Genomic DNA, 72,089 nt, shown 5'->3' on the forward strand with positions numbered 1-72,089 from the left:
GGCAAAGCACTTCATTTTTCAAGGGGGTTGGGTGGGTGGGCCCGTCTAAGCAGCCCTTCACATGCAAAATGCCAAAGGAAGCCCGTCTCAGTTGCTTCTTAAATTTCAACGTCTATTTAATCAATCATCGATCATAGCTTTACAATTATTATGATAAAATTTAAACTTTATTATTTAATTATTTAAATTAAATTATAATTAATTTAAAATTTATTATTTAATTCTTATTTTAAATATTAAAATTGATTGATAAAATTAATTTAAAATTTATTCTAAATCATCAAATTAATATATTTATTTTTATAAATTATAAATTATAATTATGATGAAAAAGGTTGAATAATAATAAAGGTTGTGGAATAGTAAAAAAAATGGTAGTGATAATAAAAATAAATACGATAAAAAGGAAAAATAAAGATGTAGATTTAAAAATAAATTAACTATTTTAATTTATTATTTAAAGTTGATTTTGACTTTAAATTATATCATTAAATTATTTTATCAAATATAATTAATTTACTTAATTACTTAAATTAAATTATTAAGTTATTAAATTGATTTATCAAATAGTATTTAATATGTTAATTTAAAATGTATAGTATGATATATTATCAAATAGTATTTAATATATTAACTTAAAATGTATATTATTATTTGGGCATTCGTACAAATTTTACCAAAGTGCCTTTTTCTGTTTTAATTTTAGTTTTTTTAAAATTAAAAATCATTACCTTAAAAAAGTAATTTACTGAACTCTTAATTTTAATGGAAAGACTTTTTGACATGCTCTTCATATTATATATGTTACAAAAAGCTTTTTCTAATAGAACATTTGACCCTAACACAGCTGGGGGCAAAACAGAAATTTCATTACTAGCCAGATCTTTATCAGCGTAAATAGTGACTACAAAATATCTTTCCTTGCAAGTATCTTATCCCACGTCCACAGACTACACACCTCCTTCTCACATTTTCTCGAGAAAGAAAAGGAAAATATGCCTTCAACATGCCTCCCTCTGTACACTCCCACATCTTCAATCATAAGAACCTCCACCCCAAGATCTGCCGGCTTGACTTTCCACCACGCCACCACTCTCAGAAAGTTGCATGGCAATAATTCAATAACGTGCAAAGCTTCATCGTCGTCATCATCATCTTCATTATCTTCTTTAGTAGATTTTGATCTCTATGATCTTCTGGGAATTGAGAGTTCTTCGGATCAGAGGCAGATAAAGATGGCGTACCGGAAGCTGCAGAAGCGGTGCCACCCAGATATCGCCGGTCCGGCCGGCCACGACATGGCCATCATTCTCAATGAAGTCTACTCGGTCCTCTCTGATCCAAATTTACGTTTAGCTTATGATAAGGTTAGCCATGGCCTGTGGCTTCTCAAATTTTCCTTAATTTTTTTTTTTTTAGCCATGGTGCTAGGGGCGTTTTTGACATATTATTTGTTATGTCCTTCATCATCAACGATTCATATATTTTATTTATTGATTTATTTAATTAATGGAAATTAAGCCCAAGAATCCTAATAAAACAAATTCTTTTGTGGTTTTTGAAGTTCATTGTAGTGTAGATTTGCAAAATTGGAGGTGGAAGTCATGTGACATAAAATTACTTAACTTGGGTGCAAAAATAAATGATTTAAAAATTGATGGAAATGGTGCAGGAACAAGCTAAGATTGCAGGGCTGAGAGGGTACACAGGGAAGCCTTTGTATTCAGTATGGTATGGATCAGAAAGTGAAGAGAGAGCAGTGTTTGTGGATGAAGTCAAGTGTGTTGGCTGCTTGAAATGTGCCTTATTTGCTGAAAAAACTTTTGCCATTGAATCTGTTTATGGAAGAGCCAGGGTTGTCGCACAGTGGGCTGATCCTGAGTACAAAATCCAACAAGCTATAGATGCCTGCCCGGTCGATTGCATTTCGTAAGGAGTTTTCCTTTTTTTTTTGTTTTATTTTTCTTCAAATATCTAAGCATCCCACCTATTTCATTTTGCTTAAATTACAAAACTATCACTGTATTTTCACTCATGTTACAATTTAGTTCTGATATAACATTTTTTTTTGAAGGATTTTTGGTTTCTTATGAATGAAAATTGTTGTTAATGTGTTTAATTATATGAGCCTAGGTTTATAGTTGCGACCATACCTCACAGCCACAAGAAATAAAATTGTGACTATAAGAGTTAAGTGCGAATAAAATACACCGCCGCAAAGTGTGGCCATGGGGCTGCAACCAAATCCTATATAAATGTTAAAACTTGTTACAAAGTATGTAATGCATCTTGATTATCTAAAATGCATGTAAATTGACTTGATGACTTGACAAGACACTTCTTTTTATTTAATGAAGCTACTCGAGGTCAATCGTATGTTATATTTGAGATACTATAGATGTATGCCCTATCGATCATATGCATAACATAAATATTTTTCTTCATTTGCTCGAGTATAATGCAACTTAGATGTTTTGATAAATTTATGTGAAGGTGAAAATTTGTTAGAGTATGTACTTAAATCTTGGTTGTCTAAAAAATATGATAATGCATCCGAATATTTCTTTTTATTGCTTAGGACTTCTCATAAGTTAGTCTTTTACACATATATGAAATGATAGCTAGCATGTTTTCTTGAGGTTTAAGCATATGCAGTGGCAGAACTAGCAAACGGTTTTAGTTGGGCAATATGTAACTTTTTATTTCAGGGGGGCAAAAATTGAATAAAAAACATTTATAGTCTAGTGATAATAAAGAAATTCCCCTTCTATCTATATTAAGGGGTTCAAATCCCCTTAATATAACCAGTAATCTAATACATGATCGAAGTCCTTTCTTTTCTTAAAGGTCTCAAAACAATCAGGGCACAGGCAAATGGTATCTTTGTATTTCCCTGGCATCCAATCGAGGGACTAGTCCACCCAAATTGAAAGAAAAACAAACACACACAAAAAAAAAATAAAAAAAAAAATAAAAAGAGAAGAAAAAGACAGGATACCTTTTAACATTAAAATGAGCGATGATATAATAAATGATATTAAGAAATAATTAAGATGATCTTGGGACATGGATCTTTTTTTCCAGAGGATTTACCTTCATTTATGTACTTTTCTTCCCCCTTTTTCCGCTGTACTAAACACAGGATGGTTGAGAGGTCGAACCTCGCTGCTTTGGAATTTCTAATGTCAAAGCAGCCGCGTGGCAGTGTAAGAATGAGCGCAGGCAATGCAGTGGGTGCATGCGTCTCCAACATTTTTGTAGATGTAAAAAAATTCCAAACTAGATTTCACGATGCCATGGACAAAGCTTCCACACATGGCTCCAAGGTATGCACATCTTGACTGATACCATGGCATCTTGTTTTTTTGAAGTTGTTCGAAATAATTATAATCGATTTCGTTTTGAAATAATGAATGAAGAAAACTGATTAATACATGCGTATATGCGAAAATGGTGACCAAATTTTTGTATCATTGATGCATTGTCATTTCTAACTTCGACAAGCTACGTTTCAGGAGAAAGATGACCAAAGAGAAGCAAGGATCTCAGCCATTCAAACGATCAGATCAATCACAAATTGGTTGTATTGGCAAGCACCCACTGGAGGATCAGACTCTGGCCAAAGTCTTATACGTGTTGCTGGAAGATTGTCAGGACCAAACATTAACAAGCTACGGGACGCAGCTGCTGCTAGGAAACAAGCCAGGGAGAGCACAGAAGCAAGAAGCCGGACCAGGCCAAGTTACATATATGATGCTGAATACTGGATTCCATCAACTCTTGCTCTTCCTGCCACAAACCAGAACAACGATTTGGCCTCCAAAGCTGCATCATCAGAGTCTTCACCACCTAGTAAACAATGGAAAGGAAAAAGCGAAAAAGATCATGGAGTCAGCAAAAACAATAGGAGGAGTTCCACTATATGGCAAATTCCCTTAGCAACAGCAACAATTGCAGCTGTTGTAGTGAGATTCCAATTGGGAGAAGGAGCTGTTGGCGAATTGAAAGAGCATATAGGCGGCTCATTAGCGTTGTATATTGTTAATAGCTCTTGGTTACAGGTTGTCCTAGCTGGGGTTACGTGGTATCTCATTGGAACCTATATGGTGGAACTATTAGAAGTGATTAGAAACAGGGACAAGGTGTAGGAAAAATTTGGAAGACAGGCACTTCAGAACAATGGTAAACAAAGTTAATTGATACACCAGCATTGTTATTGAATGTTGTACGCTAATTATTTGGGCACAGGTTTGGCTCAACACCTCAATTGGCAACTCACTAGCTATGTTACTGCTCTCAATACAAATATGTATGGCTGCATTGTTCTTTGGTTTGAGAGTGCAAGAACACTGATATAACTCATTTTGTTGTTAGATCTATTCATGTTGCTTAGCATTATGTCATGACCTCGTATCATGTCAGCCTTAATTTAATGACCTCATATCTTGGTCCTCTTCAATGTTTATCAAACTAAACACATAAACAATTATATAAAGAGACAATTGATTATAGGAGAAAAATTAATAAAAGAAAGCTAGGTTAAGTTTGGTTTGAAAAATATTTTCTACTTTTTATTTTTTATTTTCATTTTTTGAAAATAGTTTTCTTGGGTCCAAGATTTTTTCTTATCAAGTTTTGATGATAACCTTGACCTCCATTCTTCAAAAACCTTATTTATACTAGGGATTCTGGATTGCTCCATTCCCTAATTCTAGATCTCGTAGGGTATATACATCTATCCCTAAGGTTCTCTAGATCTATCGTAATGAAAATATATGATATAAAAAACTATTATAGAATAAAGATCTAGAGATAGAAAGCTTAAACCTACGATTTGGATGTTCCTAAGTCAAATCTAATCCAAAGAAGATGTCGTAGGCATAGTAGAACTTGCCTACATAACGATCTTCTACTCGATCTCTCCCATGGATCCTAGTATGAGAGAATGATGAGTTTTTCTCTATCTAGAGGGTGGTTAGGGTTCCTCTAGTTGGAATTTAAAAAAAAAATTAGGACATTGAGTTTTGTTTGTATGTTGGCAATTTTGTTCATTTTAATCTTTGGGCATAGAACTTCTTTTAGATAATGACTTACTTTCTATTGAATATCAAGGGTTGCTGTTTGTCCAACTGAGAAGTCACAGGTATGTTTAAAAAGGTTTAGCTTGTGACAAGTTAAACTTCTAAAAGGTATAAACAGAAACACTACTTTAGGTATAAAAAAGTCTAGGAGGGATGATTGGTCTTGGTCATCAGGATAAAATCCCCATGGAGAGTGAACTAGTGTGCATACATATTAAACAAGGCCAATAGTGAATCATGACATGGGTTATGAGGTATTCATGATTTACCTAGAAACTATATTGTATGAACTCAATCTCAACCTTGAGAGAATACTAAACCTGTGATGAAGTCAATAAGAGGCTTTGACTTATGAGTGAGATCCTCAAGCAGTCATATATTCCCTACATATTAGGTCACTATTGATGGAGAATAGTGGCAACAGGTATTCTCAGTAGAGGTATATATCATGGTATCTCATGGGATTAATATTATGTGTCCTTTTAGGTGATACTAAGGACTTGTGATCATGAAATCTGTGGTCGTAATAATTCTTTAAGCGAAATTTGACACATATACTTATGTGAGTTAAAGTTTGCCATTTTAATTACATTATAAGAGGATTTGTAACTAAAGAATTGGAGAAGTAATCTTAAAAGGTTGATAACATATACCTTATAAATTACTAACGTCACCAAGGTTTACATTGGATCATGTGTATGGTCTTCTTGGGTTAGGCTAATTAATTAATTGAAGTCTAATAGAGCTAATTAAATAATTAAGACCCGAGTGAGTTAGATTAAGTGACATAAGCCCAAGTTGGACTCAAGTTGGTTAAGCTTACAAGGAAGCCTATATAAAAACCTCTTTAAGGGTTTAGGGCTTCAATCTTCCATTATTTTTTAGGGATTCTAGAGAGGAAATCTTAGCATCTCCCTTTAGAGAGAAAACCACCCTTTTTTTGAGTCAAGAATCATGAAAAGAGTGATCGGGTGAAAGATTGTTAGGTTTATGAGGTTTGTGACACCTATAAAGTTTCTTTATCGGATTGAATTTGATTTAGGAACATCTAGATCATATCTATGATACCTAAACTCTCTAGATCTATGTTTCCAATGGTTTTTATTGCCATATTTTTCTACTGTATTAGATTTAGAGAACTTTTAAGACTAGGGGCATGCACCCTAAGCGATCCAAGGCTGGGAATGGAGAGATCCAAGGGTTCCCAACAACATACATCCTAATTGGTCGAAGATAGGAAATGGAGTAATTTGGATATTCTTATCATTTTCTAATAATAAAAAACAATTCATTACATAAACTAGATATCTAGTAAAGTTTTGAAAATCATTTTTAAATATTTTAAAAAATTATTTGAAGTAATTTCTATAAAATCACTTAATAATTATTTTTCCAAAAATATTTTTTTTCACTATATAAAATATTACCAAAAATATTATCAAAATCATTTTTTTTAAAGAGGCCATTTATGAGTAATTCTAGTTAAAACACATTTATTCTATAATACTTTTACTTGTAGCACTTTCATTAGAAATCTTTTTAAAGAGCATGGATAATTCTTTTCATTGTATTTTTATGTTATGTTAAAAAAATGAATTTATGAAAAATCACTTATATCCATGAATAATTGTTGGGATTGATCTAAAAGTAACACATGACATAACAAAGTTAGACTTAACCTTCCCCTTGGTATCCTTTTGATGTATTGACATTAATTTTCGCATTTATTCCATGTCTCTTACATTGTACATAACTTGGGTGCATTAGGAGTTGTACAGAAGATATAAGTCGTGTGTTCCTTGCAAGTAGATAAGTTGTTTACAATTAGTTCATGGATTTGGGCAATCCAATGGAAATTGTAGTGTACCACCTCTGAGAAAACAAAGGCTATGCATAGTTAAGAAAAACACCCAAAAGAGGAGGGGGGGGGGGGGGGGTGAATTGGGTTTTTAAAATCTTTTCAATCACAACAAATTTAAACAAAATATAAGCAAAGTAAAGAGATAGAGTTTAGAGAATTCAAACTTGGGTTTATAGTGGTTTGGCACTTCCTTGCCTACGTCCACTCTCCTCAACCTCCTAACCGAGTGAGGGTTCCACTAACTTGAAGCTCCAACCAAGCTTCCAATCTTCTTACACTTGGATTCCGGCTCCAATGGGCTCTTACACAACCTCTTCAAGATTCAACCCTCTTGAAGGCTTTAACACTCAGATTGTTACAAGATATAATCACTCAACCTAGCTTAAGGATGACTCAAATACAAGACAAAGCTAGGATGACAAACAAGAGTAAGAGTGCACTAAAGGATATGCGTGGTAATTTTATGCATTATGAAAGAAATGAGAGTTTTTTTATCAAGAACAGGTAGATAGGCTTTGAATGCAAGTGTTCTCTACTTAATAAATGAAGTGGAGCTCTCAATTTATAGGTTTCTAAGCTCGGGAGTCAAAAACAGCAAAAGGTAACCTCGTCCGGTCGAGCTAGGGGTTGACCGGTTCACTAGCTATTGGAGCATTTAATGCATGACAGGTTACCGTTGCCTCAACCGGACCTCGACCGGTAAGGGAATCACCTCGACCGGGAAGAGAAGGCTATTGGGAGAGAGAGAAGGTTTTTGACCTTCCTCGACCGGACGACCACAATTGGTCGACCGGTTCCTCAACCGGTTGACTGGTTGGCCATAGCCTCGACCGATTGAGCCTTTTTGGCCCCGAAAACCTATTTTTTTGATTCTTTTCTTTTCTAACACTTTGGCAAGGTCTTTAGGTAAATTATTAACCCAATTTTGAAATATTTTGCCTAAGGTACATTAGTTAAAAACTCGGGTTTGAATGAAATCAGCGTTTTAGAGAATAAACCAAGTTTTCAAAGATGCATGAAACATGTGAAAATCCTAAGTGCACTCATGCATTCATCTTACATTAGTTTCCTATGATCACAAGTCTTCCAAGCGTCTCGATCTTGTATCCATTTGGTCATTTGATGAATTTTCGCGTTTATACCTGAGATTTTTAAACATTAAACCAATTAGTCACTTAACCATGGTTTGTTATCATCAAAACCCGATTAGGAGAACCCTTAGGCTAACAATCTCCCCCTTTTTGATGATGATAAACCTTGGTTATCTAGGAGAGAAAAAAAATCTCCCCCTCAAACCAATCATGGATCAATCAAATGATTTTTAATAGGAAGCAATGTAAAACACGAAAAATGAACAGTGGATCATAAAAATATCATAACATATATATATAGAAACCTCACATGTACAACAAGATAGATGTGACAATGATAACAATGACATGCATGAGGGTCTCCTAGATCCTATAGATCCTATAAATTTCTCCCTCTTTGGCAACATAAAAAAGAAACAGAGGGGGATGTCTAGATAGTCTCAAGGCTGAGGGGGTGGAGGAGGAAACACAGAGTGGAGGTATGCCATCATTTCCTCATGCTGACTCGCTTGACGACTCTCAATACGATCAATGCTTTGCTGGAGATGCTCGAATGTAGCCTGTTGCTGATCCATACGCTTCTTTATGCGCTCAAATCGCTATTGGAAGTGATCAAATCGAGAGACGACTCCAGTCTGATACTGATCCATGTGCTCCTCCATAGAGTAGAAGCGAGAGTCATGGACTAAGGCAAGCTCCTCTATACGAGTCCCAAGGGAGCTGATCTGAGCGGAGACATCCATCCAAGGCGCATGATCAGGAACGTGAGGTGCCTGAGATGGTAGCTCGGTAAATGATGGTTGAGATGATGGTCCTGCTGTGAAATTCGGCTCAGTCATCATAGGCTCTGAGAAGGTAGCCTCAACATGAATGCCCTTTGATTGAGGTGGAGGCGGAATGTCTAGCTCGGGCCCTCTCTGCTCAAAGTCCCTCTGAGGGTCTAACCCATCCTCCATCTCTCTGATCTCGGCCTACTCCTCTGCTTTGGGATGCATCTGATCCTGTCCCCAGGCCTGTCGCTTAGCTTTCCTAACCCAGGAGCCATCGGGAGCTTTCTCGAACTTCATACGCCCCAAAGACTGCTCATCATACGTGCCATAGCTGGTGGGGGCCTCGAAATCCGTCTTTCTACTCAAGTTGACCTCGGCATCCTTAAATACTCGGGTGAGGAAGTGGCCATAGGGGAGTACTCGTGTCGTGCTCTCAATGCAGGAGATCATATTCATCATCATCAGATATCCACGTGAATCCGTCCTCGGTGAGGATCGAGTTAACAATAAATGCCTCAAGGTAGGAGACCTCGTCGCGATATCCTCCTCGTGGCAATAAAATAGAGCAGATCATGTGGTGAAGGACTCAGTTGGTCACGGTCAGACTGTGAGCCGATGGTTTCCCATCCCTTAGGGATCGGCGAGTTTGCACAACCTCTGAATAGCCTCTCTAGGCTCGAATCCCGGCACAGTGGGCCACGCCTTGACCTCATACACTCGAAGTCCAACTGAAGGGATGTCGAGAATGTGACAGATACTCTCGGGACTCAATCTGATCTCAACTTCTCTCACAGTGGATAATAAAGGTCCTCCAAGCCCGTAGGTCGCCCGGGAATAAAAAGCCCGCACCAAAGTCGGGAAGATCGGCTCAGAAATTGTCACAACTGGAAACCATCCCATCCGTCTGAATAGCTCCTCAAACCCAAAGTGCTGAAGTTGGGAGAAATTGACACTTCTCCTTGGGACGACTTTCCTCTAGGCAAATTTTTGCTTGTAGTGTTGATAGTCTTCATTCGAACTGAAGAGTGCCGTGTCATACCTCGCCTTTCGGCGAGCCTCCATCTGCTCGGGCTAAAATGGCTCAGCAGGGCGCTTGCCCTGAGCCCTAGAGGTGCCCGTCTCTCGCCTTGGTGCCATCCAATGAACGGAAAAGAGAAGGAGGAGTCCAAAAAGAGAGAATGAAATGGAACGAGAAGGAGTAATCACAAATCCGAAGCCCTAGGCGCACGGAGATGAAGCTGAACCAACCCTGAGGCGTGCGGTGTAGAGAAGAAACACTCCCAAAAGCTGAAACCCTGGGTTTCAAATCAAAACCCTAACCTCAAGGCGTCCCAAAATCAAGTCCACATCCTGCAATCGGTCCAAAATGGTCTTCTGGAAGCAAGGATATGAAGGGGCGGCAAGCTATAGAGGAGAAAAGGTGAGAAATGAAGCGCGCGTGCGTGGGAGGGGGGGGGGGTGTTTAAATTCCCAACCCCGACGAACCGGTCGACCGCCTGGTCAAGGGTCAACGGTCATATTCAACGGTCAATTTTTCCAAATTTTGTTGCTTTTTCTTGTCTCGTGATCCCCCCTGTCCTTTTCAGTTGAAACCCCCAATTTTTTATGTCCAATGCCACGGGAATTTTGATTTTTGGTCAAAATTTGACCTCTTTCCTAGGATTATTTCTATATGATGCATATGATATGGATTTCACGCAATCATAGGGTATATTCAATCAAGAATTCATCAAGCAATCATTTGATCATAAAGAAATCACCCCTAGTTGCCTTCTAATATCAACAAATTGCTCTTCACTTAAGGGTTTTGTAAAAATTATCGGCAAGTTAATCTTTTGTGCTTACAAATTCAAGTGTAATGTCACCCTTTTGTGCATGGTCTCTAAAAATATGATGTCTTATCTCTATATGCTTAGTCCTAGAGTATAGTACCGGATTTTTTGAAATGTTTATGGCACTAGTGTTATCACATTTTATAGGAACATGCTCAAAAATCAAATTGAAATCACTAAGTGTTTGTTTCATCCAAAGGATTTGTGCACAACATAAACCGGTTGCTATGTATTCGGCTTCCGCCGTAGACAAAACTACCGAATTTTGCTTCTTACTATGCCATGAAACAAGTGAGTGTCCTAGGAAATGACAAGTGCCACTAGTGCTTTTCCTCTCAACTTTACAACCGGCAAAGTCGACATCCGAGTATCCAATTAATTCAAAGTTATCACCCTTAGAATACCATAGGCCTATGTCCATAGTCCCTTTTAAATATCTAAGAATTTGTTTTACAGCACTTAAATGAGATTCCTTAGGACAAGATTGAAATCTAGCACACAAGCATACACTATACATGATGTCAGGTCTACTAGCGGTCAAATATAGCAAAGAACCTATCATGCCTCTATACATAGTTGAGTTGATGGGCTTACCTTTCTCAGCCATGTCAAGCTTGATGGATGAACTCATTAGAGTCTTCATTATTTTAGCTTCCTCCATATTGAACCTTTTGAGGAGATCTCTTATATGCTTTGCTTGATTGATGAAGGTTCCTTCCTTTAGTTGCTTGATTTGAAGTCCAAGGAAGAAGTTAAGTTCTCTCATCATGCTCATTTCAAACTCACTATGCATGCATTTAGAGAATTATTCACAAAGAGAGACATTAGTAGCTCCAAAAATGATATCATCAACGTATATTTGTACTAAGAGCATGTCATTTTCTTTGGTTTTTATGAAAAGAGTTGTGTCAATTTTTCCCATTTTAAAACCCTTTTTCAAAAGAAATTTACTCAATCTTTCATACCATGCTCTAGGTGCTTGTTTTAAACCATAAAGTGCCTTTTTAAGTCTAAAAACATGATTAGGAAAGTTAACACTTTGAAAACTGGGTGGTTGTTCAACATATACCTCTTCATTTATAAAGCCATTTAAGAAGACACTTTTCACATCCATTTGATATAAAACAAAGTCTTTAAAACATGCAAAGGCAAGTAGCATCCTAATGGCTTCCAATCTAGCTACGGGAGCAAAGGTTTCTTCATAATCTATCCATTCTTCTTGATTAAAACCTTGGGCTACCAATCATGCTTTGTTCCTTATAATTATTGATTCGTTCCCAATTGGTGTCTCAGCTGATTCATGTCCAACTCGTGCTCCTTGACTGAGGGAGTGATCAACAAAATTTATAACCTATATCACCATGTATTAGGATAGCTTTAGCTAATATAGCATAGTGGCTCTATGATCGTTCACTGGGAAGGGTTTTCAACTCACAACTGATACCAATTCAAAGTTAAATTGGTGTTTTTTCATTTCAAGGTTAGCTTAAGAAATAAAACACAAACTTTGGTTAAACGAAGTTTTTGTTTCAAACTAACTAAAAAGAAAGTAATGGAAATTACTTATGAAGAAAAACATTCCTTGGAGGTTTGGGTTCACAGGAGAGGTTCCTTATGTAAAAACAGAGCTCCGGTCATTTGGTTCATTTCCTCGCATTAGAGAATTAACATATAGTCAATTTTCTAACCGGTGTTGTACATATGTAACCTTTAAATGGATTTCAGCTCTAATTCCTTCTCACTGATGCAACTTGCAATGGCTCGTGCCTCTCACCTAGCATTTGCCATTCAAGGTGATCTTTAACTTTGGACTTCCCTTCTCAAGCTCGCAAGAGATAACTAATGGATGTCTCCTTGGAGTCCAAAAGCTTACCAAGTGTTGGCAATTCTAGAAAATCCTACCTTCAAGTCACTTCCCAAAAGCTCGCAAGAGGTAAACTAGTGCATCTCCATGGACGGAGATCACTTGCCTTACCAGGTGTTCACTCAAGTGAATTGAAGGTGTTTTAAGTTAACTAAAAACATAGAAATCATTAAAGGAACACACTTTCTCTTCATTAATGGCTGAAACCACAAAGCTATAAATTCTTGCACTTGGAACCTTCCCGGCAACCTTAGCTCCAAGGAACTAAAAGTCTAGCCACTCATTCTCTGAGGAAACTTCCTCAGAGCTTGTTTGGCTAGTAAGAAAAAGAATGAGAAAACAAAAATATAGGAAAAACAGAGCAAGTGCTCTGTAAAATATATTTCTTGCAAAATTGTACAAAGGATGCGTCTGAGAACAAGCTCTCTTCGATACATTTCTTAAAGAAAATTACAAACTATATATAAGAGGTTATTTCACCCTTTTCCTTGCTTAAAGACTAAGGAATCATATGATAGGTGGATTACAAGGAGAGTTTGGGGATTTAGACAACAAATATCTAAAGCAAAATATCTCAAAAAGTCGGTCGGAAATATCAGGAAGCTTCAGGAGAAATTCCGTTGCACTGTATACTGAGAGAAAAACTCTCCGGGTAAGTGCTATCAGAGGATCCGGACATGTCTGACCGGGGAAGTTGAAACGTCATCCTCTCCCATCCGGCTGTGAGATATCAGGATGTGAAATATCCGATCAAAGGATCCAGACATGTCTGACCAGGGAAGTTGAAACGTCCTCCTCTCCCATTCGGCTGTGAGATATCCGGATGTGAAATGTCGGCGGACGGAATTCCGGATGTTAAATATCCGGAGAAGGTGGAAAGTCGGTCGGATAGAATTCCTCCCTTGGTGGAATGAGCTATGTTGCGTGTCGCTATTTGGATCAACTCCATCCGGATTCCCTAAGAGGACATGTGGCGTGCATTGCTATCCGGAACAACTCCATCCGGATTCCCTCAGGGAGAAGCACACAGCACTCGTGAACATCACACTCCAGATGATAGCATATCCTATCCGGATATGTTGTTCGGATTATTGACTAATGTGAGCAAGCCTTGCTACGTCATTCCGCCAGCCTGCCACACCCCATATTCCGCCGCCCTCTGATGGTGTGTCCGGACGCCCTGTCCGGACATCTTTTGCCATGGATTCCAAAGAACTCTCCTCAATCTCGGATTGCTTTGGTGATCAAAAAAGCTATCAAAACACCAAAACTTAACACAATTTGATTAGAATAGATTGCAAGGGTCCTTAATATGTTAATTGGGTTAAAAGGTGATAACTACTACTCAAAAGTGTTTAAAAGAGTTAATTATAAGCTATGAAATAACACTTTTTGAGTAGTAATCAATTATGCCATTTTCATCCATTTTGTTTCTAAAGACCCATCTAGTTCCAATAACACTTTGATTTTGAGGTCTTGACACTAATTCCCATACTTCACTTCTTTCAAATTGGTTTAACTCTTCTTGCATGGCAATCATCCAATTTTCATCAACTAGAGCATTTTTTATATTTTTAGGTTCAATTTGAGAGATAAAAGCAAGATTATTGCAAATATTTCTAAGGGATGATCTAGTTCTTACCCCACTAGATGGATTACCTATAATTTGATCTTGTGGGTGGTTGATGACAAACTTCCAATCTTTAGGGAGGTATTGGCTTGATTCACCTTGCACTTGTTGAGGAGGAGGTAGTGCCAAAGGTGATTCTTCTTTCTTGGGATCTTCTACAACTTCTTTTTGTTGCCTTCTATCTTCAATTTGTAATTTTCCCATGGAGGTCTCCAAGCCTAAATCATCATCAAAGCTCTCTCTTTCTTAGAGAGAATTGTTAGATTCATAAAAAATAACATGGATGGACTCCTCAACAACCATGGTTCTTTTGTTAAAAACTCTAAAGGCTTTACTTGAAGTTGAGTAACCAAGAAAAATTCCAACATCCGATTTTGCATCAAATTTTCCAAGATTGTCTTTGGTGTTTAATATAAAGCATTTGCACCCAAAGACTTTGAAATAGCTAATGTTGGGTTTCTTGTTTTTCCAAAGCTCATAGGGAGTTTTCTTAACAATAGGCCTTAATAAAATTCTATTTAAAACATAACAAGAAGTGTTAACCGCTTCGGCCCAAAAGTATTTTGGTAAATTGTTTTCATTTAGCATGGTTCTAGCCATTTCTTGAAGAGTTCTATTTTTCCTTTCAACTACCCCATTTTGTTGAGGAGTTCTAGGAGCCGAAAAATTGTGGTTAATACCATGCTCATTGCAATAGTCTTCAAAATCAATATTTTCAAATTCTCTCCCATGATCACTTCTTATACAAGTAATTGTAAAACCTTTTTCATTTTGAACCTTGTTACAAAACTTTGAAAACTCATAAAAGGTTTCATTTTTTTGACTTAAAAATAAAACCCAAGTGTATCTAGAGAAGTCATCCACAATAACAAAAGCATAAGATTTTCCTCCAAGGCTTGGTGTCCTAGAGGGACCAAATAAATCCATATGCAACAATTCAAGAGGCCTAGTTGTTGAAATGAAATTTTTGTTTTTAAAAGAGTTTTTGATTTGCTTTCCCATTTGACAAGCTTCACAAACTTTGTCTTTTTGAAAATTTATTTTGGGAAGGCCTCTAACAAGTTCATCTTTGTTGAGTTGGGAAATGAGGTCCATGTTAGCATGTCCCAACCTCCTATGCCACAACCAACTTTGATCATGCATGCTTGAAAAGCATCTATCATGGCCATCATATTTTGAAATATTTATTGCATAAACATTATCACATTTATGGCCCATGAAGATGGTTTTATTATTTTGAATATCTTTGATGATGCAATGAGATGCTTAAAAACCACTTTAAAACCTTTGTCACAAAGTTGACTTATGCTCAAAAGATTATGTTTTAAACCATCAACTAATAAAACACTTTCAATAAGAGAGGATGTGCCATTACCAATGTTGCCTTGACCAATGATCCTTCCTTTTCAATTGTCTCCAAAGGTAACGTATCCTCCTTTTCTCTTTGTAAGGAAAGCAAACTTTGATTCATTCCCGGTCATGTGTCTTGAGTATCCACTATCCAAGAACCACTTATCCTTCTTTGATCCCTACAAAATAAAATTTAAGTTGATTTAGGTACCCATATCTTTTTGGGTCCTTGAGGGTTAGTGACCTTGAATTTTTCAACCCAAACCTTTTTAGCTTTAGCATTTGAATTCTTTTGAGAATCATTTCCTAAGGGACATGTACTACTAATGTGCCCTCCTCTTCCACAAAAGTTGCAAGTGGTAGAAGGACTTACACTTGCGGATTCTTTTACAAAGTAGTTTTTAAAATACTTTTGATTTTTTGAATATTTGAATCCTAGCCCTTATTTGTCAAAAACACATTTTTGGCTAGTTAAGATCATTTCAAAAGATTTTTGTCCACAAGAGAAAATTGAAAGAGAGGAGGTTAACCATTCATTTTTCTTTTTCAAAATCTCATTTTTACTCCTCAAAATCTCATTTTCTTTTTCAAGATGAGTTTTAGATATTTCAACAATTGAAAATTTTTCTTTCACTTCTTCAAGTTCCTTTTCAAGTTCTTGAATTTTCTTTTTAAGAGAATTATTTTTCAAACTAAGTTTTTCAAAATCCTCATATAATTCTTCAAAAACATCATGCATATCTTCATCACTAAAGTTAGAGTTTACCTCATCAAGATCATCTATTGCCATGAAGCACATGTTTGCCACTTCCTTCTCATTTTCTTCTTCGGAGGATTCTTCACTTTCACTCCAAGTGGCCATCATTGCCTTCTTCATTCTTCTCTTGGCTTCACTCTTGTAGAGAGGACAATCATATTTGATGTGTCCCGGTTTTTTGCACTTGAAGCATGTTAAATCTCTTTTCTCTTCCCATTTCTCCTTGTCACCATGAGATAAAGATTCCTTTTTAGAAGGATCCCTTCTAGAGGTGAATTTCCTTCCTCTAAACCTTTCACCTCTCATATATTTGTTGAGCTTTCTTGTGATGAAGGCTAGATCATCATATTCATCACTTGACTTTTCTTTTTCAACATCTTCTTCTTCCTTGGTTGTAGCTTTGAGGGCTATGCTCTTCTTTTTGTCTTCACCCTCTTGTAGCTTCTTTGTCCAATTGATCTCATATGTCATTAATGACCCTATGAGCTCTTCCATAGGTAGCTTAGTCAAGTCTTTTGCTTCTTGAATTGCGGTGACCTTGGTATGCCACTTTGATGGGAGAGACCTCAATATCTTCATCACCTTCTCGGATTCTTTGTAGGTTTTTCCCAAAGCTTCAAGACCATTGACAATGTCGGTGAACTTAGTAATCATTTCAACAATAGTCTGAGTTTCTTTCATTGAATGCAATTCATAGTTATGAACAAGTAAATTGATTTTGACTCTTTCACTTGATTAGTTCTTTCATGAGTTATTTCAAGCAACCTCCAAATTTCTTTAGCCGATTTGCATTGACATATTCTATTATATTCATTTCTATCCATAGCACATTGCAAAGTAAAAACGACTTTAGCATTTAATTGAAAGTTTCTTCTATCAAGCTCATTCCATTCTTGCTTGGGTTTTGGAACCAAAACTCCATCAACTAGTTTAGTGGGAAAAGTTGGGCCATCTTCAATGACATTCCATACATCTAAATAAGTAGATTGCAAATACCAACTCATTCTAGTTTTCTAATAGGGATAGTCGGTTCCCGTAAAGAATGGAGCTCTATGTTTTGAAAAATTTTCAGCTTGGGATAAGCTTGATGGAATAGCCATTTCCTCTTAGATGATTAAGTCTTAAAAAAAGAGGTCTAGCTCTGATACCAATTGAGAAAACAAAGGCTATGCTTAGTTAAGAAAAATACCTAAAAAGAAAGAGGGGGGGGGGGGGGGGGGGGTGAATTGGGTTTTTAAAATATTTTCAATCACAACAAATTTAAACAAAATATAAGTAAAGTAAAGAGATAGAGTTTAAAGTATTCAAACTCGGGTTTATAATGGTTCAGCACTTCCTTGCCTACGTCCACTCTCCTCAACCTCCTAACCGAGTGAGGGTTCCACTAACTTGAAGCTTCAACCAAACTTCCAATCTTCTTACACTTGGATTCCGGCTCCAATGGGCTCTTACACAACCTCTTCAAGATTCAACCCTCTTGAAGGCTTTAACACTTAGATTGTTACAAGATATAATTACTCAACCTAGCTTAAGGATGGCTCAAATACAAGACAAAGCTAGGATGACAAACAAGAGTGCACTAAAGGATATGCAAGTGGTGATTTAATGCACTATGAAAGAAATGAGAGCTTTTTGATCAAGAAAAGGTAAGTAGGCTTTGAATGCAAGTGTTTTATACTTAATAAATGAAGTGGGGCTCTCAATTTATAGGTTTCTAAGCTCGAGAGTCAAAAACAGCAAAAGGTAACCTTGTCCGGTCGAGCTAGGGGTCGGCCGGTTCACTAGCCGTTGGAGCATTTAATGCATGATAGGTTACCGTTGCCTCAATCGGACCTCGACCGATCCTCAATCGGACCTCGACCGGTAAGGGAATCACCTCGACCGGGAAGAGAAGGCTACTGGGAGAGAGAGAAGGTTTTTGATCTTCCTCGACCGGACAACCACAACTGGTCGACCGGTTCCTCAACCGATTTACCGGTTGGCCATAGCCTCGACCGGTTGAGCCTTTTTGGCCCCGAAAACCTATTTTTTTGATTCCTTTCTTTTCTAACACTTAGGCAAGGTCTTTAGGTAAATTATTAACCCAATTTTGAAATATTTTGCCTAAGGTACATTAGTTAAAAACTCGGGTTTGAATGAAATCAACGTTTTATAGAATAAACCGAGTTTTCAAAGATGTATGAAGCATGTGAAAATCCTAAGTGCACTCATGCATTCATCTTACATTAGTTTCCTATGATCACAAGTCTTCCAAGCGTCACGATCTTGTATCCATTCGGTCATTTGATGAATTTTCGTGTTTATACCTGAGATTCTTAAACATTAAACCAATTAGTCACTTAACCATGGTTTGTTATCATCAAAACTCGATTAGGAGACCCTTGTGCTAACAACCTTCTAATTGGAGGGATGACTTGTCTTGGTCATTAGGATATTTTCCCATGATGAGTGCACTAGTGAATGTAATGCACATTGGACATGACCTATTGTGAATCATGACGCAAGGTTATCAATTGTCATGATTCACCAAGTTACTATACTACATGGACTTTCAAACTTGAGAGGATATTGAACCTATGCCAAAATCAATAGGAGACTTTCACCTTTGGTTGAGACCCTAAAATAGTCATATATCCCTATGAATTGGGTCATTATTGATGGAGACTAGTGATAGCGGGTATTCTCAATATAGGCACCATGATATCTCATGGGATTGAGACAATGTGTCCCCTTAGGTGATCCAAAGGACATGTGATCATGAAATCTATGGCCATAGTAATTCCTTTAGTGAAATTTGACATATGCTCCTTGGAGCTAGGGTATGTTAGGTGATCACATAATAAGTGGGATCTGTAACTCAAAGATTTGAGAGGTAATCTTGATAGGTGATAACACTTCATTGTTAGATTACATACACCAATTCATGGGGAGTCTACACGCAATGGATAGTAGGTCATGAACTTGAGCATTTAGTGTCTTGTTGTTATTTATATAGGATACTGGAGTTTAATTGATGGGTCCCAATGGTTCCCATTTTGAGGGAGCCAATACTTCTATAGGTCCCAGTGGTCTCCACTCTGAACTCATATATCTTGTTGGCACGAATTATGAGGGTGAGATTGGCTCTAGGTTCACTTTTGTGCATAAGGATGTTTTGGTAATTATGCAAGGTTGCATAAGGGTAAGTGAACAAGGTCTCTCGATTGGGCTAATTGATTAATTAGTAGGCCCTATTGGGTTAATTAATCAACTAGGACCCATTTTGGGTTAGATTAAGTGATCCAAGTCCATATGGGCTCAAATCACTTAAGCTTAGTTAGAATCCTTATAAATACCCCCTATGGGTTAAGGTCTCTATAACTTTTGTCTTCAATCATTCAGAGAGAAAGCAAGCCATAACCTCCACCTTCCTTTCCTCTGCACCGGAAGCGTGTCAAGAACAAAGTTGAGTCATCGGACGGAAGATCGTGGGTTTACGAGACTTCCATCAACTTTAAGGTCGTCTTTAACACTTGGAATTTAAGGTTTGGGAACATTCAAATCTAAAGGTTAGTACTTTAGCCCTAAAAGATCAATTTTTTTAAAAAAATTGGTATTACTTCCATTGCTTAGATCTAAGATGCCAACAATAACTTCAAGTGATTCTTTGAATTTTTAAAAGTAATTTTGAAACTTCTAATTTTTGGAAGGAAAGACTTCCAATCATTAATAAGCCCTTCAAACCCTTTCAAAATCACTCCCATACATATTTTCAAGCAATTGTCCTTATAAAAGTTTTCAATGAAAGTGCTAAATTATATATATATATATATATATATATATATATTAACAATATTCACACTTCCAAATGGCTCCTTGGTGGCTGTGGACCTGTATTTTTATGTGCATCCCTACTCGACAAGAAGACAAGCTTTTTTATTGTGAAAAATTGACATTCTAAAACAAAGTTTGAGTCGTAACTTATTTTAATTAATTTATTTTTTAAAGGGAAAACAAAATAAGAAAGAAACCTTCTATGATTTTTTATTTGAGAAAAGGACAAGTCTACAAACCAAAAATGGATTTAGGAGTGCGATTACCTATAAGAAAGGTATGATGATAAGTCGTAGCACCCCTTTAAATCTATATACTTATGGTTTGTATTAAACGAATGAAGGGAATTATAGCAATTAATTAATCGAACATAGATACTGAGGAAAGTACATCAAAGCAATGGTAAAAACGAATTACACAAATATACATAATTAATACATGAGAAATACACAAAATGATTTATTAATAAGATTTTATTATTTCAAATATCATAATACAATTTTAAGAAATCTTGAAAGAATTTTTTTACATTAAAAGCCAAATTGATTATTCACAAAGCTTCCATTTATTTATCACAAGATTTAATTTTATTCACATTCAAATTTATTTTCAAAGAATTTTTCTTATTTTTATTAAAAGAATTTATTAAGTACAAGTTCATTTAAAGAGAGAAGTTTGAATTTGATTTTATTTACAAGAATTTTATTTATTTATTTATTGTTAGAAGAAGAATGAATTTTAATAATTTTATTTCCAAGGAAGTGTTTCAATTCAATTTTTGTTTAAAGACTTTTTTTAACAAATTATAAAAAGAAAATTTCAATTTTATTTTATTTACAAAGGAATTGATTTTTATTACTTTTATTGAAAAAAGAGTTTTGCAATTTTATTCAAAAATAAGTATAAATTAAGTTTCTATTTAGGAAAAAGTGATTTTACTAAGAAAAGGTTTTCACAAGTTCAATTGAAATATATTTTTTTTCAACGTTTTAAATAAATTTCCTAGTACTTTTATTTTTATTAAAAATATTTTTAGATGATTTTATTCTAAGAAAACTTTATGAAACTTATTTTTCTCAAAAGGGGAAAATTTTTTTGGGTTGTTTTGTTAATAATCAGGTTTCTAGATAGCTTAAAAAAAAAGAAGATAAACAATTTAATTTTATTAAAAAAAGGCCAATTTAAAGGAAAATATGACAACACAAATCATCATAACTAACTGAGCATCCAAAATACATTAACATACATAGACATGAATAGAAAAACTTAAGACAATATGTATACAAATAGAAAATTTAAAGAAAATTAATATCTTAACAAAAAATTTGCAATGAATAAAAAGTCTAAACTAATATATATGAATAGGATATTTACAATAAATAGAAAAACTCAAACAAAAATATTTATAAAACTAAGAATTCCAACAAGAAAATATAATCTAAATATTTAAAGAACTAAAAAAAAAACCAACAACATAATCAATTACCATTTTACATAACTAAGTAATATACAAAATGCTATCCCCCTATTGCCTAGGGTTTCGTGCACTTAAATACAACTTCCTGAAAATTCCATTATTCAATGAAATTTGGCCCTACACGTGGTACACATCACAACTCCCCCCAATTAACACCACCCATACAAAAATAAAACAAGGTATTGCCCATTATAAGTCAATACATTCCAAGAAAACAGGCCAAACTCAACATCTCAAAATACTAGGTCCAAAGCAAGCAAATAAAAAATAATAGTTGAATATCAAAGCCCAATTTCAAAATAAAATCAACATCAAGAGGCCCAAATAAATAAGTGTGCAAGACCAAACCTAAGTCCAATATTTTCAAAACTCAGAAATAATATCAAGAGCCTAATATCAATATAATTCAACCCAAACAAATCAACCCAAATTAATAAATAATTCAATGATAAGTATTGTAAAGAATGCTTACCCTTTTTGAAACCCATGGATGAAGATGAGTGGAGATAAACCAATGCGAGAGACAGTGGTGCAGACCGTGGACATGGGGCTACTCCATGAATGGCACGTGAGTGGAGGCAAATGGTGGTGCGTAGTGGAGCTATCTGCTATGGTGTGTGTATGTGGGCATGGGTAGTTTTGGGCAACTGCCAATAATGGTAGCAAAAAGGTACATCGGCAATGAGAAGCGGAAAAAGGGAGATGGAGAAAGAAGTTGTTGTGAAAGGGATAGGAGAGAGTGAAAAGGAAAAAGAAAGGTATAAGTGGAAAAAAGTGTAGTGGGTGAGAGGGATGGAAGAGAGAGAGAGAGAAAGAGAAGGATGAGAGGGTATGGTGTGTTTGTGGAAAGAGATGGCCGTGGAAGAGAGATGAGAGGAATAGGTATGTGTAGAAGAAGGAGATTAGAGAAAGAGAGGGGGTTAGAAAAAGTTGTTGGGCAATTTTTGTCCAAGCCATGAGCCCATATATTAGACTATTTTATATTAAGGTATTCCTTAAGCCCAAATATAGATATATAAATAACATTAGGTCTTTGGTATTATGAGAGAAGGGGATTTGATTGAGAAAAGGAAAGAAAATTAGGGTTGTTTTCTGGGCACTGTTCTAAGGCTTAAGGGTGAAGTTACAGGTTCCTTTCATCAATTTTTTGGGGAAGTCCCTGTGGTATGTTTTCTCCCTGATTTTTTTATGTTCATGTTTTTTGAGGTGATGAATTCCTATCTCAAGTATTGAAATATTTATATCTTTATATAAGTTTTCAAGGTGAAGATACCTGATGACTTAATTATTGTATCCCCATTTATTGAAGTGAAAGAAATTTCTTCATGGTTTTTTTTATCTCCATTTGGAGGGGTTTTCCACATTATATTTGGTGTCCTCTTTTTTTGGTTGAATGTCCTTGATTATCATTCTTGATTCTTGTTAGGTTGTTATTATTGTTGAGGGTGGTTATTATTGATGAGTGATGATTAGTATTGTAGAGGAATCTTTTAACCTTGGTAGGTGAATACTCTAGATCTCTCCCTTTATCTTCCTAACAAGTGGTATTGGCGCCTGGTTATAGGAACTCTTATTTTTGAAAGGGATAGAAATAAAAAAGAACTCAACCTCCATGATAAGACTTAACAATTCAAATTAGGCTATGAGGAAGTCCATGATGGAAGATTTTCTCACCATCAAAGATTTTTCAAATAGTTTTGAAGGTGAAAAAGTTAGACCCAAAGATATTTTTGATTTGGAATGAAATAAGATGAACAAAAATGCAATTGCCTATATTAGGCAATGCATTGACACATCCTCATGTCATCATGTGGCAAATGAAACAAATGCCTATAATCTTTGGAAAAAATTGGAATTGGTGTTTGAACAAAAAATTGTTGGGTTTAAAATTTTCTTATTAAAGAAGTTAGTGAACATAAAGTTAAAGGAAGGAACACTAATGATAGATCACTTGAATACTTTTCAGAGCATTATTAATAAGTTAGCTACAATGAAAATGGTTATAGATGATGAGATGCAAGCATTGTTGTTGTTGTGTTCATTGCCAAACAGCTAGGAAACTTTTGTTGTGACTATTAGCAACTCTAATCCAAATGGTGCATTGTCTATGGAGCTTGTGAAGGGAAATTTGTTCAATGAAGAGACAAGAAGGAAAGTTTATGAGACAAAAAATGCACAAGCCTCATAATAGAAAGCAGAGAAAGAAACAAGAATATAAGACATAAAGGTCATGACAAGTTTGAGGAAAGGTCCTAATCCAAAGATAAAATCAAATGTTTCCATTGTGGACAAGAAGAGCATATGAAAAGGAATTGTTGAATTTGGAAAAGGGAACAAAATAAGCAGAATCAGGAAAAAGAAGATGACAAGAATACCACAACTTTTGTATCCAACAGTGATGAAGTTTTAGTGCTCTCAGATGAGTGTTTACATGTAAATGAGTAAGGACTTGAGTGGATTATAGACACTGTAGCCTTTTACCATGCTACTCCTCACTTGGAGTTGTTTTCTGATTACAGAGTTGAAGACTTTGGCACAATCAAGATGAGAAACTCTTGTCACTCCAAGATTGTAGGGATGGGTGAAGTTTGCTTTGAAACCAATATGGGGTGTAAGTTCACATTAAAAGATTTCAGACATGTTCTAGATTTATGCCTTTGTCTAATGTCAGGATTTGCCTTGGACAAGCAATGTTATGAAAACCACTTTGGCAAAGGAAAATGGAAGCTCACTAAGGGCTCATTGGTTATTGTTAAAGGAGAAACATGTTGTGCAAGACCCAAGGAAAAGTTTGTAATGATGAGTTATATGTTATAGAGGGTATTTCCTTGGAGTTGTGGCATAAAAGGTTAGGACATATAAGTGAGAAAGATTGCAAGTTTTGGTAATGAAGTTCTTAAATCCCTTGGCCAAAAATGAATCATCGTCTTCTTGTGATCATTGTTTGTTTGGAAAACAACATAGGGTTTTCTTTAATAGCAGATCTAAGAAGAAGTTAGAGAAGTTAGGGTTGGCATACTATGATATTTGTGGCCCCATGGATGTGGAAACTCTTGGAGGAAATAGGTACTTTATCACTTTTATTGATGATGCTACCAGGAAGGTATGAATTTATTTGCTCAGATAAAAGGATCAAGTCTTTCAGTATTTTCTATAGTTTCATTCATGGTTGAGAGAGAGACTGGAAGGAAATTGAAGTGTCATAGGTTTGATTATGGAGGTGAGTACACCTCAAGGGTCTTTGAAACTTATTGCACTAAGAATGGTATAAGGCATGAGAAAACAATCCCTGACACTCCACAACATAATGGTGTGACTGAAATGATGAGTCACACCATCATTGAGAAGGTTAAGTGTATACTGAAGACTGCAAAGTTGTCTAAGGTGTTTTGGGGTGAAGTTGCTTAGACTACCTGCTATTTGATAAATAGATTTCCATTAGGTCTATTGAACTTTAAGGTTCTAGAGAAGGCATGGACAGGAAAAAATGTTTCGTATTCCCACTTGAGGGTCTTTAGGTGTAAAACCTTTATGCATGTTCCCAAAGAACAGAGATCCAAACTTCATGACAAGGCAGCTCCACATGTCTTTGTTGGGTATGGTGATGAAGAATTTGGATTCAGATTATGGGATCTAACCAAGAAGAAATTGATGAGAAGTAGAGATGTGGTATTCCAAGAAAATCAAACCTTGGGAGATTTTGACAAAGCTAATTAGTCTAAAGGTACAAGTGATGACTTCATTGAGTTAGTACCTATTCCTTTATCATTAGAGCAACCCATAGATGAAGAAGAGAAAATTGATGGACTACCAAGAGATGATAGTGCAAGTGACATATTTGCACCAGAGCTAGTTGAACATGAGAAACAGGGAGTGTAAGAGGATTTGATACCCCAGGCTAGGAGGTCTACTAGAGAGCATCGTCCCTCTACTAGATATTCCTCTTTTGAGTACATGTTGGTAATTGATGAGGGAGAGCCACTGGGTTTTCAGGAAGCTATGTAAGGTGACATGGATTCCTTGCAAAAAAAAAAAAAAAAAAAAAAAAAAAAAAATGAAAACTATGAGTTTTTTACAACTTAAGGAAGAAAATTATTGAAAAACAAATGGGTGTTCAAGTGGTTGAGGGATATGGTTGAATAAAATGTAGTTAAGTTGAAGAAGATTCACATAAAAAAGAATACCTCAAACATGTTGACAAAAGTTGTTCCCAAGTAGAAGGTTAAGTTGTGCATTGGGACAACAAGTTTGAACTCTATGTGATGGAGTTATAGATTGACATTCCTCCCTCATGTGTTGGAAGGGAAAATTGTTAGGTTATGTTTGTCCAGCCCATGAGCCCATAGATTAGAATATTTTATATTTGGGTATTCCCTAAGCTCAAAAATAGATATATAAATAGAATTAGGTCTTTGGTATTATGAGGAAGGGAATTTGATTGAGAAAAGAAAGAAAAATCAGGGTTGTTTTCTAGGCATTGTTTTAGGGCTCAAAGGTGAAGTTATAGGTTCTTTTCATCAACCTTTTGAGGAAATCCTTGTGGTATGTTTTCTTCCTATTTTCTTTATGTTCATGTTTTCTAAGGTGATAGATTCTCACCTCAAGTATTGAGATATTTATATAAGTTTTCAAGGTGAAGAAACCTGAGGACTTAATTATTGTATCCCCATTTATTGAAGTGGAATAAATTTTCTCTTTGGTTTTTTACCTCCATTTGGAGGGTTTTTCCATGTTATATTAAGTGTCCTTGATTATCATTTTTGACTCTTGTTAGGTTTTTATTATTGTTGAGGGATGGTTATTATTGTTGATTGGTGGTTATTATCGTGGAGGAATTTTTTAACCTTGACAAGTGAATACTCTAAATCTTCTCCTTTATCTTCCAAACAAAAGTGGGTTGTTAGAAACTTAGAATTTAGAAAGTGGTATGGAGGTAGTTGGTTTCTGTTTTTTTTTTTTTTTTTGGTTTATTTGTAGACCCTCAATTTTGTCCCTTTCCACTTGCATATATATCTTGGGAGTGTCGCCCACACTCAATTCCTGTGTGTCACGACCATGGAGCCTTTGTTGGGCTTAGTCGGTTCTCAGACCTCATGTGAGTTCACCTATGGTCTGATTTAGTGCGAGCGTTTGGTCCATTATGAAGTGTTGTCATGGTCGATTCCTTGATTCGTATCATTCTATGGGATAGAGGTTGAGGATCCCGCAATCTTAGTTCAGTTGGAGACTATGACAGAACACACTGGCTTATTTTAGTCATTTCTCCCTCATTCGAGCTTGGAATTGTGCACCGTTTTTTTGGTTAGATTCCTTGTTCTCCAAGGAACATTTTATCAAAATTTGAGAGTTTTTCTCAACTAGTTAACCAGATGGGCAACCAGCTCAATCGGTTCGACAAGTTTTTTTGAGGCGGTTGACCGGTTGGTAATCAATCGACCGGTTCGTTGGGGCTACTGGCGAAGACTCTGTTTTTAGCATTTTTGGTGCCCTTTTTCTGGTTGGTTTGAGCCCTGGTGCTCTAGATAGGTTTGGAGAATGGTTTTAGGTCCAATTTGGGCCATTTTGGGGATGGATTGTAACCCACCTTGAATCCATGTGGATTCTTGGCGGGTAAGGAATTATGAAGTTATGAGGGGCAGCTGCCCACCTTGGGAAGGGGGGAGCTGAATGAGTTAGGGTTCCGAGGTTGAAGGTGAGGATTTTCAAAGCTGAACGGGAAAGAAAATGGGGTAGTACGAATGCTGATGGAGAGGAAGAAAAAAGAAGGAAGAAAAAAAAGAGATGTTTGGAGAGAAAGAAAAATGGGTTTTTGAGAAATCCTGGGTAGAGAGACTTTGTAGGAGGAGAACTAAAAGCATGGGGGAAAATTCTAGGGGTCTCTGAGGGTTTGGCACCTAGAGAGAAAGAAAAGAAAGGATAAAGGAAGGGGAAAAAAAAAAAACAGAGTTGGGAAGAGAAGTTTGAGAGGTTTTGAGGAAAACAGAGAGAACGGGAAAAGGAAGAAAAGGAAAAAAAAAAACAGAGGTATGAGAAGAGGGAGGAGTAGTTTTGAAGAAGAATGGATTCGTGAAGAGAAAGAAAATAGAGAACAAAGAAAGGAGAGAAAGAAGAGGAGAGGTTTTCAGTAGGGGAGGTTTTGAGAGAAGGGTTGAGAAAGCAAGAAGCGGAGAGTGAGAAAGTAGAGCGGGAATCCAAATGTATTCTTGAGAGGAGAACCTACAAGTATATTTGTTGTGATTCCCTTACTTGCTTCCATTTATCGCTCTATTTTTCATCCACTCTTGTGGCTCTTGAACATTGTTGGATAGTTTGGTTGTGAAATTGTGTTACTACTATGCTTTTTTTCTCATTTGCTTTCGATTTTCATCAGAGAGTAATCTTGGATGTGGTTTCAGTTGTGCCACTGATCATGGATCCCATCGACTTCTACATGAAATGGGTTTTCATTTGATAGGTCTTTTGTTTGTTCTTTTGGACTATGCTTTGTTTTGGGACATTTTGTTCATCTGCATTTGGGGTCTCTCTATTCTCTCTCTATTCCCCCATTGTCGAGGATTTTCAAAATTTCGGATTTATTTATTTTTTTAGCGTCAATTTCCAAAAGTGTCGAAAATTCCGGATTTATTTTTTTAGCGTCAATTTCCAAAAGTTTCGAAAATTCCGGATTTATTTTTTTAGCGTCAATTTCCAAAAGTTTCGAAAATTCCGGATTTATTTTTTTAGCGTCAATTTCCAAAAGTTTCGAAAAGTCCGGATTTATTTTTTAGCGTCAATTTCCAAAAAGTTTCGAAAAGTCTAGATTTATTTTTTTTAGCATAAATTTCCAAAAAGTTTCAAAAAGCCACGTAGTCCAAAGTCATGGTTGCGCTTGGTGGCCATTGGGTAGAGCCTAGAGATTACATATATATGGTTTGGTAATGGTTGGAAATTTTAGTAAATTTGGAATTTGCATGTATTGTGTGCTTGTACTTATTGACTAACCCTTTCTTGCAGCATATGGCTAGGGACCTCAGGTACGCTATTTTGTTATGGTTATTAGTTTCCTATGTGTGATGAATACCAACTAGAATTGCGAGTCTTGTCATTCATGTAGCCCGAGGGGGAAATTGACTGATCTTCGACCCGCATACTCCAACGTACCCAATTCACTAGTAGAGATCCCTTGGCCAGATTCTGGGCCTAGAGAGGTGCTACCTCGTATGAGGTACCTTCCTGATAGGTAACCTGATCCCCGGACCCAGAAATCTACTTTCGCGGACCGCTTTTTCCTAACTGGAGTCATTGAGGGGTTTTTGTTCTTACTTAATTTTTCCCATTTCAAAAATAAAAATAAAAAGTAAGAGGCGACTCCAAACAAAAACCATCCCTTGTCGGGATGGATTTTCCAAAACTCGAAAACCACACTTTTTCTCCACATTCACATTATTGTTTTAATTATTGAGTCATGCCGGTCGGTGGATCGGGGGAGGGTCCACATTATTATTACTTTCTAAACTTTTGGGAGGTCTACGACGGGCTGAGTAGTATCATAGGAGAACGATTTTAACTTGTGTAGTATTTTTATGTAGAATTAGTCTTCGTATATAAACGAAAAAGTTGTTTTGAAGTGTTTTAATTTGATAATGAAACATGTGGTAGAAAAAAGTTATTTTTGAAAAAAACTTCTTGGGTGTCAATTCAAATTAAACTTTTTCAAACGCCCTTTTTTTTTTCATGAAGAAAATGTTTCTAACTTTAGGATAGTCACTCAGGCACGCATGAAAAAGATGTTGAGACAAATTATTGCCAGGACAAAATTAAGTAGCGTGTAAACTTGTTCCTGGAAATCAGGCTGGAGTGACGGGCCGTGCTTAAATAGGAATTGCCTAGGATATTTGGTGGCCCACAATGGAGTTTTGTCCCCTATGGACGACTGGGAAGGATGATTCATTATCGTGACGCATGTGAAACACGAAGAGCATTAGCATTTAAAATGCCTTAAATGCATTATTGGTCTATTAAATATTTTCCAAAGAAAAACTCTATCAGTAGCCAAGATGCACCGACTGCAGGACAGCACTTGATACTTTGCGATAAACCAATGGAAGAAGTGTTGCCTGAACGAATATTCCCTTCTCTGGTAGCTTTATTAATTGTTGTATGGATTATTTTGTTTATATGGCTTTTCAATGTTCTGTATCTAGAGCCCAACAAAATCCGGCTCAAGCTTCAAAGGCAAGGGATAAAAGGTCCCCCGCCTGCTTTTGTAATGGGTAATATTCCTGAGATGAAGCGAGTCATGTCAATGGCTGCAGATGCTCCACGCAGTGAAACTCATCTACCACTTGGATTTTCCACTTCCACTACCTTCCCTTATTTCACTCAGTGGACTAAAGCGATATGGTATTAGTATGATTGATTTATATTTGAGATGAGCAGCACATAATTATTAGTTACTTAAAAGCATAATTAGGCTCCACTTGGATCTTCCAAACCATGAGGGTAATGGAATTTTTTTTTGAATTAATGCTCCATCGACATGATTTAAAGATATGCCTCTGACTGTAGGGCAATTTGAACATAATGGTGGAATCTGCGAGCGACCTGGTGAACTCATGGCTGGGTTTAATCGAACTTGGGCGTGGGAGTGCAGACATAAGAGTGGATGACTACATTAGAAGCTTCACCTCTACTGTAATTTCAAAGATGATGTTTGGAAGCCACCGTTCCAAAGGAGTTGAATTGTTTCCGAAGTGTAGGGCCCTTATGAAGGACTTGCAAACTCCGACAGTACTCAAAGGGATTCCTTTCTTCAGGTGTGTGCACCCCCGCCCTTTCTATTCTTGAAATTTGACAAAAAAAAAGGTGTAAATTTATCATAAGATTCATTTTCGCCTTTTTACCCAATGCAACAGATATTTACCAACCAAGGAAAATCGGGACGTATGGAGACTAGAGAAAGAGATTTGCGCTTCACTTATAGACATAGTAAAGGAACATCCTGAAGCTGCATCTGATAAAATGGCACAGATTATCATGGAGAGTGCTAAGACTGGTGAACTTGGGCCATCCACACCCGACCAGTACATAGTTGACAATTGCAAGGATGTGTACCTTGCTGGATTTGAAGTGACTGCTGTGGCCACATTATGGGGTTTAGTTCTGTTGGCTTCAAATCCTGAATAGCAAGCTCGCCTCCGTGCTGAAGTTTGTGGAGGCCATGTACCAGATACCAATATGCCTGGCAAGATGAAACTAGTAAGAATACGCCAAATTAAAATAAAGTAAATTTGTAGGAAATGCAGTGAACATATTTTGACCCGGGCATTTTCATTGTATGGATGCAGCTGAAGATGGTGATTCAAGAGGTGCTAAGGCTTTACCCAGGAGTTGCATTTGTGTCAAGGCAGGCCTTGAAAGATGTGAAGCTTGGTGATACTTTGGTTCCAAAAGGTGTCAACATTTGGATCTGGATACCAGCGCTTCACCAAGACCCTGAGTTGTGGGGATCTGTTGCTGAAAAGTTCAACCCTGAGAGGTTTGCTAATGGGATTTCGGGGGCCTGCAAGTCTCCCAATGCCATTCCATTTGGCGTAGGGACCCGAATGTGTCCTGGCCAGAACTTGGCCATTACAGAAATGAAGATATTGTTTACTATCATTCTATCACACTTCTCCCTTTCCCTCTCTCCTAATTATCGCCATTCCCCTCGCTTGAATTTGCTGCTAGAGCCTGAATATGGGGTGAATCTCATCATCAGAAAGATATGAGAGAATCAACCACAAAGAAGATGAAAGGAGCCTACCAGCCTAAGATGCATAAGGGTTCAGGTAATTTTCAGTACTAAACTCGAAGCATCTTGATACTAAGCTGTATATTCAGTGAAATGCTTGGCAATATGTATTTGACTTCCTATAATGGCTAACATTATGATATGGGTTAATTGGTTAAAAGGGTCAAAATAACCCCCATATTTGCAAATATAACCCACCAGTCAAAAAGCAAAAAAGTTGACCTGGTTGAGACAAAAATGCCCTTCTTCTTTTTTCTCTCCAAGACATACAACTTCTTCTTTCCATTTCCCCCTCATTTTTCCCTCCAAGACAACTTTCCCTTTCCCTTTGTTTTATAGCAGACCAGGTTCTAATTTTTTTATTCGATCATTAGTTGCTCCTTCTCTCTCTTTTCCTGCAGAAAACAAGTTTAACTTCTTACCATTGTTTCATCTATTCTTCATTCTTGGTCACAAAAATATGAAAAAAAATGTAAGCAACCAACAATTTCTTTTTTATATTATCATTTTATTTCTTTGTATTTATTGAAAATTCAAAATTTGACTTCAACATTGTAGGTAAAAAATAGAGACTCCATTGTTAGTTCTGAAAAAGTGAAAAGTTTGTTCAAAAGAAGTTGAAAAGATTTATCCATATGGCAAGGTCAAATGATGGTAAGCAAATTCAGAGTCATAAATTTCACTTAAACTTAATAATGGTTGAGTTGCATTAATAAAGAACTTAATTGTGGTTAAGTTCTTTGTTCATTTTTTCATATGAACTTAACAGTAATTGAGTTGCATTTACAAATAACTTAACCACAGTTAAGTCCACAGTCAGAATTTTCACCTTAACTTAACAGTAGTTGAGTTGCATTAATAAAAAACTTAACTGTGGATAAGTTCATAGTCAGAATTTTCATGTGAACTTAATAGTAGTTGAGTTGCATTAACAAAGAATTTAACCACAGTTAAGTTCACAGTCAGAATTTTCACCTGAACTTAACAGTAGTTGAGTTGCATTAACAAAGAACTTAACCACAGTTAAGTTCACAGTCAGAATTTTCATGTGAACTTAACAGTAGTTGAGTTGCATGAACAAAGAACTTAACCACAGTTAAGTTCACAGTTAGAATTTTCACCTGAACTTAACCATGGTTGAGTTGCATTAATAAATAACTTAATTGAGGTTAAATTCACACTCAGAATATTCACCTGAACTTAACAATTGTTGAGTTGCATTAACAAATAACTTAACTATAGTTAAGTTGACAGTTATAGTTACATTACAAAAATTGTAACTTTCAGCATCAAGTCAAATTCATCCAAAATAACAGTCAACACTCAACAACATATAAACGTTTTACATAATCAAAATGAAACCCACTACATGGGTAAATTTTTGAAGTAGAACAATTCAATTGCCATTTTCTCTCTAAACCAATCAATGTGGGCACCGGTCAGTGAGATGAATGGATGATCATTGATTCATGCCTAATTGGTGTCTCAGCTGATGTATGTCCAGCTGGTGCTCCTTGATGTCGGGTATAATCAACAATATTTATAACCTATAACACCATGAACTAGGGTAGCAAATACAAAGCTACTATAGCATAGTGGCTCTAGGATCGTTCCACTGGGAAGGGTACTCAAGTTGAAAATGATACCAATTCAAAGTGAATTGGTGTAGTTTCATTTCAAGGTTAGCTTAAGAAATAAAACACAAACTTTGGTTGAAAAAGGTATGGACTTAGATTAACAACACAAGTGATGAAAATAACTTAAGAAGAAAAAACATTCCTTGGAGATTCAGGTATACAGGGGAGGTTTCTCATGCAAAATCATAGCTCCGGTCAGTTGGTTCACTTCCTCACATTAGAGAATTAACATTAAGTCAATTCTCTAACATGTGCTGCATAAATGCATCCGTCAATTGGATTTCAGCTCTAATTCTCTCACTGATGCAACTTGCAATGGTTTGAGCCTCTCACTTAGCTTTTACCATTCAAGGTGATCTTTAACCTTGGATTACTCGTCAAAAGCTCGCAAGAGGTAACTAATGGATGTCTCCTAGGAGTCCAAAAGCTTACCAAGTGTTGGCTATTCTAGAAAATCCTACCTTCAAGTCACCTACCAGAGGCTCGCAAGGGGTAAACTAGTGCATCTCCTTGGTTAGAGATCACTTGCCTTACCAAGTGTTGGCCCAGGTGACTCCAAGGTGTTTTAAGTTAACTAAAAACATTAGAAACCACTCACGGGACACACTTACTCTTCATTAATAGCTGAAACCATAAAGCTTCTGATTCTTGCACTTGGAACCTTTCCCGGCAACCTTAACTCCAAGGAACTAAAAAGCTTAGCTACTCATTCTCTGGGGAAAGCTCCTCAGAGAGTGCATAACTTGGTAAAAATATTAAAATACAAAGTGAGAAGGTAAGGTAGAAAAGAGCTAAAGCTCTCTGTATTTCTTTCTTTTGAAACTTCCAAAAGGTTCAACAACCAGAACTCCCTCAGAACAGGCTCCTCGGGCTCTCTTTTAAACCAAAAATACAATTACAGCTATTACATGATATTTTGCCAAATTCCTAACTTAAAAGCTAAGGAAATCTATCATTGGTGACCTACAAGGAGAATTTAGGCATTTAGGGAACAAAAATCTAATGAAAAATATCTCCAAGTGTCGGTTACAAATATCGGGAAACACTCAGGACCACTTCGTAGGAGAAAAGTGAGGTCTGCGAAATTTCGCAGGTGCACAAGAAGGGTTGCGAAATTTCTTCATAGCAACCAGCTGCTTCAACACCTTCACAAAGTTGACTTCCATCTTGTGGTGCTTGGCTTCCATCGCGGCGTGAAGCTTCAGGGGAACTCCATAGCACTGTGCAAAAAGGCTGCGAAATCACTTTGCAACAAAAATGGTGCTTTCGCAGCACTTTTCTGAAGCCTTCCTTCCTTCAGCTTGGAGCAGTTGTCTTCCGAAGGCTGTAACTTCCTCATTTCAAATCCAAATTGCACACGGTTTGAAGCATTGGATTGTTGACTTCCTAAGCTTTCAAATGACATATTGTATGCATAATTTGGACTCCAGGAAGTACTCCAAAAGTGGCTGCAGTGACTGTCATCAAGAGTGCTCCATGGCTGATTTCTCTTTTGCTTTTCCTTGCATTCCCACTTTGCTTGCCAAGGATTCCATATAACTCTCCTCAATTATATAATGCTTTGGTGATCAAAATACTAACAAAAACACCAAAACTTACACATTTTGATTAGAATTGATTGAAAGGGGCCTTTACATGCTAATTGGCTTAAAAGGCACTAACTACTACTCAAAAGTGTTTAAAAGGATTAATTATAAGCTATCAAATAGCACTTTTTGAGTAGTAATCAATCATGCATTAAGTATTCTGCATATTTAATCAGGAACATCCCACATTCACCACTACATGAAACACAAGTAATCAAAATTAAGATGGCTAAAAAAATTTACTATATAAGGCATAAAGGTGAAATGATAAAATGAAGTTTGGATATTTGTTTACTTACTCATACTCTTGTTGAGCAACATCATGCAACCGTTCAATGTCCCACTCTTCTTCACTCTTAGGATCCCGTTCTTCCCATAATATGATGTAGCATGCAAAATACGAGGTAATACTTTAGCTAAAGGTATTATGACACCTTTTAGTTGATTATCACTATTAATGCCTATCAATGAGTCATACACAAATGTTATTCTCTGAACAAGGTGAACTACTCCCAGTACCCAATGCATACTTCAGACATTAATAGGGACATAGACGGTGTCCACCTCAAACCATTTCATGGAAGGAATTGGGTGAAGCCCATTAACATAGTCAACAAGAATATCATTTGCTTGCATTTGGAATTGATTCCACTTTTTAGCATGCTTCTCCCACCTTGCTTTCACATTTTGCTATATAAGAAAAGGTAAAAAAGAATAGTTAAACTACCATAATTTAACTAGTATTATGAGGGTCAATAGTAAAAAGAAACTAAACATACCCAAAACATTGTATCTGTGGTGGTAAAATTTTGAGAAAATGCATGGGGCTTTTCTATTCTCCCATTACGGAAAAAGTAGAAAGCAACATCAATATGCTAGACAACATATACAAAGAAAAACATTAGTTATACTATTTCATTATAATAACAATATACTAATAAGTAAAAGCAAACACAATAAGAACATTTACAAACTGTGTCTTTGAGCCATGAACCATGCTGAACTAGTGACTCAAACCATTCTTTGTCCGCATGCAAGTAATCAATATCAACCTTAAACCTTATTGTAATAATATATAAAAAAAACCATGGTCAAGCAAAGAAGTTGCCAAAAAGAAACTATTACAAGTTTAAAGTAAAGATAATTACCCTTATTGAAGACTCAATCACTTATAAAAGACTTCTCTTGCTTCCTCAGAAATAGATTACAAATGATTAAAGTTAGATGTTGTTTCCTTTTCATTTTTAATTTTTCTTCTCTTTGTAGGGTCTATGAAAGGAGGCTGCAAAAAATAGGACTTTTTCAACTCACGTCTTCGCTTAAATATAGTGGGGGACAGTTGCTTTGGAAATACATAAACCAAAAAGTTGCCTAATACGATAGGGGTATCAAATAATTTGGCAATATCAACAATTGGATAAAAAATCACATTATCTTCTTTCTCCATCCCTATTATGTGTTTTTCTGCAACTATAATATTTGTTATTTCTTCTGTATTGGTCTTCACATCTATATGGTCATGGTTCTCATCCTCCTTATCTTCCATCACAGTCTCAAACTTGTTGCTTTAATTATATTTGTTTGGAAATCAATAAATGTTTTTATATTGTCTAGTCAAAATATATGAGTTTAAATTTATTTCATATTAAAATTAATTTGTTCTTATATTTTTTTTATTCATATTTAGTAAATATTCTTGAGAAAATTATATATCTAAATTTACTTAAGAAGTAAGGAAGAAATTCTTAAAAAATAGAAAATATATAAATTATATTTGATTTCTATTAATAATTATTACTAATTGATAATAAATTAATTTTTCAAAGTATTGAATGAAAGCTCATAAATTTAATTTATTTTTAAGTTAAGAATTTGGTTTCACCTAATTGAAAAATCAAGTTTAAGTGTTGTAGAAGTTAAAAGTTGGAAAGATAAAAAAGAAAATATGAATTTTTCGTTAATTGGTATATTTGGTATATTTTGAAGTAAAAAGTAGGAGTTTGTCACTTGAAACAAGTTGAAAATTGAAATTTATGTCATAATGTTGAATCTTTATGAAAAATTGAAGTGTTCTATTAGAATGTTTGTTTATTATGAATCATTGAAATGTTATGTTGGAATGTTGGTTTATTATAAAAAATTAAAATATTGTACATGGGTGTATATATAGTCTGATTAATGGATGAGACTACTTATAACATGGTAGAAAGACTTTATTTTATTATATGTTTGGTTGTTTGTCTAACATATTTATCTAATTCACAGGTTACTATAATTTTTTCATTTTCATTTTACTTACTCTTTTAGTAATATTATTGTGTAGAAAAGGGTCGCTATAAATAATGAAAATCGTTAAAAGGTTCCATTCAATCATTGTGATAGATCTAAACCATTTGCGTTTCATCATGACCATAACTCAATGATATAATATATACTTCTTAATTATATCTTTAAAATAATATTTTTATTTTATTCTATTTATGTAAAAAACACATTTTACCTAAAAAGTTGTAAAGGGAGTTTATTAATTATCTTTAAAAGTAACTTAATTATTTTTTGTGTGCATATAAAAAAGTCTTACCATTGAAGAGTTGAAGAGGAAGTGGAGTTCTTTCGTGCCACCTACTACAATGCGAGTAAAGGATGGATAAAAGATACTCTTAAATCTCAATATGTAAGAGTCATGTTACTTGTAGTAGTAAAAGGTAAAACTATCTTTTCATTATATGTTATGGTAATATTTTTACTAATTGAAATTATATTATATTTTTCAAGAAGAGATGCTTGAGATTCAAGAGCAAAGTACCTAGAAGGTTGGTACTCTTGTCTGACTTAGAGATAACCCATTGAGTGCTCAAGAAGCGATCAAGTTATATATGTTCAAGGTTTGGGATATGGATCACAACTTAAGCGTTCGAGTGCAACTGAATTTCCTAATAAAGAGACAAAGAATTGCAACAATAGATCATAGAGTTACAGGAGTTTAAGATTACAACTACCACTCAATTGGAGGAGTTGAAGGCAATGATATAGAGTTTCATGCCACAACAAACCAATACTTCTAACTAACTACCACCTCATTTTGGCTTAGCTTCCCAACCACCACTTTTACTATCAAGTTGACATTATTATGTGGTTTACTATTATATGTTAGTCATTTTTATTTTAGATAATATTCAAATAGCATAGACAATGTTATTTGCAAGTATGGTTTAATTTGCATTGATAAAACAAATGTTTTGTTATTACTTATTTTCTATAGGTTATTATATTTTTACATTATTAAATTATTTATTTTGTATAATATCATCTTATATTTGAAAGTGTTGAATATCATACAAGTTTATAAATGTTTCAATAGGATTATCTAAAATTTTAAAAATTAATAACAATATTATATTTTGGGAGGAAATTATTTCATCCTCAAATTAGTATAAATACAAAATTTGTTTCATTATTTCATCTTCTAATATGAATAAAAACATTTAGAGATAAAACTATTTCATTGCCTAAATATGATTAGTTTTAAAGATGAAATAATGTTGTCTCCAATTTTAATGAAAACATTTAGAGACAAGATTTATTTGTTACCAAAACTATATGTCAATATTTCGAAATGAAAACATTTCCTCCCTAAATGTAAGTGGAAATATTTTGAGATAAAATTATTTCGTTACAAAAACTCTTTGTTAACATGATGCAAATGAAAATATTTCATCTCCTAATGTATAAAGTAACATTTAGAGATGAAATAATTTTGTTGCCCAATGAAATCTTGTGTTACCAAATGGTTTACTAGATATTTGAAAATCTAATTCCCAACAAAACATTTTACTTTACATCATAAAAAACTCTCGTTGCCAAATAGTTTTGGCCATGAGATTTCATTCCGTCATAGATACGTTTTCCTAACAAAATGAAATTATTTGTCTCCAAAACTATAGGGTGACACAATTGTGGAGACAATTGTCGAGACAATTTTTTGTCAAGAAAGCCTTTTGACCACAAAAGAAATATTGTTAGAGACAAATCATTTCATCCCTAATTTGTTGTAGTGCTTGGTCAGCCCACTTTGGCACCCAAGCCTAACTCCAACACCTTGGATATTTTGGTAGTGCACAATGGAGTTTTGTCCTCTATGAGGGACTGGGAAGGATGATTCATTATTGCGATGCATGAGAAACATGAAGAGCATTGGCATTTAAAATACCTTGAATGAATTATTGGTCTAGTAAATATATCCAAAGAAAAACTCTATAAGTAAGCCAAGACGCACCAACTGTAGGACAACACTAGATACCTTGCTCATTAACCAATGGAAGGAGTGTTGCCTGAACTAATATTCTATTCTCTGGTAGCTTTATGTATTGTTGTATGGATTATTTTGTTTATATGGCTTGGCAATGTTCTGTATCTAGAGCCCGGCAACATCCAGCTCAAGCTTCGAAGGCAAGGGATCAAAGGTCCCCCGCCTGCTTTTGTAATGGGTAATATTCCTGAGATGAAGCGAATCATGTCAATGGCTGCAGATGCTCCACGCAGTGAAGCTCATCTACCACTTGGATTTTCCACTTCCACTACCTTCCCTTATTTCACTCAGTGGACTAAGCGATATGGTATTAGTATGATTGATTTATATTTGAGATGAGCAGCACATAATTATTAGTTACTTAAAAGCATAATTAGGTTATATAAGATGCAGCTAACAATAGCTGAACCTAGACAATAGATTGTCATTTTCTGTTTCTTTATATAATACTAATGTTTTATCAATCCTCACAACAGGAGGAACATTCACGTTTGCGCTTGGAAACGAACAACTTTTGTATGTGGCCGACACCAAACTAGTGAAGGAAATAAATCTCAGCAAAACATTAGACTTGGGGAAACCTTCTTATCTGCAGAAGGACCGAGGGCCTTTACTAGGGAAGGGCCTTATTACCTCAAATGGTGCAGTTTGGTTCCACCAGAGGAAGACCATAGCTCCTCAGCTCTTCATGGATAAGGTCAAGGTAAACTTCTCGCTTATAGAATGTGGTCTCTACAGTCCTGAAATTCTCAAAATAATTCAATAAACTGAATGCCTGTCTGTTTACAATTCTGCTTCTTATATTGACGTCATTAGGCACCTTTTTGAACCAAAAAGGGTGGCAAACTTGAGCTATGTTCATTCAGGCTCCACTGGGATCTTCCAAACTATGAGGGTAATAGAATTTCTTTTTGAATTAATGCTCCATCGACATAATTTGAAGACATACCTCTGACTGTAGGGCAATTTGAACATAATGGTGGAATCTGCAAGCAACCTGGTGAGCTCATGGCTTGGTTTAATCGAACTTGGGAGTGGGAGTGCAGACATAAGAGTGGATGACTACATTAGAAGCTTCACCTCTACTGTAATTTCAAAGATGATGTTTGGAAGCCACCATTCCAAAGCAGTTGAATTGTTTCCGAAGTGTAGGGCCCTTATGAAGAACTTGCAAACTCCGACAATACTCAAAGGGATTCCTTTCTTCAGGTGTGTGCACCCCCGCCCTTTCTATTCTTGAAATTTGACAAAAGGTGTAAATTTATCATAAGATTCATTTTCGCCTTTTTGCCCAATGCAACAGATATTTACCAACCAAGGAAAATCGGGATGCATGGAGACTAGAGAGAGAGATTCACGCTTCACTTATCGACATAGTAAAGGAAAATCCCGAAGCTGCATCTGATAAAATGGCACAGATTATCATGGAGAGTGCTAAGACTGGTGAACTTGGGCCATCCACGCCCGACCAGTACATAGTTGACAATTGCAAGAATGTGTACCTTGCTGGATTTGAAGTGACTGCTGTGGCCACATTATGGGGTTTAGTTCTGTTGGCTTCAAATCCTGAAATTCTTAAGGTTTGTGGAGGTCATGTACCAGATACCAATATGCTTGGCAAGATGAAACTAGTAAGTATGCACCAAATTAAAATAAAGTAAATTTGTAGGAAATACAGTGCATATATTTTGACCAGGGCATTTTCATTGTATGGATGCAGCTGAAGATGGTGATTCAAGAGGTGCTAAGGCTTTACCCAGTAGTTGCATTTGTGTCAAGGCAGACCTTGAAAGATGTGAAGCTTGGTGATATTTTGGTTCCAAAAGGTGTCAACATTTGGATCTGGATACCAGCGCTTCACCAAGACCCTGAGTTGTGGGGATCTGATGCTGAAAAGTTCAACCCTGAGAGGTTTGCTAATGGGATTTCGGGGGCCTGCAAGTCTCCCAATGCCTACATTCCATTTGGTGTAGGGACCCGAATGTGTCCTGGCCAGAACTTAGCCATTACAGAAATGAAGATCTTGTTTACTATCATTCTATCACACTTCTCCCTCTCCATCTCTCCTAATTATCTCCATTCCCCTCGCTTGAATTTGCTGCTAGAGCCCGAATATGGGGTGAATCTCATCATCAGGAAGATATGAGAGAATCAACCCCAAAGAAGATGAAATGAACCTACCAGCCTAAGATGCATAAGGGTTCAGGTAATCTTCAGTGCTAAACTCAAGTATCTTGATACCAAGCTGTATGTGCGGTGTGAAATGCCTGGCGATATGTATTTGGCTTCCTATAATGGCTAACATTATGATATTGATGCCTAGCTATGTATTTTGTGAAATAGATTGTATCGTGTATTTGGTCTCCCGTAATGTCTACCATTGTCCTACCAATCCATGTACATATACATATATATATTGTGAAATACCTTTTGCATTATGGATAACTTTTACAGCACAAAGACCAGGACTGAAGAATTCATTCGTTGGCCGGTTTTAACAAATTTGGAGAGTGTTACTTCTTAAGTTATCCAATCAAGAAAATCACAAATTTGATAGTATGGTCCAATAGTTGATATTTAATCTTTCATAGTTCACCTCACTCAAGTTCGTTTATGTGGTGGCCATTGAGAGATTGAAGGACGACTCAACTCGGTTTAATATGTTCTTGCAACTTTTTTCCCCCTTTTTCCATAAGAAATTTTGGTTTTTCAATTGGCAGACAACCCTAGTTGGACTGCCTCTTGACCTACTGATTACAACAATGTTCTGGCATTATTGGTAGATGATACATAGCGTCTTAAAAAGAATCAGACCAATCTGACTTAAAGATTATAGGTCCCATCCCTAAAGAAGTATTCATTTTATAGGCTCGCATTTTGTCCAATCAATGTGTCTATGCTAGTCAATATATTTTTTTTTTATTTTAAAAATTATTTAAAGGCTTTTCGGAAAATCAATTATTTTAGTTATTGGAATAGATAATTGGAAAATAATATAAGAAAAAAAAGCTTTAAGAATGGTTCGTTAATTGAAAAAAACAAAAGTCTATAAACCAAAAATAAATTTAGGGGTCAGATTACATGCCCAAAAGGTATAGGGATAGGTAGTAGGATTGTGACACTCTTCTAACCCTATATACCTATCATTTGTAATAAACAAATTGCTGAAATTAGGATATTGATGCCTAGCTATGTATTTTGTGAAATAGATTGTATCGTGTATTTGGTCTTCTGTAATGTCTATCATTGTCCTACCAATCCATGTACATATATATATATATACATATTCTGAAGTACCTTTTGCATTATGGATAACTTTTACAGCACAAAGTCCAGGACTCTGAAGAATTCATTCTTTGGCCGGTTTCACAAATTTGGAGAGTGTTACTTTTTAAGTTATCCAATCAAGAAAATTACTCCAGGGGCCACTTTCATAACATAGTTACCTGAATATTGGGCCAAAAAGAAAAAAAAAAAAAAAGCAAAGGAAGAAAACCAACAGCAGCAAAAACAAAAAACAAATAATTGCCCCACTGCAGCAAGATTCAACTTCTACTCCTGCATATATTCTTTTTTGGTACAAGTAAATAAATTGAAGATACGCAACTGGTTCCCCACAGTTAACCACTTCTAAGTTTGTGAAACCTGGAAGTTCAATAAAGTTTTCTGTGTTTTACAAGAAACATGAATTCATTGCACAATTGATCTACATATAAAAATCATGCCCAAATGCAATAAAAGGCTTCTTGATTCTCTTGGGACTTGATTCAACTTAATGTCCTTCAGCCCTTGTCTGCAAATGCACATAGTAGTACTAAGCCCCTTGCAATTTTTGCACAATCTGTTTGATAGTATGGTCCAATAGTCGATATTTAATCTTTCATAGTACACCTCACTCAAGTTTGTTTATGTTGTGGCCATTGAGAGACTGAAGGACGACTCAACTCGGTTTAATATGTTCTTGCAACTTTTTTCCCGTTTTTCCATAAGAAATTTTGGTTTTTCAATAGCCAGACAACCCTAGTTGGACTTTACAGGCTTTTTTCTTGGATGTAGAAGACAATGGACCCACATGTTTTACATATTGTCTTCAATTATCTCAAGCTTGTATGGACTAAATTTAGGGACCCCACTGGCACCAAATTTCAACTGCCTATTGATCATCTAATTACAACAAGGTTCTGGCATTATTGGATGGCAGCTCACATGTGATGTGCCTGATTGATATTTGATGGCCTGTGTGTTTTTGACTTTAGGAGAAAAATTAAGGAAGACAGTTACAAGCTGATGAAGATGGTTTTGTCTCATTAATTCATTAAAGTTTTTGTAATAACAATAATTGCTAAGTACTATAATAATTGGAAACTCACTAGTTTGTTGTGCTAACGGAAGCTTTCATGCAAGCATTGTTAGATCAATAATACAAAGATAAAACAATCACATAGTACACGAGGTTTTAACATGGTTCGGTCAACTATACCTACGTCCATGGATGAGAGAGAATTATTCCACTATATAATCGAAAAACATTACAAAGGATAGAACCAGATACAATTATAGGGTTTCCGAAACATCCTATGTTTCCCCACTCTTTGTATCAGTTTCCTACCACGAGACCTCTTACTCCATTGGATATCTCCCGTTCTTTCTCACATCTCTATCCTTTCCTGTATAGTCTTTATAAGTCCATCTTCATCTTATAACTTTGTCCCCTCATGACCTAAGCTAAGGGTAAATATAATCTCATCATTTAAATTTCTCGATCACTTGTTGAATATCCTATAAGGACTTGCATACAGTGGGCCTAGAGTCTCTCCACCATGAAAGGTGAAATCCACCACTAAATATTCAACAATGAGAAAATGATGTATACTTTCATTTTTTTCCTTTAGGTAAACTAGGCATTCCTTTTCTAGTGTCTTAAGAAGTCACAAAGGAATCACTTGCCCTTGAGCTTACTCTCTTATTCCTTCTCTTGAAATTTCCTTATTTGGTATTACTCTTCTTCTTATTGAGAGAAAAACCTGAAGAACCTTCGACTTCCATAAGAACACCCTATAATCTTTTAGAATCCCCTTAGCCATCCTAAAGGAAAATGGCAAGGTCTTTAAGATCATATGAATACTAGTACTCATAACAATCTTAAGAGTAGCTTGTCAAAGCTAACCTACCCTTATGATCACCAAATAACCATTGCAAACTAGAAAGAGAATATCAAAGTCTATAGTAATAGACATCTGTTACTATTGCAACACATTATCCAAAGATCCAAGTATTAGACACTTAGTCTTCGGATTTGTCTAATACGACCTCAATATACCACTATTTCCTTTTTCTAGTTTACTTCATAAGGAATAACTAGCTCTACCTAAACTAGCTGCTATGTAATTAGTTATAATATTTAGAATAAAATTAGTCTAATTGATTAGTTAGGCTTGGCCTATTGTGAGAAAGAGAATGATAATAAAACCAACATGATATCTATAACAAAGAATATAACCAAGCATATGACATAATTTAGCATTCAAGACATTTGTTAATTAATTTAGCAAAAATGTAGCTTTCTAAAACTACATGTCTTTTTGCAAGGTATCCTAGTATCTTAAGAATCAAGCTTACATAAGGTTGGTCATAACCTTATTACTAGTTAGAGACCCTTTCAAATTGATTTCCCTACCTTAACCAAAAAGGTATCTAAAGGCAAGATAAACATACCTTTTATTTGGCCCATGGACTATGCAAGTGGGACTGTGGTGGGTGATTCAACCACTTTATATCCAAGTTAAGTTTGTAACCATTGTTCTTGAACTATCAATGTCACCAAGTAAGAAACCCCACTGGTGGAGTGGTACATGTCTAGTCTCTTCCTAATGAAGAGTCCATTTTCCTAGATTCATAAGTTGTAACCCATTGATGGGGTGGTAATGAACCTAAATCAATATGGGCTCAACAATGGAGGTCGTGGGCTTTGCTAAGGCCCTCTCCTACTTAATCTTTTGAAAATAGAGGCTTTGAGTAATTTTGGTAGTCTTTCATAAAATAAATTCCCTATCATAAGATTTTCCAAATTAGTTATTTATTTTTTAAACTGGGACTTTGACTGCACTAAAATCTGTATAAATATTATGGTAGTTACCCAAGCATAGGGTGCAATTGTAGATTTAAAAACCTGTTGAGTCGAGTATCGAACCTCAAAGAAGGGATCTTGGAGTGTAGGCAAGAATGAAAGATTAAGAAAATTAATAAATTTGGTAGTAAAAAAGAAAAATTTTCTTGAATTCTTTCTTTGGGGAAAGAAGTGTTGGAAAGTTGTTAAAGGAAAAACAAAAATTGGTTAAAAACCTTAACTAACTTGCAACTAGCAGTTGAGAAAGGGGGAATCCTTAATGTCCCTTTCTTACCTTGGAATGATTTTTGTCATTAATATCTCATCTAAAAGTGTTCACTCATCATTTCAATCCCATTATATAAGTCTAAGTTTCACCAAAATATCCAAAATAGTAGTGATTTGAAATATAGAGAGGGCGAGTATGGTTAGAAACCCCCCGGTGGTAGATCATCAACAGAAAACACAATGCAAGTGGCCCTATCAGTTGTCATCATATGAATTAATCCCTCTGGAATAGTAGAGGTCTCAATACGTATCTGACTCAAAGCTCGAATAAGTGCATCTCTATGGGTACTAGAAGTAGCCAACAAACTCCAAATGGATATCCGAGCCTAGGTGCTCTGCATCTTTTTCAATATCTCATCATTCTCCCTCTTGACCTCCTCGCAAGAGTTCGTACCACCAAATGGTCTAGTAATTGGAGGTGCAACCTGAGCTATCCTCCCACTACGAGTCATAACCTGTACATCAACACCCTCAGGCCATAGAATAAACGGGGCAAACGTGTCCCTATGCCCGACATATGATGGTGTAGAAGGAATCAATTGTAACAGTGCTCTATCAGGGATCAAACTGAATGGTGCAGGGATCGAAAAATCTAATGTAGCTCCTACAATATCATAGTCATCGTCTGGAACAATCATCCCAGGCAATCCATCATCCTAACTCAGCATGTGTATGACATCGTCTTGAACAAAATCCATGTGATGAATACCACCAGTAGGCAAAGACACTGAATGTGTGGTGTGAGTAGGTAAAGGGTTCGTGGTCACACTTGGTTGTCCCAAGTTAACCAGACCCTGATCTATCAAGTCCTGAATAACATGTCTCAGAGCAGAGCAACGATCAGTGTCATGTCTTGGACCCTGATGATAAGCATAGTGAAGGTCCATCCTGAATTGAGGTGGTAAAGGCTGAGGTGGTGGTTTAGGTGCTAATGCAGTCAACAATCCTCCCTCTACGAGCTTCTGGAAAGCTCTACTCAAAGGCATTCCCAACTAGGAAAACTACTGCATCGGTCTCTATGCAGGTGGAGCCCTATGCTGGGGATAATGAGCGGGTGGCCTCTGTGTGGCCTGAATAGCATAAACTGACTGCGGAGCTGAGTGTAGATATGTGGGAGACATAAGTCTAAAAGGAATAGGTGGCCTATACTGCACATGGGGTGATGACGGATAATAAACTCCGAAAATCTATCCAACTGTCTGATAATATCTAGGGGGCCTCGGTCTAGTGGCATTGATGGCACTGACGTCTCCTGATCTCTGTCCAATAGTTGGTTTCTTCCCATTCGAGTTTGAAGAGAAAGAATTAGGCCACAATCCTCTAGCAATACCTTCCTCAATACCATATAATGCTTGCACCAAAGATCTAAAGTCCACATGTGGGAATCCAATCAAATGTCTAGCAAATCGAGGTTGCGAGCTCCTCATAATCATGTTGATATGATCCCTCTCAGATGACCTATCAATGATCTGGGCAATCTTCTCCCTCCAACAGGAGATGAATGATGTAATTGTCTCATCGAGCCTTTGCCTCAAGGCCTTCAACTCCCTCCGTGAGACATCTATGACAGTATTAAATTCCAACTGACATAGAAAATCCTGGGCTAAATAATCTCATGTACAATGACATGATACATCCAAAGAAGCAAACCAATGCTGGGCCACCCCGCTTAAGGACATGGGGAATAACATAATCATCTGAGCCTCATCCAAACCGTGGGCCCTCGTCACAGTACTATATAGTCTCAAATGAATGCGGGGGCATCCAATTCCCATGTATCACTCGATCTCTGGCATCCTGAACTTGACTGGTAGACTGGCCACTGGTAGTCCATCAAAATCATCCCATACCATTCCTCCATCTGATAATCTCAACTATCTCATCCTCTACTCAAGCCTATCCATGCATGCATGGGCATCCTCTGAGGTCAGAACAACCACCATGGCAGGCGGTGAGGCAACCTCAGTCTGACTCTATAAAGTAAATGGTGTAGGCTACGAAACTATCTGACCAAGTAGGGGAGGTGGTGGCATTTGAGTATCTTGTGGAGCTATCTGACTAGGCAAGAGAGGTGGCTAAATAGTGGGATCATGCTGCACACTCTCCTGAATTGGAACCTATTGGGCCTGCTGCCCATCCATCCTCTGACCAAAACTGCTTATGGCCTCCTGGATTGAAGCCATAGCAGCAACAAACTGATCAACTATAACCACCTGTGAGTCCATATTTGTCTGATCTGACTGGTCTGACACTTTGATCAATCTACCTCTAACACTGATCCAAGAAGCTGAACCCAGATCGACCGTATCCATACTCCTACAATAGTGGAAATACTAGATAAGATAAGGTGTAAGGGAAACTCTACAAGGAATGTCCATCAACTATGTAGGAAGGTAACCTGAAAATACTGATATCCAATTCTATGTAAATATAGAAGAGACTACTACGAAGGTAACTAAACTTATTGCTACTAACCTGGCTTTGAAAGCCCACATATGTACCCACGTGTAGGAAGGGAGTCCTAATGAGGCCTAAGCTTAGCTTATAAGGATAAGATGGCTCTAAAAAAAAAATAGGCTAGTTAAAGGATCTCTAACAGAAACGATCATACCCTCTGGTGGTACGCAATCCTTTGCACGCCTCCGAAGAGACGGGGCGCTTCCATGCAAAATGGTCATCACCTTCACACATGCACTACCTCGACATCCCAGGTTGTTTCCTATGGTGAAAGCTCTCACAAATCTCAACACTTAGTAGTAAACTAAAGTGCATAGTGAGTGGTGTGGGTGCATTCGAAAATCCTATGAAGCTAAAACAGAAAAAGAAACACAATGGTCACACAAATATCCATGAAACCTAGCTCTAGGCTATACAGGTCTTCAAAGATCGGTTTCCAATCAACATTAGTGTGTCAGCCTCCTCCATAATGCTTCCAAACATCAATATAGCCCATCGCTAGACCCTACGCTTAACCTCTAGCTCGGTCAGAGAAACAAGCACACACAAGGCCTCACATTTGCAAAAGTAAGAGCCGAAATGAAGGAAATGACCGAAACCAGAGGGTTGGAGGTAAGGGGATAGATATGCAACCCACAAAGACAAGCAGCAAGCAGTCATGCAAGAGATAGTGAGTCATGCAGCAAACAATCATGTGCAATGAGCTAGCCTACCATAAAATCTACACACAACCTAATCATCTATGCCTATCATGAACAACAAGACCAAGCACTACCAATAATGAGTGAACATGCTACAACCAATCAGTTGAACATACAAGCAACAACAGATCATAACAGATCACAAGTGTATGCCAAATACCTATCAAGTAAGCGATCATCAGGCATCCAAATAGCCTCAAAAGTCCACTAGTTAATGAACCATGTGTTCCAATATACCCAAATCAAGTTCAAGTTTGATTCTCTTATGAAACCAAAGATTTTGGGTTCGATCCCCAGCAGAGTCACCAATTTGTGGACCTTCCCCCGATCCACCGACCGGCGTGACTCACGATTTAAAAAAAAATAATGGTGTGGAGAAAAAACGGTTTTCAAGTTTTGGAAAATCTGTCACCAATGAGGAACGGTTTTGTTTGGAGTCGTCACTTACTTTTTATTTTTATTTTTGAAATGGGAAAAATTAAGTAAGAACAAAAACTCCTCAATGACTCTAGTTAAGAAAAAGCAGTCCGCGAAACTAGGGGCCTGTTTGGTTGCTGTTTTTGAAAACTGTTCTGGAAAACAGTTTTTGAGAATAGTTTTTAAGAACAGTTTTTGGTGTTTTTTTAAAAAAAATTGTGTTTGGGAACTGAATTTTAAAAAACAGTTTTTGTTCTCAAAAACAAAAAAACATGTTTTGTTGAGTTAATAAAAAAAAATTTAGAACAAATAAAACAAAAAACACGTTTGAAAGATGTTTTTTTTTTCTTTTCTAATTAATAAAATATTTTTTTCAAGTAATTTTATATTATAAATTTATAAATATTTTTTAGATATATAGTTCATTTAAATTAAAAAAATTATTTATTTTATTAATTTTAAAATAAAAATAATTTTTATATTTTTTTAAAATAAATCAAACATAATAAAATCATTTTATTAATATTTTTTTTATTTAATCTTTAACTTTATGAAAAATTATAGCATATTCTTAAGTTGAGATAAACTTGTTATCGTGATTTGTTAAGTTTTTTTTTTATCTCTTCTCTCAAAATAATGAAATGGCCTTTTTTCACTCGGGCATCAAGAAGCCCTTTTCTGAAGTTGCCCTCCAGACGAGAGAAACCCTAAAAAGGCCCTATTTTCCTCTGCCACTCTCAATCCTCCCAGGTACTAATCTAATCTTGTTATTTATTTTTATTTTTCTGCAACCCCGTTTGATTCCCAAGAAAATCCATGCCCGTTCAATTTCTGGGAAAATTCATCATCGTTTGATTTCCGAGAAAATCCATGCAAAACCCCAAGGAAAACCAAAAAAATTGCTTTTCTTTTGCTCCCTGTGTTTTCTGGATCCGTTTTAGGGATCTCTTTGCTATTGTGCCATTGGATTTAAATTTCACGAACCCTGAATCAAAACTGAGAAAAGGGAAAAATCAAGAAAGAGGCGACGCGACTGTGCTGGAAAAGAGATGAGAACGGGAAGAAAAAAAAAACACGGAGAACATATTGTTTTTTTTTGTTTAATTTTGTTCTGTAAACAGTAAAAAAACGGGGAAAACAACATTTTGTTGTTCTCTAAACAGTGCCATTTTGAGAACACGGGGAACAACAAAAACAAAAACTACTCTCTCAACCAAACGAGTTTTTGGTGTTTTTTGTTTTCAAGAACAGAAAACAGTTCTTGAAAACACTAAACAAACAGGCCCTAGATTTCTGGGTCCGAGGATTAGGTTACCTATTAGGAAGGTACCTCATGCGAGGTAGCACCCTTCTAGGCCTGAGATCATGTCTCTACTAGTGAATTGTGTACATTGGAGCATATGGGTCAAAAATCAATCCATTCCCCCCGGGCTACATGGATGGCAAGACTCGTGCAATTCTAGTTGGCATTCTGCATGCTTAGGAAATCAACAATCAGAACAATGAGGCGTACCTGAGGTCCCCAGCCATGCGCTGCAGAAACGGGTTAGTCAATAAGCATAAGCGTACAACATATGCAACCCTGAGATTTACTAAAATTTAGCTGCATTCCTACTCGAATTGATAGAATTTCCAGTCATGACCGGACCCTATACATGCAACCTTTAATCTCCACCAAACGACCATCAAAATGGAAACTTAAAAAATTAAATTCGGAATTTCGAGATTTTTGGAAATTTTAGGAATGGAAACTTGAAAAAAATAAATTCGGAGTTTTTGAAACTTTGGAAATTTTTTGAAATGGCCACTTAAAAAATTAAATCCGAATTTTCGAAATTGGAAACCTTGAATTTTAAGAGTGTTGGAGTTTTAGAAAATTTGGTAGCCAAAACTTAAAGAATTAAATTTGGGAATTCGGGAATTTTGGTAATGGAAACTTAAAGAATAAATTCTGGATTTTGGAAACTTAGGAATTTTGGAAATAAAGCTTTGAGGATAGTATTTAAAAATGAAAGTGTGGAACTTTGAAAAAAAAAACTGAGGAAAGTATTTAAAACGAAACCTTGGGACTTTGACTTTTGGGAATTTGAAAAATTAATTTAAGAATGGTATTAAAAAAAATGAAATTGCAGAATTTTGAGAGTTGTGGAATTTTGGAAAATTAAATTTAACAATGGTGTTTTTAAAAAATTGGATTTGGAAATTTTCGAAATGGAAACTTAAAAAATGAATCCGAAACTTTATGAATGTTTGGAAATTTTGGGTACGGGAATTTTAAAAAATGAATCCGGAACTTTGCGAATTTTTGGAAATTTTGGGTACGGTAATTTTAAAAGTTGAATTCGGAACTTTGCAAATTTTTGGAAATTTTGGGTACGGGAATTTAAAAAAAATGAATCCGAAACTTTGTGAATTTTTGGAAATTGTGGGTACGAGAATTTTAAAAAATGAATCCAAAACTTTGTGAATTTTTGGAAATTTCGGGTACGGGAATTTTAAAAATTGAATCCAGAACTTTATGAATGTTTGGAAATTTTAGGTACGAGAATTTTAAAAAATGAATCCAGAACTTTGCGAATTTTTGGAAATTTCGGGTATGAGAATTTTCAAAATTGAATCCAGAACTTTATGAATGTTTGAAAATTTTGGGTACAGGAATTTTAAAATTTGAATTTGGAACTTTATGAATTTTTGGAAACTTTGGGTACGGGAATTTAAAAAAATTGAATCCAGAACTTTTTGAATATTTGGAAATTTTGGGTACGGAAATTTTAAAAATTGAATCCAGAACTTTATGAATTTGGAAATTTTGGGGTACAAGAATTTTAAAAAATGAATCCGGAACTTTACAAATTTTTGGAAATTTTGAGTACAGGAATTTTAAAAATTGAATCCGGAACTTTATGAATTTTTGGAAACTTTGGGTACGTGAATTTTAAAAAATTGAATCCGGAACTTTATGAATTTTTGGAAACTTTGGGTGCGGGAATTTTAAAAAATTGAATCCGGAACTTTGCGATTTTTTGGAAACTTTGTTTGGGCATGGGAATTTTAAAAATGGAATCCAAAACTTAATGAATGTTTGGAAAATTTGTTTGAAGTTGGATTTGGAATTTCGAAAATCTGAGAATTTAAGAAGGGTATTAACAAATTTAAGTTTTGGAAAATTTTTAAAAAACTATAAGGAAATCATATATAAAAAAATTAATTTTATAAAACTATTTAGGAGTTGTGCTTTGAAAAACTAAGCTTCGGAGAACCATTAAAAAAAAATTGTATCTTAGAAATTTAGTTTTAGAAACTGTAGAAAAGCTACTGGGAGGTTACAATCTAAAGATTAAATAATAAAAAAAATAAGGACTTTAAAATGGGTACACAACCAGTGAGCTAATAATTCATTTTTTTTTTCTTTGTGCTGAACGTGCATGGGACGCATGGAAAATGGCCACCTTGCCACCGCCGACGAGGCTTTCATTTAAATGGTAAACCACCCCGAACCTAGGGTGGTTCCAATGAGGAGGGCCAAAGGGGGCACTGCCCATGCCGCGACGGCAAGGGGAGCCCCCCCCAGCCGCCAGCGGAATAGCCATCCCATTCAGCATTGAAGGGGCGGACTGCATCAACTCCTGAACATGGTTGAACCAAGCATTTGGAGATGATATCATCTCTAGTTTTCAGTCGTTGCCACCAACGTTAAAGCCATCTCGTTCAGGCACTATATGGTTGGTTTGAAGAACATAAACAAGCAAAAATCAATGGCTCCACAGAACCTTATTCTCCATCTCCGCCATTCCTTGTGATTAGCATGATGGTCAAACTCCTGTTCCGTAAACGTTTTCATCTCATGGTCACCCAGAATCCCTGAACGTTCTATATTGGCATTGCCCAACTCTCCATAGCCAAACATTCTGAAACATGGGACAAACAACCAGAAAACAGAGTACAAAATCAAACATTTCATGTCATAACCAACGGGCTCAAATTGGTGGGAGGAAAACAGGTAGATTCAAGGCCACACATAGGTGTAAATCAGAAAATATCAAGCAACTAAAAAAAAACTACATACTTCGCATCATTTACTGAGCAAAGCTGAAGAGAACATAGATGAGCATGTAACAATGGCAGCTAAAATATAAGAGCCAGATTCCAATGGGCAACAAGTGTTCTTTACCATCACAGTCCCAAGCAAGTTAACATATCCAGAAATCACAAAAGAGAAAGAAATGTGACATGGCAGGCAAATTGAACAACAAGAATGATAAAATCCATACCCCGAAAGCCCTCTATAGCTGTGTAAAATATCGGTTTCCAGCCACCTTTTCTCCTCCATAATTCCCCTTATCAGCTCTCTGTTTTTTTTTTCTCTCTCAAAACCTCCCCTCTTAGTAGTTCCCCTTTTCAAACCTCAATCTTCTTCTTCTTCAACCCAAATGTCTCTCTTCCTCTTATCTTTTCTTTCTCTATTCTCTGTTTCTTTTTGTTTTTTTTTCCCAGTCTCATTCCTCACTCTCTGAAACGTTTTCTCCTCCCTTTGTTCTTTATTCTCTTTTTCTTTTTCCTACCTCCCCGAATCTGTCCCTCTTCCAAACCTCCCCAACTTCTCTTCTTAGACTCCTCATTTTCTTTTCCCCTAAGTCTCCCTTTTATACCCTCCCTTGAAAACCCCTCCATTCCATCTTGAAAATGCGCCCCCCTCCCCGTCTCTTTCCCATGTAGCTCCTCGGAAAACCTCTCATTCCAAATTTTTTGTTTTCTTTTTTCTCTTTTGATTTTCTTTTCTTCTCTTTTAAGCTTGCCTCCCAACTCCATTTTCCACTCTTAATTTTTCCAAAAAAGCCCTTCTTCCCATGCATTATGTCGACTCCCTTTTTCTTTTTTTATTTTAGTAAATACAGTAATGAAAGCATAATATAATACAAAATAAAAATAAAATAGACTAAAATGAAGACAATAACACAAAATAAACATAAATGAAATAATAAAAGCATAATATAAATAATAATAATAATAATAATAACAAAGATAATGATAATAATAGTATTGATAATAATAATAACAATAAGATAAGATTACTAACCACGTGCAATTTTTTGAAAGTAAATAAATAAAAAAAAATGAATGACTAAGCACACAATATTAGAATAAATAATAAAATAACTAGCTAAACAACTAAAATAGATACACGAGTGAATAAAATCAAGCACATGCAAATCATACAAGAAAAAAAATTGAAAGGCAACCTAAGTGGGCCTAGTGAACCTAAATGAGCCTTGTGAGTGCTTGAACGGTGCTTGAGTGGCATTTGGTGATTGGAAATGTGCCTAGGTGACCTAGAGAGATTTAGGATGTGCCTAAGTGATTGAAAAAAATGTGTTGAGTGACCTAGGAGTGTACTTATCGGGCCAAGTGTATCCAAATGGGCCTATGGTGCCAAGAATGCCAAAAAAACCAACCAGTCGATCTGGTTGAGAAAAAATCTCAAATTTTGACAGAATATCCCTCAAAGAACAAGGAATCCAAAAAAAATGGTGCGCAATTCCGAGCTCGAATGAGGGAGAAATGACTAAAACAAGTCAGAGTGCTCCTAATTTTAATTTGGATGGGCTTCAGCGAACTCCAATTGAACTGAAGTTTTTGTGGAGACCCTAACTCCTGACCTATAACATGACATGAACCAAGGAATTGGCCATGACGGAATTTCATAATGGACCCACGCTTGCACTACATCGAGCCATATGTGAACTCCTATGAGGTCCAAAAATCGATTAAGCTCAACAAGGGCTCCATGGTCGTGACCTACAAAAATTGGTGCAGGTGACACCCCTGAGATACATGCAAGTGTCAAGGGACAAAATTGAGGGTCTACAGAAATAGGATCCCTACAACCTTGATATTCAGTTTTATTTCCTTTTATTTTTTCCTTTTTATGCATATGTTTGATATATTGTTTCAAAATCGTAATTTTGGACTTTCTTAAAAGAATACATTTTCATAAGATTATTTTTCATTATTATTTATTTAAATAATTAATCGTTGCCATTTAGGATATTAAATTCCTTTCGAAACTTTTTTTTTTTTTTTTTTTGGGGGGGGGGGGGTTAGGTGGTTCTCTAGGCTATCTCCTTAAAGAAAAGGAGAACAACATATAAATTGGTCCTCCAGGATCTCCCTTTTAAAAAGAGGAAATCGTTTTGTTCAAAAAGGAAAGTTTAAGGACAAAGAGTATGAAAGCAATCCCTTTTTGCTACAAGAGTTCCAATTCAAGTAATAAATAAAATATTTAGAAATTCTCACCATGGAGAATTTATTTTAAGATTGTTACTAAAATTGTCTCAAAATCTCTCTCTAAAAATATTCAATAGGAACGGGTCATAGGTAAACCCATAACCTCCAAGATTAAGCCCATCTTGATTTTCGGCCCATCACCATCCTGAAGATGGGGTAGCCCAAGGAATCAAGGGATATAGACGTTCTTATGGACGAGACTATCTATGTTTGTGGTGGGAGTGGTCAATCCTAAAGATAGATATCTTTATTTGGTAACATTGATGTTAAGGATCTTGGTTACACACTTAACTCAAATGTGAAGTGGTAGAATCAACTTAAGTAGTCATACTTGCACAATCTAAGGGTTAAACATAAAAGGTATGTTAATAAGCCTTAGAATAACTTTTGAGGTTTAAGGCAAGTTGATTAATTAGAGAGGATCTGCACCCTAGTAATAAAAGTCATGACCTGCCTGAAGTAGGTTTGATTCTTATAATACTAGAATTGAGATTGAGCCCTTAAAAGCAATACATGATGTAATAAAGTCAGACTTAATTGTTCCATTGCTATCATTTTTATACATTGACATTGATTTAAGCATTCGAACCCTATGTCTTTTACATTATACATAACGTAGGTGCATTATGAGTTACACAAAGGATACAAGTCATGGCTTCCTTGTAAGTAGATAAGTTGTACACAATTAGTTTATGGATTTGGGCAATCCAATAGATATTGTAGTGAACTACCTCCTAATTAGAGGAATGAATCATCTTGGCTGTTAGGAAAGATTTCTCATGATGAGAGCACTAGTGTATGTGGAGCACACTAGATAGAACTTAAAATGAATCATGACGTAAGGTTATCTGTTGTCATGATTCATCAAGCTCCTATATTACATGGACTCTCAACCTTGAGAGGATATTGAGTTTGTGTTGAAATCAACATGAGGCTTTGACATATAGGTGAGACCTTGAAATGGTCATATATTCCTATGGATTGGGTCACTATTGATGGAGGCTAGTGGCAATAGGATTGAGATAATGTGTCCCCTTAGGTGATTTAAAGGACATGTGATCATGAAATATGTGGTCACAGTAATTCCTTTAGTGAAATTTGACATATACTCCTTGGAGATAGAGAATGTTAGTCGATCACATAATACGTTGGATATGTAACCCAGTGATTCCAGAAATAATCTTAATAGGTGATAACACTACCTTGTTAGATTACGGATACAAATTTATGAGGATTCTGCATGCAGTGGATAGTAAGTTATAGACCTAAGCTTTGTCTCATTGTTATTTACATAGAGTACTGGAGTGTAGTTGATTTTCTGTAAAGAATTGTTAAATCAACTTCAAAATTGGATTTTGAGGGAGCCAATAATGTTATGGGTCCCAATGGTTCCCGCTCTAAACTCATATATCATGTTGACATGATTTATTAGCATTGGATTGGCTCTAGGTTCACTTTTATGCATAAGGGTGTTTTTGTAATTATGCAAGGTTGCACAAGGGATAGTAAACAAGGTCTATGAATTTGTCTAATTGATTAATTAGACAAACTTGTTGGGTTAATTTGTCAATTAGAACTTGTTTTGGCGAGCTAAAACTACTTAAGTCTAGTAAGGGAACCATATAAATACTCCTTAATGGTTAGGGTTAAGGTTTCCAAGACTTTAGTTAGTCATTCTCCACCTTTAGAGAGATAAAAAGGTAAAGTTTCCTCCTTTCCAAAGTTCATCCCTTGGAGTGTCAAGGTTGTGGTCAAAGTCATCGAGCAAAAGACTTTAGGTGTACAAAACCTTTGCAAATTGTAGGCTTCATCTTTATTGGATGGATTTCAATCTGGGAACATCTATATCGTAAGTATGAGTTTTAATCTCTAGATTTGTATTATACTATGGTTTTTAAAGCCATTTATTTCCATTATGTTAGATCTAGAGATCCCTAAGGATAAATACATGCATCCTAGGAGATATAGGGCATAGGAATGAAAGAATTCGGAGTTCCTAACAACTTGTATTAGAGCTCTATGGTGAGTTCATGTATGTTAGATCTACTCTATGGTGTGCATATATCTGTTTTACAATGTATTTTTTTCATCCCATGGCCCCTAGGAATGAATGAGTGAAATTCACTTTTATTTTTCAATTAAATGGATATAGATAATTTGTGACTTTCTAGAGATGGGTTGTACACCCCATAATGGGTATAAGATTTTTATTTGATTGAAAATTTTTTTTCTTTTCAATAAATTGGTTATAAACTCCATTATAAGAGCATAGGAATTTTTTATTGTTGTAAAAAAAAAAAAAATCTTTTTGTTTATCTATGGTGACCTAAGAGAAAGAAAGATTCTTGAAGTTTCTCTTTTGAGATCCTATGATGACTTAAGAAGAAAGAAAGATTTTGGAAGTTCTTATTTTGAATTCCATGGCAGCACAATGACATCGACTTTAATTCAAAATTGGGACTACCTCCCATGAGTTTCTTGTGGCAAACCACATATGGTTTTGATTAATATGACCTAGGTGTAAGTGTTGAAGTTGTGTCTGATTAATGCTAGGTTTCTTTCTTTTATGTGAGATATGATAATTCTCATTACTTAATAAAATAGATAATGGAGTCACACAATAATGATTGTCTACCAATGATCCTAATTATACAAACAAATCATTCGTCTTAATAAAAACTGTTTATTATAAAAAAAAAAACCAATTAATAATTCAATTTACATAAACTAGAAACCTAATCGAATTTTTCCTAGTCTCAATAACATAAAGACAATCTTTTAACTCTAGAATAAAACTATCATCTAAGATAATAGTGACATCTCTCATTGCTTACATAACAATCCTTGCCTTAGGAGTTAACGTCAGGTATATATTCCCACCATTCAACCTTCTCCTTAGCTAAAACCCTTATAAAGAATTACAAAGTGGCTCCAAAATCTATCCACCATGAATTAGTGGAATCCAGCATTAAACAAGATTTAACTAGAAAAGAAATATGCATACCTAACTGTTTGTTCAGGAACTTAAGGCATTCCTTCTTCTAGCGGTCTTTTTAACCGTAAAGGAAACACTTACCTTGACATTACTTTTCTTCTTCTTCCCATTTCCCTTAAAATTTCCCTTTTGTTTGGTGGTATCGGTAGTGTTCTTCTTCTTACTAAAAGAACCCTAAGAACCGTTAACTATCATATGAGTGCCTCTTTGATCTTTGAGACTCCACTCAACCATTTTCTCATCATATCATTTAAGTTCATCACCATCTTGTTCATAAAATAGTTGAGCATGAATTACTGAAAGAATCCGACAAGGTCTTTATAATCCTGTCAACTTGGGTTTCCCCATCAATCTCAACTCTAAGGATATTTACCTCATTAAAGAGCCTGATCATACGAATCATATGATCTCTAATGAGAGTTTATTTTAACATCTTAGCATTCATGATGGTCTTAAGAGCAGCTTGTGCAGCTAGCCTACCCAACTAGCATGCCCTTGTCACCAAACATCTCATAGAGACTAAATATAATATCATAAGTTGTTGAAATAGACATCTGCTAACATTGCAACATGTTATCCAATGACCCAAGTATGTTACACTTGGTCTTCTGATCTGCCCTCCACCAACTATGATAATTGTCCTTCTCCTCTTAAGTGGAATGTTCATTAGGGGTAGAAGGAGCAATTTCCTGAGTTACCCATTTTTGCTTCTTTAAAGTGAGTATTATATTTAGATTCTTTTTCCAATCCACATAGTTTGGTTTGGTCAATTTGCTAATAGGGAGGATGAGATTAATTGGGTAATAAGACATGACATTTGTAACAAAAATAAAAACTATGCTTTAATAAATGAGCATACATAGCAACTTGGTAATTAATTTAGCAAAAATGTAATGGTCTCAAACCACATGGCATTTTGCAAGGTATCCTAGTATCATAAGAATCAAGTCTATAGTGGGTAAGTCATGACCTTATTACTAGTTAAAGACCCTCTCAAATTGATTTCTTTGTCTTAATCATAAAGGTATTTAAAGGCAAGATAAACATACTTTTTATTTGACCCATGAACTATGCAAGTGGGACCACAATGGGAAATTAAACCACTTCACATCCAAGTTAAGTGTGTAACCATTGTCCTTAAACTATCAATGTCACAAAGTACAAAACCCCATCGGTAAGGTGGTTACTCTCACAATAGACATGTCCAGTCTCTTCCTAATAAAGAGTCACTTTTCCTAGATTCCTAGGTTGTATCCCATCAATGGGGTGGTGATGAACCTATATCAACATGGGCTCAATAATGGAGGTTGTGGGCTTTGCTAAGGCCCTTTCCCACTTAATCTTTTGAAAAGAGAGACTTCGAGTAATTTTGGTAGTCTTTTTTAAAATAATTCTCTATCATGAGATTTTCCAAATCTGTTATTTATTTCTTAAACTGGGACTCTAACTGCACCAAAATTTGTTTGAATACTATGGTAAGTCCCCAAGTGTAGGGTATGATTGTAGCTTTAAAAAGTCGATGAGTCGAGTGTCGAACCTCAAAGAAGGGATCTTGGAGTGCAAGTGAGAGGGAAAGATCAAGAAAATTAATGAAGTTGATAATGAAAATTAACACTTTCTTGAATTCTTTCTTTAGGAAAAGAAGTGGTTGAAAAGTTGTTAAAGAAAAAATAAGAATTGGTTAAAAATATTAACTAACATGTAATTAATAGTTGAGGAAGAGGAAATCCCTATGGTCCCTTCCTTACCTTGGATTTGCAGCAATCTGTAGTGGATTTGCAGCGCGGAGCAGGCGACTGCTCCCCCTTCTCTCCCTCTCCCTCTCTCTCTCTCTCTTTCTCTCTTCCGATGTGGCAATTCCAATCTTCGCTAGCAATTCTCTGATCGGGTTTCTTTGTGTTTCAACTTTGAGAATTAGTTCAAGTTTCAAATTGTTCTACTGGCATGGGAGGATTTGCTGATGACATGGAGAAATTTAGGGGCAAACTGGGAAGAGGAAAAGTGAACAGGACATAGTGCACGTTTTGGATATTATTTTATCTATTAATAGTTGAATCTCATATTCTATATATTTGGGTTTTCAAAACCATATATTTTCCACATCAATAGCCTAAGACCTAACTTTTCCTTTGGATTTTATGCACTTTGGGTTGAGCTATTTTTTAATACCCAACATGCCCTCCTCATTTTGCAAGTCAACTTCCACATCTGAAAAAAAAAACCAAAATAAATAAATAAAGTTAGATAGTAGGCTTCATTCACTTTTCGTCTCTATCTAAACCCTTTATGCCTTTCTTGGTAAACCCCAATTAAAAAACCCTAATCTCGAAACCCATATCTTTTTCTCACTCTCGAACCTCAAATCCTGGAAAACCTTAAACTCTTTGATTCCTGACTTTTCCTCATATCCCTCCGCCTTTATCTCTGTCTCTCCTACTCCCTCGCCTACCTACCACCGACAACACCCCTTCCTCACTGTCGTCATTGCCACCTTTGTTGTTGCCACTTCTAGCTTCAACGATACCACTCATCACCTTTGTTGACACAAGACCAAATGGCATATGAGATGATGAATTCAGATCCCCTTCTCTTAATTCCATATTCGGGGTACACGACAACAAGTAAGTTTTCTTTCTAGCATTCTTAGTCTCTATTCATTTTCTAAGAGAACAATCTGAAAAGAAAAAAAGAAACAAATTTTGAGTCTTGAAAATGATATTCATAGAAATAGTTACAAGACAGAGTAGTTGAGTGGAGTCTTTTTTCCTTCTCTAAGTTCTAAAATGGCAAAAAATCTTAAGTCCCTGTTTTCTTCTCTTATATTTCATAAGTAACCAAATGGAATAAATTTAAAAGAAAATTCAGAAATTGGCAAATGTTGCATATGAAGACTTAGACAAACCCCAAGACTTATCCTAAACCAGTGGTTGTGATGGAAATTTCTGTGAACTAATGATTACCTTTTTTGAACAATCTGTGCTTCGTCATGTGCATGAATTCTTTGAACCCAAGCCCTAACTTGATTCACTATCAGTGCATGCATGCGTTATAGGTTCATATTGGCTTGTTTCCCCACCATATGACCCTTAACCAATGCTTGTAACTTCACTAGTCCCCTTAAAGCACACAATGTCAATCTTCTTTTTCCATTTTTTCAGGTATTTTGGAAAATAGGTTCTATAACTTAAATCTTGAAAGACAAGGCATGAATTTAAGTTGGAAAAAACCAATACATTGCAAATCATTGAAGTGAATTGGACTAAATTAGTGTGTGTGGGCTTAATGAAAAGGTCGTGTATAATTGAATTTTTGTCTCAAGATCAAAATTTACATTGTTTTAATGGTTTGAAATAATTCTAAAGTTTTTCGCTTATTGTGCAGCTATCTGTAACAGAGAAAGCAAACTATTTTTTGTGTTAGACAATATGGGACTTGTACCAAAGCCACAACATTGTAAGATTATAGAAATTTATCTTCAATAAAGTGTGTATTTGTACTTATGATAATTGATATTCACTTGTTGATTTGCCATCATGAGCAGCAAAAGATACTAGGAAAAAAATATTTGTATAGAATGTCTTTTAGTATGAAACTCAAAACATAATTAACCAAATTTATCTTGTGATGAAGATTCAAGAAAGCATACTAACTAAATTTGAAAACATCACATCCATCAAAATAGATAACATGGGGACTGTCAATACTGTAGATTGGACCAAATTTGACTTCTATATTTTATGTATGTACTAAGAGGGAGGAAGATTTTCTTGTCAACTAAGGGACTAAACTAAACATTCATTGTTGCTCTTCCAATATTTTATCATATGTTCTGATGTTTACTTTTCATTCCATTAAGTCTTTGGAAGAAGTATTTCAACATATCCATTCATTGTTGCTCTCCAAGTATTTGCATCTAGACATCACTCATTCAACCTTTTCCATTGCAATCATAAACCGAAACTATGTATACACAATATTCCATTAATAATGTTTATCAAGTTCTCACAATTTTTTATTTTTGTCTTGCTAATTTGACCATCAATTTCCATTGTACATGTAGATGTCTCTTGCTTGATAGGAACATTCCATTCCCTCGATGAATAGGTGATTTTGGCTGCAGTTATTACATGTTGTTTTCTACTAAATTTCTGCTCCCTTTTTGCCTTGGACCTTGGTTTCAGGTACATCTGCCCATTCACAATATTTGTTTCGCTTTTATATAGTCCTACAAATTTCTTCATCATAACTGCAACCTATCCACATGTTGTTATGTTCTTGACTTCTCACAAAGATGATGCTTCTTTTTTTGTTTTTGTGCAAGTTGATTAACTTCATGCATTAGACTAGTGTATTCTATTACCAATTCAATTGCACTTTTTTAGTTTTTTTTTTTTTCTAAGAGATGGATTTTCTTTGCAATTATGGCTTGGCCTTTTCTCTAAATTTTGCTTTGCATGCTTCTTCAATCCCCTGTTTCAAATAGACACAACCATTTTATATATATATATATTTTTTTATCATGATTGACCTGACTTTACTTGTATACAGTTCAAGCCACACCTTTTGAATTGTTTTGCTGCAAAATAAATGCAGTTTTATATCTGAAACTCTTATGAGATTATTGCATTTACTCGTTTTAATTGCATAATTACACACACAACCTCAAATATGGTTCTTTTTTTAGGAATTAAATGTTACTCCTTTAGATCTTTGAGACTATCATATCATATCATAAGTAATAGAAGTTCATTGTTCACATAGCTACATTAATTTTGATGTCAATTTATGTAAAGGCTATGATGATTTATTTTGGTTTCAGTTTAATCTTGAGAAGATTGGAGTAGGCAATAAAACCATTTGGTTGGTCACTAAGGTTCTTAAAAGAGAAAGAAGGATACTAACCCAGCATTTTCCCTATCCCCTTCATGGACATAGATATAAACTTTATCCATTTATTGACTGAAGTTCATTTCTTGATGTAGAAACATGGAAGGCAATCACCGAATCCATGAGCTTTGCTGCCTTTTGCCAAAGGATGGGCTATTGGATGCCACATTTCCGAATTTAGACCTTCAGGGCTTCACCCTTTGAAATAATTATTGTTTTGACTTTCAAAATCAAGAAGGTTAGGCCAAAATAGTGCATGTCCTTGCTTTGAGATAGCTTTTCATATATGAACACATTTGTTTTGAATTTTATTTTTAGATCACAAAAATGGAAGCAGGGATCATCTCATTCACAAAAGACAACTCTTGTCGACTTGATATATGTTCCTACTTTTGAGACTAATAAATATATATATATATATATATATATATATATATATATATATATATATATATGCAAGCTGCTACCTCAGTGCAGCTTCCATTGGGGTCTTAGCATTGGTGATTGAATTTTATTTTTATATCACAAAAATGGAAGCAGAGATCATCTCATTCACAAAAACAAAAGCAGATACCTTTCTTCCTTCCCGTTTTAGGTCTGCCTCAATTCTTGAAAATCTCATGATCTTCATTTTCATGTATATTCTTCTCTGTTTCCTTGATATCTACTACTGCATTGCATTCACATTTATGATTACTTATTGATAGAAAATGACTGATCATGATAGGACTAATTGGATTTGGTAGATCAGAGGCGTTTGTATAATTGTTTGCGGTGTTAGTGATTGTATGGAAACTAGACATACGCAACATCCATTTGAATTTTAAGTTTGTTTTAAAAAATTACAGGTAAATTTTCCTTGAAATTCCAATAATTTCAATCGATAATTTAATTAGGCCTGTTAATGAACTGAAATTATAACTAATATTATACCCAACTATTTGGATCTCAACTTTGAACAACACGTGAAATGAAAACCCACCTAATTCCCAAACAGGCCCTTGTCCAGGCGATCACGGTCCACCAGATACGCAAATCCATAAGCCATATTCATCAGCGTCGCCTCATGCATCTCCGGCGTCGCCGTCGCCGTGGCGTCCGTGGAGAAGAACACCCTAAAGCCCCTCACAAACGCTTCACGCGCCGTCGTCTCGCAGCACAGGTTCGTCATCACCCCCGACACGATGACCTCCTCCACGCTCCTCTCCGCCAAGTACTCCTCAAGGCGCGTGCCCCTGAACGCGCTGTATGTGGTCTTCTCCACCACCTTGTCGGTGGGCATTCGCCCGATCTCCGACATCAGCTCGGCCTCTGTCGTCCCGTCCAGAATAAGGTCGCCGCCCCACCACTCGCCGAGCATGGCGTGGTCGGCGGGGGACTTGTGGGAGTGGCGCGTGAAGATTACTGGGATGGAGGCTCGTCGGCAGAGGGCGATAGTGGTGGTGATGGCGGGGATTATGGGTTTGGCTATGGAGGAGAAGTAATTCTGCATATCGATTACTAAGAGAACCGAAGTTTTAGGGTTTGGGTTCCGTTTTCTGATGTCGTATTCCTTGTATGAACCACGCCAGGACGCCATAGCCATTTCTGTTAACCCTCAAAGACCTCGGCTTGCTAACTTTGTTATTGATGAGTGTTGTGGAGTTAATTACCCATTTACCCTTTATTCTGGGTTTTTCTAGAGCAACAAAAATAGGATTCTTTGGTGGAGTTATATTTGCATCGCACAATTTCTCTTGACATCCTCCCTTTAATGAGATTCCTAAACTAATTTTATCATATTTGATTTCACTATAAAAAAAATATAAAAGAAAATTTAATATAATTAAAATAGATTTGAATTTAATAAATTATTTTTATATATTTCTTTAAACCTATTTTACTTATTTCTATAAAGATTAAATAATTTTAAAATATATAAATTTTTAACAAATTTTAATTATGTAATATTTTCTTTTACACTATTGATGATAAAAGCAAATATAAGAAAATCATTTTCTTAAGATTATATTTGGTTCAAAAAAAATTGAGGGAAAATGTCAGGAAAAATGGAAAGAAAGAAAAAAAATTATTTCCTTAAACTTTTATGAATTTTTCTAAAATTTTTCATTAAAGTACATTCGATGTGGGATGTCACAACCCCCCCCCCCCCCCCCCCCCCCCCCCCTCCTCCCCTCCTCCCCTCCTCTCCTCTCCTCTCTCTTCCCATGGAGACAACATTCTCGTTATGTACCATGAGATTACAGGGTCAAACAAACAAACACCCCCTATGGGCCCAACAAACCTCCACACCGAGATCGAGGATCGGCTTTGATACAATTTGTAACGACCCGTACCCAACCGTGTAAATATTGTCCACTCTAGACCCAAAGGGGCCCTCACGTCTTTAAAATGCATCTACATGATTAAGAGGAGTTCATACTTATATAGCACCGATAACTTTCCTCCCTATCCGATGTAGGATGTCAAAATAACATTAGAAAGTTATAGATCAAAATTTATTTTGAATGACTTGACTAGTTTTTTCTTTACATATAATTATATTTTTTGTATAACTTTTTTACTAAGTAAATAAACTTTAAATTAAATAAAACTTATGTTTCTTTGATTGAGCTAGTGGTTAGGAATAGGGTCTAACGACGAGCTATATCGATGTTTAGGAAAATTTTGGAGGAGGTGGACATACTGATACTAATTGGAGTCTAATCTTTGAAGACCTATATAACCCAAAGCTAGGTTTCATGGATATTTATGTGACCAATGTGTTTCTTTTTCCACTTTAGCTTCATAGGATTTTCGGATGCATCCACACCACTCACTGTGCACTTTAGTTGACTACTGAGTGCTGAGAGTTGTGAGAGCTTTTACCATAGGAAACCCCTTGGGATGTGAAGGTAGTGCATGTGTGGAGGTAATGATAGCAAAGATTGTTGATAGACCATTAGAGAGATATCAGATATAGATGATTTGGAGGAGTTTATAGCCAAGGATTGCTGGACATGTGGTTGGAGTACCTTTTACAGACTTTGGATCTTTGATTTCAGCACTGTATGACGTGGATGATGGCATTTCGAGAGGGTTATGGTTTGATTCTTCCCCTGTTGATGCTAAGGGAAAGAAACCAGTTGAAAGACAGAGGTCAAATGTAGGCACTATTACTTCTACTAGTCAGAGGCCTCCCAAGCGTCATTAGCTAGTTTCACAGCCTGTTGAACTTACCCTTCTTATTCACCTCACCAATATAGGCCACAGGCGCCTCTTCAGTCGTATCATCAGACTTACCCGTTTTCCACACTAGTACAGTTGTGTTATATAGTACCGGGCACAGAGAGGCCTCTAGTTTCATACCCTGCTCTAATACAACCATGGTATGCAACATAGATCACATAGAGACCTTCAGTTTTATACCCTAGACCCAGGGCTCCACAGGCATATGCTCCATTTGCTTTAAAGACACCTAGATAATTTTCATAGTTAGGTATGTCATTGAGCTAGGCTCTTCAGAAGCTCACAGATGTTGGATTATTGACACTTCTTGCTCCTAGGCCATTGCTTCATCCTATTCCGCCATAGTTTAGGATGGATTTACATTGTGCATATCATCAAGGGCCAAGACATGAGACCGATCATTGTACTGCTTTGAGGCACACTATCCAGGACTTGATAGATCAAGGTTTGTTTCACATGGGTAAGCCAAATGTAACCACTAACCCTCTGCTAGCTCATACTTCACATGCAGTCTTTCCGCCAGCCGGTGGTATACATTTCATGGATTTCACTAAGCTGGATGATCACATTCACATGCTAAGTTGGGATGATTCTGAGCTAAAGCCTATAGTAGTGGATGAGAGCCATGAGGTTGATGGAGTGATCTCAAACCCACAGGCGTCTGTACCATTTAAACTAGTTCCTGACACACCACCAGTGCAGTTGACTACGGTTGGGTGTTGACTCGCCCATGCTATAACATTCAATCTTCGTTTATATTGAGTCGAGATCCTAATGAGACAGTTACTCAGGATGTTCACTATGTCATCTGTGAAGGCAGGGTGGTACGACAACAGCCTCCCACAGTTGCTAGACCTTTAGACGAGAGGATGATGATATTTTGAGGTAGCTCTAGAACACTCAGGCCCACATCTCTATTTGGAGTCTTTTGGCATCATCTACATCTCATCGGGAGGCACTTATTAGGACGTTGAGTCAGATATGAGTTGAGACATCTACCTCCCCTGAGGAATTAATCCATATGTTGACAACTGACAGGGCCACGAGCATTGTCTTTTCTACTTATGATTTACCCTATGGGGGTTCTTACCATACTCTACCCCTTTACATTTTTGTTGGCTATTTTGGGCATCGAGTTCCATCTTTCCTTCTAAACAATGGCTTTGCTTTGAACATTTGCCCACTAGGTACAATAGTCATTATTGGCTTCGGACCTTCAAACTTTGAGCCATCTTCTCAGACAGTTCGAGCCTATGATAGTACACGTAGAGAGGTTTTGGGTACGTTGACATTGGACTTGCAGATAGGCCCTGTCACATTCTCTGCTTTATTTCAGTTTTTGAGGATTCCACATCCTTTAACCTGTTACTGGGTCAACCTTTGATCCATAGAGCAGGAGCTATACCATCTTTCCTTTATCAGAAGATGAAGTTCATACATGAGGGCAGAGTCATTACTATACAGCCTACTGGAGACACTTATTCTACTTCCAAGCCAGTATTAGAGATTAGTCATGGCGATGATGACCTATTTTTGACTGGCTTCACCTTTGATGAGATACAGATTGTGGAGGTTGAGCAGTTTTATAAAGATCATGTGGCACTTCCCTTTGATGAGCATGGAAGTATAGTGGTTTTGGACATGATGAGATCTATGTATTTCTTACCTGGCTTGGGTTTAGGACATCGTTAGCATGGCTCTGGAGAGTTCATTGTCACAGTTGATGACGATACTCCTTTTGCTCTTGGTTTTGTTCCTATAAAGGCTGAATATAGATACATGGCACTTTTGCACAATGAGAGACTCAGAGCTCATTTACTTCACATGCTATTTGACTATCCTATTCGCCCATATAAGATGAGCTTAGTAGATTATTTTGTGAGGGCATCAGAGGCACAAATGTATTCAAAGAGGATCACCAGTGGACTTGGTGTTGATCAGGAGGCTGAGCTTCAGTGTCTTGTTCATCAATTGTAGTTGAGTGATGGAACTCTTGACATTTCCACTTCTATTTTGGTTACTCCTCTATCTCCAGACCGTACGAGCCTATTGACGCTTTATTTCCCAGAGAAGACTGATGAGTATGGGACCTCTATTAAGATTGCAGGCATGATAGATGGGGCTATTTTGGGTGACAAGTATAGTGATGAGTTGATCATGGTAGACATGAGTCAAATTACCGAATATGTTTAGCCAAAAATTGTGATTACTACCAAAAAGTGCTATTTTGTAGACCTAATTATAATGGTTTTAAGCACCTTTGAGTAGTAATCATATTCATTTAACCCAATTAATTCATTAAGGTCCTTAGTAATTGGTTTTAACCATTTTGTGGCAAGTTTACACGTTTATATCAGCTTATGAATCAATTCAAGCATGCCAAATGATGGAGGAGCTACTTGGACAAGTTAAAGCAAGCTTTTAGCTACACCAAAGCAAGCCAACCAAAGAAGAGAAGCAAAGAGAAGCAAAGAAAAGCAAAAGAGAAGCAAAGAGAAGCAAGGAGGAAATCAGAGGACAGCAGCTGCAGTCTTCTTGGGCACTTTTTGAGCACTTCCCGAAGTCCATTTTTTACATGCTATATATCATTTTAAAGCTCAAGAAGTCAAAAATCCAATGCTTCAAACCGTGTATGATTTGGAGCTGAAACGAGGAAGTTATGGCCTTCGGAAGAAAACTGCTTCAGGTGTGCGAAAATTTCGCACACCCCCTTCAGGTGTGCGAAAATTTCGCACACCCCTCCCCTGTTTTGCCGACTCCACACAAGATCTTTTCTTTTTAGATATTTTTGTATAAATTTCCATTCTTCTCCTTGTAATCCACCAATCATAAGATTTCTTAGCTAGGAAGGTTGGAAAAACTTCTCTATATAAACTCCCTTGCATCCGTTGATGTAATATGGGGAAATATATGGAAGATATGTAAGATATATATAAAGCTTGTTTTTTTCTCTCTTCTCCGGTTCTTCTCCATTTCTATTTTCTTAGTAGCCAAACATCCTTGGTGGATGAAATCCCCAAGAATGAGAGGCTAACCTTTTAAGTTTCTCAAAGTATGGATGTTATGTGATGGCTTGGATGCATTCCCATGGAAATTTCTCGCACTCGGAAGGTAAGGTAGTCGTTTTTCATTAATGGTTCATTAATGCAAAGTTTAGTTTTTATTTCCATTGGACAACTTCCAACGGCCAATACTTGATAAGCTTTTGGATTTCTATCCATTAGTTATCTCCTACGAGCTATTGGAAGGTGAGGTTTTCAATTCCAAGTTTTGCATTAATCCATTAGAACCAATTTCAATGGCCATTGAAAGGTGAGTTTATCACTTGGAATGACTTTGAGTTGCCAATATTTGGTAAGCTTTTGGCTTTAGACCATTAGTTATCTCTTACGAGCCATTCAAAGGAAGTCTAAGGTGACTAACCATTGATGAAATTCACTACCATCTGTTTTGCCATTTTAAAGGATTAAAACTTGATTTGCTAAATCCATACCGGTTCGGGAAGCAAGCATCACCATAGTTGCAACCCCAACACGAGGAGCCTATCCTGAGATTTCCAATTTGCATAAGAGCCAGAGCATAGCTATCCTATCTTTGAGAAACTTGTTTTTACACCCTTTCATTTTAGTCTTTAATGTTAGCTTAAATTAGTTTAAATCTTTCTAAAACATTTACATCTTCTTTTAAAGCTAACATCCATAAGAAAATCACCTATTTTCCTAATTTGAATATCACTTGTGTTTGCGAAAACCCTTCCCAGTGAACGATCCTAGAACCACTATGCTATAGTAGCTTGGCTACTTTAGTAATAGTATCTAAGGTATAAATTTTGTTGATACGCCTTTAAAGCCAAGCTACCATGAGTCGCATCAGATTGCTTCTCCACTTGATCTGTTTGGGGTACTTGTTATTGAGATGGTTGAGGATGTTTAGCTTGTCCCAACTCCTTGGTTGTTTACTACTATTGCTCACGATGATGATGTACTTGAGAATGTTATTAGCCCAGTTGTGGTAGAGTCCGAGCATTTGTCTCTCATTCTGATGATGTACTGATTCTTTCTCCATATACGGATAATGAGTCTTTTTGAGTATTTGCCTGTCTTTAGTGACATCACTTTATCTGCACTTCATTCACCACATCACATATATTTGATATAGATGATGATATTGCACAATATGATTCAGATGAGGACTCATCTTCTGCTTTTGATTTGAGTCCCATTGATCAGAGAGTTTCACCTACCACAGGAGATGTCGAGATTGTTGATTTTAGTATAGCAGACCAACCTAAGGAGTTGAGGATCAGATTAGATTTGTTTATAGATGAAAGGGATAGCCTCGTCCAATTACTCAGATCACATTTGGATGTTTTTGAGTGGTCTTATGAGGACATGCCAAGCCTTGATCCATCCATAGTCCAACATCATTTGCCACTTCTGCCTCATGTCAAACCAGTTAAGTAGAATTTGAGGCGATTGCATCCTTGTTGGCATTTATAGGTGAATGAGGAGATTCAGAAGCTGCTTAGTGTAGGATTCTTATCAGTGGTTGAGTGTCCTGAGTGGTTGGCCAATGTTGTCCCTGTTCCAAAAAATGACGACAATGTAAGGGTCTGTGTTGATTTCCGAGATCTTAACAAGACCAGTCTTAAGGATGATTTTCCTCTTCCTTATATCGACATGTTAGTTGACAATACAACAAGTCATTCGATGTTGCCCTTTATGGATGGGTTTTCCGGGTATAATTAGATCCTGATGACTCCATAGAACATGGAGAAGACGTCTTTAATTACCGAGTGGGGTACTTATTGCTATAGAGTGATGCCGTTTGGTTTGAAGAATGCATGAGCTACCTACCAGAGAGTAGCGACCACCATTTTCCATGATATGATGCATCAGGATGTCGAGGTTTATGTAGATGACATGATAGTGAAATCCCGAGATAGAACAGGTCACATGGCAACTTTGGAGAGATTCTTTGAGAGGATCGAACAGTTTAGATTGAGATTGAATCCCAAGAAGTGCACTTTTGGAGTGACTTCTGGGAAGCTATTAGGATACATTGTCAATGAGAGAGGCATAGAGGCGAATCTAGATAAGATCATAGCCATCCTTGACATGCTTGCATCGAGGACTGAGAGAGAGAGACCAGAGGCTTCTTGGGTAGACTTCAGTACATTAGTAGATTCATTGCTAGATTGACAAACATATGTGGACCCATTTTTTGACTCTTGAGGAAGAGTCAAGCTACTATTTGGGATGATCAATGCCAACTCGCATTTGAGAGGATCAGGGAGTATTTGTTGTCGCCTCCAATTCTAGTGCCTGCTACACTAGGGCATCCCTTACTCCTATACTTTTCAGTCTCAGACATAGCCTTGGGATGCATGTTAGCTATCCTAGATGATTTAGGAAAGAAGAGAGCTATTTATTATTTGAGTAAGATGATGATTGATTATGAGACGAGATATGTCATGATTGAGGATTTCTTCTTGGCAATGGTTTGGGCTACTCAAAGATTGAGGCATTACATGACAAAGTATTCAGTGCACTTGCTATCTCGTTTGGACCCTTTGAGATATTTGTTTGACGGGCTTGCTTTGATTGGTTGACTTATGAGATGGTTGGTACTCATGACTAAGTTTGATATTCATTATGTCACTCAGAAGTCTATTAGAGGGTGCATTGTTGAAGATCACTTAGCCTCATTACGAGTTTCCGATTGATGATGACTTTCCAGATGAGGATATTGTTGTAGTGACTAGTTTGCTAGGTTGGCGTATGTACTTTGATAGTGTGGCCAACCATTCTGGATACGAGATAGGTGTTCTATTGATATCCCCTCTTGGTGACCACATTCCTAGATCTGTTCATTTGGGCTTCTCTGATCGACACC

The 72,089-nt window shown here is 36.2% G+C and overlaps 4 protein-coding genes across 6 annotated transcripts; 3 read left to right on the forward strand and 1 right to left on the reverse strand.

The window, feature by feature from the left end:
* The first annotated feature begins 956 nt into the window (after nucleotides 1-956).
* On the forward strand, nucleotides 957-4,329 carry LOC117922975 (chaperone protein dnaJ C76, chloroplastic-like). The gene is made up of 4 exons (XM_034841220.1): nucleotides 957-1,367; nucleotides 1,673-1,929; nucleotides 3,143-3,326; nucleotides 3,516-4,329. The coding sequence occupies exons 1-4, from the start codon at nucleotides 996-998 to the stop codon at nucleotides 4,146-4,148; spliced, it is 1,446 nt and encodes a 481-aa protein (XP_034697111.1). The 5' UTR covers nucleotides 957-995; the 3' UTR covers nucleotides 4,149-4,329.
* Nucleotides 4,330-30,088: 25,759 nt separating this feature from the next.
* Nucleotides 30,089-31,010, forward strand: LOC117923911 (cytochrome P450 714C2-like). The gene is made up of 3 exons (XM_034842397.1): nucleotides 30,089-30,321; nucleotides 30,421-30,763; nucleotides 30,853-31,010. The coding sequence occupies exons 1-2, from the start codon at nucleotides 30,089-30,091 to the stop codon at nucleotides 30,689-30,691; spliced, it is 504 nt and encodes a 167-aa protein (XP_034698288.1). The 3' UTR covers nucleotides 30,692-30,763; nucleotides 30,853-31,010.
* Nucleotides 31,011-38,836: 7,826 nt separating this feature from the next.
* LOC117923912 (cytochrome P450 714C2-like) lies at nucleotides 38,837-40,506 on the forward strand. Its single transcript, XM_034842398.1, has 4 exons — nucleotides 38,837-39,137; nucleotides 39,307-39,533; nucleotides 39,792-40,039; nucleotides 40,134-40,506. Exons 1-4 carry the CDS (start codon nucleotides 38,837-38,839, stop codon nucleotides 40,489-40,491), a joined length of 1,134 nt encoding a protein of 377 aa, XP_034698289.1. The 3' UTR covers nucleotides 40,492-40,506.
* A 12,101-nt stretch (nucleotides 40,507-52,607) lies between these two features.
* LOC117923977 (nicotinamidase 2-like) lies at nucleotides 52,608-64,606 on the reverse strand. Of its 3 annotated transcripts, XR_004652704.1 has the most exons (3): nucleotides 63,949-64,606; nucleotides 63,541-63,636; nucleotides 52,608-52,707 (listed from the first exon to the last, which is right to left on the reverse strand). XR_004652704.1 is itself a non-coding variant. In XM_034842508.1 (2 exons), exon 1 carries the CDS (start codon nucleotides 64,549-64,551, stop codon nucleotides 63,949-63,951), a length of 603 nt encoding a protein of 200 aa, XP_034698399.1. In that variant the 5' UTR covers nucleotides 64,552-64,606; the 3' UTR covers nucleotides 52,688-52,707. The 3 variants fall into 3 exon arrangements, 2 of the variants coding, with proteins under 2 accessions (XP_034698399.1, XP_034698398.1); XM_034842508.1 differs by lacking the exon at nucleotides 63,541-63,636 and having other exon boundaries at nucleotides 52,688-52,707; XM_034842507.1 differs by lacking the exon at nucleotides 52,608-52,707 and having other exon boundaries at nucleotides 63,457-63,633.
* Between the last annotated feature and the right edge of the window lie 7,483 nt (nucleotides 64,607-72,089).

The sequence above is a fragment of the Vitis riparia genome, chromosome 10 (assembly GCF_004353265.1).
Source record: "Vitis riparia cultivar Riparia Gloire de Montpellier isolate 1030 chromosome 10, EGFV_Vit.rip_1.0, whole genome shotgun sequence".
NCBI lineage: Eukaryota > Viridiplantae > Streptophyta > Magnoliopsida > Vitales > Vitaceae > Vitis > Vitis riparia.

What these genes read in the sequence shown, in the direction of transcription:
- LOC117922975 (XM_034841220.1), top strand. Translation starts at nt 996, where the DNA reads ATGCCTTCAACATGCCTCCCTCTGTACACTCCCACATCTTCAATCATA. An exon ending in TACGTTTAGCTTATGATAAG is followed by an intron (nt 1,368 to 1,672) that starts GTTAGCCATGGC and finishes GAAATGGTGCAG; the next exon opens with GAACAAGCTAAGATTGCAGG. An exon ending in TGCCCGGTCGATTGCATTTC is followed by an intron (nt 1,930 to 3,142) that starts GTAAGGAGTTTT and finishes TACTAAACACAG; the next exon opens with GATGGTTGAGAGGTCGAACC.
- LOC117923911 (XM_034842397.1), top strand. Translation starts at nt 30,089, where the DNA reads ATGGTGGAATCTGCGAGCGACCTGGTGAACTCATGGCTGGGTTTAATC. An exon ending in AAAGGGATTCCTTTCTTCAG is followed by an intron (nt 30,322 to 30,420) that starts GTGTGTGCACCC and finishes CCAATGCAACAG; the next exon opens with ATATTTACCAACCAAGGAAA.
- LOC117923912 (XM_034842398.1), top strand. Translation starts at nt 38,837, where the DNA reads ATGGAAGGAGTGTTGCCTGAACTAATATTCTATTCTCTGGTAGCTTTA. An exon ending in TCAGTGGACTAAGCGATATG is followed by an intron (nt 39,138 to 39,306) that starts GTATTAGTATGA and finishes TCCTCACAACAG; the next exon opens with GAGGAACATTCACGTTTGCG. An exon ending in TCTTCATGGATAAGGTCAAG is followed by an intron (nt 39,534 to 39,791) that starts GTAAACTTCTCG and finishes CTCTGACTGTAG; the next exon opens with GGCAATTTGAACATAATGGT.
- LOC117923977 (XM_034842508.1), bottom strand. Translation starts at nt 64,551, where the DNA reads ATGGCTATGGCGTCCTGGCGTGGTTCATACAAGGAATACGACATCAGA.